Raw genomic sequence first — 54,907 nt, 5'->3', positions numbered from 1 at the left:
ATATATTGCTCATAGAGGTACGTTTACAAGGCCTATAAAGCCCTTTACAAGGGAGAGATAAAACAAAACCCTAATCTACCATCAGGTCTATGCCTTCGATGGCTCCCTCGGAAGTTGTGTCCCAACGATTCCGGCTACGGTCCCAGGGTCTTCAACATCCTCTTTTCCTGTGGGGATTCCGCCTTCATTCTCATCATCTCTAGAGCCACTACTCAACACACCTTCAGAAGCAAGCAGGGCAGTAGCTTTCTCCTCTAGGGCCTTCACCCTCTCGAGCTCGGCAGACAGATTAATGCCCCCCGTATGTATATCCTCGAGAGTCCACCTCTGAGATTCTAACCGAGCATGTTCCACGGCTCGAGTCAATTTCAGTTCGGCCCCCTCGGGCACTCTCTTGGCTTGAGCATTTATAACAACAGCATCCTCCTTGTGCAAGGATATTAGTGCCTCGGCTTCAGCTTTGATCCCGGATAGCGCAACAACTAACTCAGTATGAAGACCTCTATGCTTACTACCTTCCATCCTAGCATCGTGAAGGTGATGCCCGACGAAGGCCATCTTTTCCTAGAGGATATCCCTCTCGGAAGCTATCTCACTCACGTGCCATTTGAGTTCGAGAATTTCGGAGTCTCTAGCTCGGAGCTCCTCCCTCATTAGAGCATCTTTCTTCTTAAACTGCGTAAGTCAGATCAAAGATGTCAAAATGCTGAGATCTGGTAAACATCCAGACTAAAGCAAGCGGAAACTACATAACCTGCTCAGCGAGATGAGTCTTCTCATGCTCGTAGCGGGTCACCTCAGCTTGAAACCCGGCGAAGGTCTGATTATAAAGTACCCTGGCCTGGAACCATGAAAGAAGCAAGTTAGAAAGACGGAGATCAGGATGACAAGCAAAATTTACAAAAATTACCTGCTCACAGAGCCTGTCCATCTCACTGAAAATGAGTGAGGCATCAAGCTCAGGGATTTTCTCGGGCGCAGCTAAAGGCCTTTTAAACGTATCGTTATCTCCGATGGGCAACCCCACATCGGAAGGATCTTTATTCTAGGCATCCTGCGTTTCCTTAGGAGGTAAAGTCGGTCCCGGAGGAGAATCGCTCACGTCAATAACACCGACGGGATCTGTCGGGGCCGTCTCTTATTTTTGATGAGCTTTAGAACTAGGTTCCTCCGGACCGCCTACCAAATGCGCCTCAGCTCGAGGAATATCTTGGCCGTCAACTGGCTCAAGGACATCACCCAGTACATCCTCGAAGGCCTCTTCAACCCGAGGTTGGACAACGACAGCACCAAGTTTTGACTTGGAAGCCACCGTCTCTGCGGTATAAGGAGCGATCAGGTTTTCCCCTCCCTCGGATGCTATCGAGGAATCATCTTTCTCCTCGCCTTCAGCTCGGGGACTCCCCGCTACTCCTGGAGTTAAGGCTGCTGATTCAGCCTTAGGTTCCCCCACTTTGGCTTTCTTGGATTTCGAAGGCTCAGTCGACGATTCCCTCCGTCTTTTCTTCTCTTCGTCGGGTCTCGGGGTATCCGCTTCACCAAGCTGTGCTTCCCTCATCAAGGGGACCTCCCCCAGACCTGCACAAATGCAAAATATAAACACAGGGAGTGAGGATGCTACCAGCAACAGTTCTGTTAAGAGATATAATTACAGCAGAAGTAAAGGCTCACCGTGGTCCTTGGTTTCCCATCGAGCTTGGGACAGATCGCGCCACACGCGCTCAAAATATGGGCAAATCAAATCCAGCTGGTTGACCCAGCCCAAGAGGTCCTTAACCGCATTAGGGTACACGGCGACGGCTGCATCAGCAGGGGAGGTCAGTTCGTAAGAAGATGTATCCAAAGAGAAGCAAGAAAATATTTAATTGGCATATTTACTTACGTTTCATGTTCCACTTTTCGGGGAACGGCATCCTCTCTGCTGGAATCAGGTCCGAGGTTCTAACTCGAACAAAATGGCTCATCCACCCTCCGTTCCTAACCTCGTCGGTACAAGCAAAAAGGCCCTCGAGGCCCGATGGTGGAGCTTAATCAGGCCCCCGCGAAAGAGTCGGGGACTGTACATTCTGACCAGGTGGTCGAGGGTGAAAGGCATCCCCTTAATCATGTTCGCATTATATCTGGTCATGTAAATAATGCACCAGAACGAAGGATGAATTTGGTCGAGGGTTACTTGATACCATGTGCAGAAGTCGAGGATCACAGGGTCTATTGAAGGCGAGGATGGTTCCACTAGGCCAAGGGTGAATGTATAAGTATACACACTGAGAAAGTCGGCCTTGTATGTCATTATATCCTCCCCTCGAGAAGGAATCTCCACAAGCATTGTGTCCCCCCAGCGGCAGTCGGCCTTCACCCTTTCAACGTCTGCTATTAAACTAACATATTAGGACACAGGCTCGCATCGTCCCGGCCTCGAAGAAGGTTTTTTAGTCTTGAAGTCGGAAGTTGTTTCAAAGGCTCCTGGAACACATTCCCCGGCACGAGGAAGCATCGTTGCCTTACCCTTAGACGAGCGCGAGGAAGAAGAAGGCACACCTTCCTGAGGAACAGGGGTGGAAGTTTTTGCCATTGTTGTTAGAAGCTCTTAAAGGGGAAAAAAGTTTGCGTTTCAGAGGAGAACGCAAGAGAGAGGTAAGAAAAACTCTTTTGAGGGATTGATGGTGCAGTGGAAAATAAGGAGCGAAAGAAGAAGTATTTGTAGAGGTGTGACGAGCACATTGGTGCGGACCAGAGGACAGCCAACTGCTGCAATTAATTCAAAGGCTTTTAAGGGATGTGTGGACGCGACCTTTGGACACCTCATTCTGTCATATCAATTGCTTGATAGGGCGTGACTACCATCGTGATAAAGGCACCGAAGGGTTAAGAGTTTGAGATCATTTCTTATCGTTTCACTCTAAGAAACGCGGGGACTATCTGTATACGGTAAAAATCAGAAAGCTCGATTTTATGGCCGTTGTAGCGCTTCGCAAGCGCGTCTCCAAAGGCTCGAGGCATGGCTTGAGGTTCGACCCCGAAAGCTCCTAACGTTCGACCTCGAGGCAGTGCAAATCGATGATTATCATGAGAGAGCGGGAAGTTCCCAAGGCACTTGACCAAAACTGACAACACCTGCAAGAGAAACACTAGTCCGTACCAGACTAGTAAATAGTTGTGCCAGCTATATTTCTTTGTAATAATTACACGTGTACCAGCTATATTTCTTTGTAATAATTACACGTGTACTATGTTGGGATTTCCCCTCTTATATAAAGGGGATCCTTGTCATTTTGTAAGAAACAGACAACATTCAATACAAGATACAACACACAACATTGAATAGAAGAACATTCTCTCCTCTCTAACTTAAATACATTCTCCCTTGATTCTATTATTTACATTTATTGCTTACATTTATTGTGTTCTATTAATTGCTCTTCATTTATTGCTCATTATTGATCATAAAGAGCCTTCATCAAAGCTCTCAAAACTATTAGCCCTTCATCGGCTTTTCACAGCTTAGTGCCACCTCGAGGCCCCGTATAGGCCAGCCGCAGGCCCCGATTCTCTGTCATTCGGTTTGCTCAAACATACTGTCTTCAAGGCTTTTACCTTATTTTCTAGTCTCACACTTAGCATCTATTGCCTAACAACTAGCATAAAAATAAATCATGTATTTTTAGAACCAAAAAATCAAATCTAATTGTCATTACCATTTTCAAGGTAAACAAAATGATTTCAAAAATACTAAAAATGGGAATTTAATTAACTTCTTGATGTTGGCTTGCCTGACAGTGGTGTCCGGCACTAACACGATCCTTAATGGATTTTGGGTCGTGACAACATTGTATCATAGCACTAGGTTCACTCAGGTCTCACGAGTCATGAGCAAGTCTAGTAGAGTCTTGTGGATCTGTACGGAGATGTCTGTACTTATCTTCGAGAGGCTACAAGGCTGTTAGGAGCACTTCCCTTCTTGATTACTCATCGTGCGGTTTGATTCCTTGAGGCTTATGCCTTCATTTCCTTCCTATTCAATCTTATGCAACGTGTAACGCTTATTATAAATCGGGAATTGAGGAATTGTAATGGTACTACAGATGTGGTGCGGTATGGTCCTCTCTGCGTAGTTTTTTGGGCTACTGCCGTCGCCTTGCGGAAGGATGTTCTGTCATTTCAGCTCAGTAGTTGTACTTCTGAGAGGTTTGAGGCGATACACAAGTTGCTATGATGCTCATGAACGGTTATCGCACAGTATTGATGTGATGGTAGGATGCATGCCCAGGTGTCGGGGCAGTGAATGACTTGAAAGGAATTCTACTCGGTGCATGATTCAGAGATTCAGTATTTTATTTCCGGCAGAGGAAAGACAATCGGACCATGAATGTTCAAGTTTGGGTTGATGGAGTAACGAGATTTGGTATTTTCGAGCGTGGTGGAATTTTTCATCTGTGATGTGGTGTCGTCACCCTTGATTGAATGTGTTAAGTTTGCAGGTGTGGTGGTCTTCTCCAATTCGCCTTTGGGGTAGGATATTGTGAAATAGAGTCGGGGAAGGGGATGTCAGAGATAGCGGGGTGCAGCAATTTTGGAATTGAATGGGTATTTCTAATGTTGACGGCTCGAGGAGGAGGATCTTCAAAAAGGTTTGAAGCTAGTAGCGATCTATCGGTTCAAGTGCAGCAGAGAAAGAGACTGATTTAAGGCAACAACTGGGCAGCAAAGGATGAGGAAGGACATGCGGGAAGTGTCATGTGGTGGTTAAATTTCCAGAAGGCCAAGTGTAAGAAACGGAGGTCGAGTAGTTGCTTAAAGAAGAGGGTTTGGCCAAAGTGGGAGAGTGGTAGAGTAGCATATGGGTTCAGTGGCAGGATAGCTACACACCTTGAAGAAAGTTTGGAATGATTTGGGAATTTTAGTGGACGGTGATTGGGTCGACAGGCTTAATTTGAAATATTGGCTAGTATACGGCGGGAGGTTGGATGCAACAGAAAAAAGTTGATTGATATGGAGAAGGATACAACATGACTTTGAATTGGAGGATATTGTCGCACATTTAGTTAATGTCCATGTGGAATGAATGGACTTGTACAGCTAGTGAATGAGCATGGGCTCGGGATGGGTTACTGATTTCGTAGTAATTGTGCAGTGCAGCATCGTTGGGAGATGTCGGTATGTAATTTCTATAGGTGGGTTATCTCCTGTGAGCAGGTTAGAGGCCGCGTGGTGGTGACGGAGCTTCTGCAAAGAATTTTACTGGCTATCCAGTAAGAGGTCGAATAGGTGAATGTGGTTAATGATTCGGAGTGTTCATGAAATGCTAACGGAAGAAATTCGAGAAATTAGGCGAGTTGGTTGTGCATGATCAGTTCAGCGATGAAGAAAGAATCTGGGTGGGTTCCAGAGTTGTGTAATAGTAGCTTCAAGCTAAGTGGGAGAGTCCCACCACCTACGATTGGATTGCATGGTTATCTACTTGTGAGGTTTCGGGTTATCGGCCTATTGGTGAGTTATTACAGCTAAGGGAGGAACTGATAAAGGTGTGCTATAGTTGGCCATATTGACTCGTGTTCAGGATTTGAGAAGATTCAGGATTTACGCTGCGTACAGAGGTGATTTACAAGGGAAGTGATTCAGTCGCGTGCTTCATTGAGATGGGTATTCATGTGCTGGCGGAGCCTTAGAGTTGATTATATTCGGGACCAAGTAAGAGTGGGTGACTTTCAACAACGGTCTTAGTGAATTCAAAAGTTAAAATGCGGTGCCTAAGGATTTCAAGCCCACAATATGGTTATGAATCGAGCTTTTGCAGCGGATTATGAAAAAGGGCTTGGAGTGTTCTATGATATCTTCGGCTTGCAGTGTAGAATTTGGAGGAATGAGAGGAAATGACTTCGGATTCGTAGAGGAATTATCAGAATATGTGTATCAGCTGAGGATGCGAACATGCGCACAAGGAGGGTATGAGATGGTCCGTGGGATTGAGACAGGCTGGTCTCATGATACAAGGCTACTCAGGATGAGTGCGTATTGAGTTTGTTATGTGCTGAATGGAGTTATATTATTTCTAAGATAAGTTAAGGATAATTTAGAAGAATTCGAGGTTGAATTAGTATGATGGTGGGAGTGATCAGTTCCTCCAGCAGGATTAAATTATGCATGTGATTTGGGGCGGCGCGCGCGAGGCTTGACGACCGCCGTAATTGATTGTATTTGGATGCATTCGAGTATGATGGCCTGTTATGTATAGGAAGATCCCGGAATAGTTATGGTGGTTCAGACCACTACTTGAGGATTGTGTGTTCTACGGTAACGAGAATTCAGTCATGTATTGCAATAATTCTCCTAAAATGAGTAAAGTGAAAGGTTCTACAAAGTGAAGTGTGTATCCTATTAGTGGTTTAGGAGTTATGATGAAATTCTTGGGTTCTCGCGTATTGGTAAGATAACTGCGGTAAGCGGCATGAAACTTGAAAGTTAAGGACTAAGGTTGCAGTTCGGTGATGACGAGGATGTCACGAGCTCGGATGAGCGGGAGAGAATTTAGATGCTTAGAGTAAGCTGGTATTGTCTTCAGCGTCACCTGAGATTAATGCCTTGTGTAAGAGGCTTCGTATATTGACTTGCGGATCCTTGAGTCGCTTTACAGCGTTAGTGTGGCTAATGGTATGGATGTGCAGACTTGTTACCTAGTGAGGAAGGTCGTGAGAGCGTGTCCCACGAGAAGATTGTATAAGTGTGACATATAGTCACCTGATTAATTGAAGATTTAAACCAAGCATGAAGATTGCGGTAATAGCGCTAATTTGAGAATGTATGCCTGGATGGAGCTCGATTCCTTGGGTTGTGGACTGTGGAAGTTTGCTCCGGTTATGATGGTTGTTCTTGTGAGTTATGAGAAGAAGGGGTTATTATGGACCCTTGAAATGGTTATTAGCCTAGTACAGTGCGATTAGAATCGGCATGAGGTCCGTAGATGGATATAAATATGAATATGGGCTCTATATCTAGCCGGATGTGTTCATTTCAGCATACCGCTCCTTATGGAGGAGTATTCGGATGTTGGATGTTGTTTCGTCGTCGTCTATTTTATGTAATACTTTATTGTGCCATGTGAGTTGTGAAAGGGCTTGATAAATTTCCTATGTGTTGAGGTTCCGCTAACGACGGTGTTGTGTGAGCATAATGGATCACGAGATTCAGATCATATATCGCACCTCAGTTGTGCTTGAGTTTTGTAGCGTATGGCGCTATCTGTCTCCCCAGGGATGGTATTATGCACTTAGCGTGTTTATGGCCAATATTCAGTATTTTGTAGTAATGAGCAACTTAGGTCGGTAAGTATCTCCTTATGTGAATTTTATGTGTGGATCGGGTGGCACGCCGCCACGGGTATGTTGTTTGGGATCGGGTTGTACGCCGCAACAATGTGATATTGAGTACGGTTTCCTACATCTATTTTTGTGTGTTTTGTTTCCCATTTTCTGAGGAAGGTTCATGACACCTTTCCGGTTGTCTAATTAGTTACGCGGGTTGAGTAGTCCCTTCCAGAGTTTGTTTTCCTTATGTATCACGACGAGTTTGTAGCTTATTGGCGCATTGTGGCATCACATGAGACTTTTGGCAGCGTCTGAGGTGGCTTATTGCATGAATATCTTATACTAGGTGAGACGAGATTATTGGATCCGGGATCTGCGATCGGATTATATGAAGTATAGTAAAGAGAAAATACTGTTATTTGGTTATAATAGGGTGAGGATTCTAGTCAGGAGGAGAGACTCAATGATTTGTTGACTCGACAGTTGGTTATAAATTTCTACATGTCTCTTCCGTCATGGCGATATTGCAAGAGTTGGAACAAGACTTATATATGTCATGAGGTGCATAGTGAGCATCAGATTCGGGGAATGTCGGCTATTATGATCAGAGAGTGTTACTAATTATTATGGTCATGTGAATGATGCGATGCATGGTGTGAATTCAGCAAAGGTATGCAGTCATATTCTGGTACACGTGTGGTGATTGATAAGCTGTTCGTATGTTGAAAGCAGCCCTGGCAGAGAATTCTGGATGTTGGAACTGGCTTTAAGGCTTATTTGCCTAAATAGAAGAGAATATCTTCAGATTTGATCGAGCTAATGTTCTCAACTGAGTTGTGGTAGCACGGGTAGGTGCACGAGGTGTTAAACAGTGATTTCGCACAACTCCAGCGAAATTCTCAACACGTTCGAGGACGAACGTATTTTTAAGTGGGAAAGAATGTAACGACCCGTCCGGTCGTTTTGAGCTCTAGCGCGTCGTTCAGCAGTTTGAGGCCATGAGCAGCTTCACTTCAGGTATTATGACACGTACATGTGGTTGGAATTGAATTCCGGGAAGTTTGGAGTTGATTTGGAAAAAACATTCTCATTTTGAAAGCTTTAAGTTGGAAGAATTGACTAAGATTTGATTTTTGAGTAAACTACCTTGGAATTGGGATTTAAAGGTTTCAGCAGGTTCGTATGGTGATTTTGGACTTGGGCGTATGACCAGATCGGGTTTTGGATGACCCGGGAGCATTTCGGCGCCTATTGTGGAAGTTAGCATTTTGGAAGAATATCATAAATTTGGGTTGAAGTGCATTTTAGTGTTATCGATGTTTGTTTGGGATTTCGAGTCTTGGAATAGCTCCGTATGGTAATTCTGGTATTGGGAGCGCGTCCGGAAGTTGATTCGGGGGTCCGTTGGTCATTTTGGAGTCGTTTGGTGGAAGTTAGAAGTTTGAAGGTTTTTGAGGAGTTTGATCGAAAGTGGACTTTTTGATATCGGGGTTGGAATCCGATTCCGGAAGTTGGAGTAGGTTCGTAATGTCAAATACAACTTGTGTGCAAAATTTGAGGTCAATCGGACGTGATTTGATAGGTTTCGGCATCGAGTGGAGAAGTTTGAAGTTCTAAAGTTCATTAAGCTTGAATTGGAGTGCAATTCATAGTTTTAGCATTGTTTCATGTTATTTGATGCCTCGAGCAGGTCTGCATTATGTTTTGGAACTGGTTAGTGTGATTGGGCGGGGCCGCAGGGGGCCTCGGGTGGATTTGGGATGGTCAACGGATTGAGTTTGTCCTTATGGAGGTGCTGAGGCTGATGTCTTCTAGTGTAACCGCACCTGCGAGGTTAGGGCCGCAGGTGCAGAGCCGCAGAAGCGGACATGAAGGTCGCAGAAGCTGCTTAGGCTGGAGAAGACTGGGACCACAGATGCGGCCGAGTTCCGCAGAAGCGGGACCGCACCTGCGCGCGGGGAGCCGCAGAAGCAAAGGCGCAGAAGCGGATGGCGATCGCAGATGCGGAATCGAGGGGGTCTGGTGGAGGACCGCAGAAGCGGTATTTTGTCCGCACCTGCGGAAGAGTGACCGTAGGTGCGAAGAATCGCTGGGCAGTGTGTTCATTTAAAAGACAAGAGTTGGCCCATTTTCTTTCATTTCCTCTTGGTTTGGGCGATTCTTGGAGGGTTTCAAGAGGGGGCTTTCATCATCAATGGCAAGGTAAGATATCCTCACCTATTTGTTAAATACATTGATTATGTATAGATTTTAACATGGAAATTAGTGGGAATTTGGGATTTGAAGAAAAACCTGGAAGATTGGTATTTTTGGATTTTGACCACAAAATTGGACATGGAATTGGGAATACATTATATATTTGAGTCTGTAATGCTATGCGTAATGTTTATCTTCGAAAAATTTCGGAATCCAGGCACGTGGGCCCGAGGGTGATTTTATCGATTCTCCGATCGGAGTTGGGAATTGTTGTGAATTGAATTTTTATGAGTATTAGAGTATATTTTCATGGGTTTGCGCATTTGTTTGGCTAGTTTTGGAGCATTGGACATCGGTTTGAGGTGTTAGAGTGGCATTGGAGCCGGTTATGGAACGTTGGAGCGAGGTAAGTCTCCTTTCTAACCTTGTAAGAGAGAATTATCCCCATAGGTGAAGTAGTTAAATATGTGCTCCTACTTTTGGGGGCTACGTACGCACGAGGTGACGAGAGTCCGTGCGTAGCTACTATTATGCTTAAGTCCGGGTAGTCTAGGACCCAAAAGTATGTTATACTTGCGATATTTGTAACCCTATTGTCGATTTAAAATGCTTAAAAGGATCGAACTTGGTAAATGAATTTCAAAAAGGGCTAAACATCATTTTTCCGGGCCGTTAAAAGAGAAGTTGCCATTTCTTTGGGTAATATTTTCCCTGATGAATTTTTGATTGACTGTTTGAATGTATTTATCTATGTGTAACCGCATCGCACGTATGATTCGCGCGGGGTAATTCTTTTTTTATATTTGACCGCGTCGCATGTATGATTCGCGAGCGGGGTAATAGATGCATCTATGGTTCGCGCCATTCGACCCTATGACAGTGCACAATTTAAATATTATGTTGGATTGGGCCATACGACCTCGGCACGATTTTCGCATGACTTGAATGATTGTTTTGGAATTATTGATAATTGATATGGCCTCATCGGCCGGAGATGTTAATTGTTAAAAGATGAAAATAAGTTTGAAGAGTTCTATTAACGAAAGAATTGTTTACCTGCTTCATGATTATTGAGTTGCAATTGCCTTATAAAATCCATGATTTTTCACATTATTGGTATTATATTATTAGACCACTAGTAAGTGTCGAAGTCGACCTCTCGTCACTACTTCTTCGAGGTTAGACTGGATACTTACTGGGTACGTGTTGTTTTCGTACTCATACTACACTTGCTGTGCATTTTTGTTGCACGGGCACTTGTATGTCTAGTGGCCTTGTTGGGTGCAGCGGCATGATTGATGCGGAGACTTAGGTGAGCTGCATCTCTCGAGACGACTCGCAGCCACCAGAGTCTTCTTCGGAGTATTGTACTTTCTTGTCTGTCCAATTTGTATTCTGGACAGTTATTGCATTATATTTTATCTCCTAGAAATTGCTCGTGCACTTGTGACACCGGGTTTTGGGATGTCTATGAGATTATTCAATATTGAAAATTTGTTAAAAACATCATTATTTACTCGATGAAGTTCATTATTTATTGTCTAATGTAAGGAAAAGAAATGATTTCAAAAATACTAAAAATGAGAATTTAATTAACTTCATGGTATTGTCTTGCCTGACAGTGGTGTCCTACGCCATCACGGCCCTTAATGGATTTTGGGTCGTGACACACAAAGAGCTCTTGCAAAATCGCGTAACCCAATGGTGCGTGGAATGGCAAAAGCTCCCGGGTCTTCTTTCTTTTGAACGGTGGTTGTTGCAATGATGGAACTAACCCGGTGAGTCACATTTACCACTTCATTCTTGGTGGTTTTCTTCTTGGTGATCAAGTCTTTCAAATACTTAGCAAAACCCGGCATCTCTTGAAATGCTTCCACAAATGGAATATTCATCGATAATTGCTTGAGAATGTCATAGAACTTCTCGAGTTTGTTATCATCAACCTTCCTAGAAAGTCTTTGAGGAAAAGGAGGAGGAGGTCTAGGAATTGGTGCTAGAGTTTTTGGTGTCTCTTTCACCTCTTCCTTAACCTCTTCCCGATTCACTTCTTGAATTTGCACCTCTTCTGGGACTTTCTAAACTTCAACAACAATTGTCACCTCAACTTGTGCCTCAACTTCTTGATCGTAATCTTCTACTTCGACCACTTGTTCATTCTCTCCTTGAAGTATTTTTCCTCTCCGAGTTGTGATTGCCATACAATGAGAAGTTGGACTGCTCCCATTACCTTTTGGGTTTGCAATTGTGTCACTTGGGAGTGTGCCCTTTTGCTTCGGATTTTTCTCTCTTGAGAGATCTCTCATTTGCATCTCCAACTTTTGAATAGACGCGATATGAGTACCCACAAGCTCGATCATATTCCTCATTGAAGTGTCAGATCTTTCTTGATTTTGCAATACTCGTTCAAGCATGTTTTCCAACTTGGAATCACTTGAAGAACTTTCCTTCCAATGCGGAGAGTTGGAATATTGCCCCTTTGGTGGAACATAGGGTTTTGAACTCCGATTTGAAAAGTTGTTGTTGTTATTACTCCAGTTCCCTTGATTTGAACTACCTTGGTCATTTTGCCATTGTTGGTTGCCTTGCCCTTGCGGATTAGGTCTCCATTGATTTTGTTGTCCTGAACCTTGGTAAGGTTGCCTTTGATAACCTCCTTGAGAGTTGTTGACATAATTTTCTTCCTCGTAATCCTCATTTGATGTGGGTTGAACATCTTCCACCACGTTCACTTTTTTTGTTTGGCTTTCGGTGAACATCTTCGTCAACATATTGACGTTGGTGGCAAGCCCAACAATTACTTGATCTCTTTCTTCGTTCTCCTTAATCATGTTGGTCAGGGAAGGAGTACCATATGCAATTCCACCTGTGGTGTCCTCTGAGTGCCAAACTTGGTTATGTTTTGCCATTTTGTCTAGGATTTGTGTGATCCTCGCAAATGTTTTATCCATAAAAGATCCATCAGCTGCATTTTTGGCTATAGATTGATTCATAGGATCCAAGCCCATGTGAAATTTCTCCAACAAGATAGATTCCGAAAAACCATGATTCGGCGACCTCACTAAACATAGCTTGAATCGATCCCATGCCTCAGGTAGGTGTTCTCCCGGTAATTGCTTGAAAAAGAAAATTTTATCCCGGAGCTCAGACTTCTTGCTTTGAGGGAACCATTTAGCTAGGAAAGCTCAGACGAGTTCAGGCCAAGAATGAATGGAATTTGGTAGTAGATTTTGGATCCATTTCCTTGCCTCTCCAGTCAGTGAGTACTTGAACACCCTCAGTCTCGGGCTTCATCTGAAACGTTGTTCTACTTGTGCATTGCACACACACCCAAGAAGTTTCTGAGATGTTGTGTCGGATCATCATCGGTGGAATTTCTGAAAAACCCATCTGCTTTGAGCATTAGGATTAAATCGTGTTCCACCTTGAAAGTGGCAGAATCAACTCTTGGAGGGACAATGGCATTTGTATCCTCAATGTACTCATCTATATTCGCAAAAGGATTCTCTTCTTCGTCATACTCGGCAATGTTTTCCTATTAACACCAAGCAAAGCAAGCAAAGTGTGATGGAATAGAAGAAGACATAAAGTAAAGCGCACACTAATTAGTAATTTCAAAATCGTATTCCCCGGCAACGGCGCCAAAATTTGATACGCTCAAATTACACTTAAATAAATAGTGTAAGGCGGTCGGTGTCAAATATAATAACCGAACAAGGTTGGGGTCGAATTCCTCAGGGCATAGGTGTGAAAAGGTTAATTGAATAGTGTGAAACTTGACTTAAGTCGTAATTCTATTCCTTTAGCTTAAAAAGAGAATGATATAATTGTGAATTAACAAGAGAACTATATTGTTATGAGAATGCAAGTAATTTTATTAAGGAAACCAAGGTTGTGTCCCCATCAATGAAACGTAATGCGATCGGTGTTAATATGATATATTTCTAATGGAAGGTCCTTTGATATGCAAATGGTTTCTAATGAGTACCCAATATTTTCCAATAGTTGGGTAGTATTTTTCCTTCATGATTTTCCCAAATATAAAAGAGTTGCAATTAAAAGTAACCAATTTATGCTAAGTAGGACCCACTTATTCCTAAGCGATCCTATTAAACAAGATTTAAAGCCTTGAGTTCTTGATATTCACTTCTACCAAACCCTAACCCACTTTTTCAAGTAAAGATAGAGTAAAATGGAATAAGTCAATATTTGCAACCACCAACAATAAATAAAGCATAAGAAATGAATAAATATCAACGAACCATTATATATATATTCAATGTTAAACTCCCATTAACATTACACCCATTTAGGGTCCACAACCTTAGTATTGAAAATTAGCTACTCATATTAGAATACAAAAACAAAGCAATAAATAAAGTCATAAAGCGTACAAAGGTACAAGATTCTCTCTTCAAAGCTTCCAAAATAATGGTGTATTCAATGCCTTCAATGTAGTCTCTTTTACAGCCTCCATGCCCCCACAAAATCCCTAGTAAATCTATATAGTGGACTAAAAGTCGGGGTAAATATTGGACAAAAATGCCCCTGTAGAGCCCTTCTGCGACCGCATAATGATCGCAGACCATGTATGCGGTCTGCATAGTTGACACTTGCATCGCAGAATTTTAGATCTTCAAGCCCAGATTTCCACCGCATTTCCATTATGCGGTCACCATATCAGTTATGCGATCGCATTTTCCTTTGCAGAAGTGCTACGCAGATTCTTCAATTGCAATTGTGCGGTCATTATGCGGTTTGCAGAAGTGTTATGCGACCGCATAATGGACCGCACATTCTTCTCTTCAGTTGGCCAAAAATCTACTTCAGTTTGCGGTGATTATGCGGTCCGCATATTACTTCTGCGGTCGCATACTTGCAGCATTTCTGCCCTTTTGTGGCTTTTTGACTTCTTTTCCATGTTTTTTGGTCTTCAAGTCTCATGCACTACAAAATACCAAAACTTCATAAGAATTAACTACAAATGCATTGAAAGACAAGCTAAAGTCTATGTAATTGGTATCAAAAATGCCGAAATTCTACGGCACATCAAAAGTTTTTACTAAAATACCCCATTTCTTCACTTTAATTCAATAATTAAATACTAAAAATAAAGATGAAATCATGAAATAGTAACAAATTTGAGTCAAAAATACATACCTCGATCCAAATAGCGAAAATCCCTTCCAAATCGCCCAATACCAAGCTCTACCTCTCAAAATATGATATAATAATTCTAACCCTCGAAATGGGATTTTAAACAGTTTGCCCAGTCATTTCCCTTCGCGAACGTGCAAGATGCCTCGCTTCGCGAACCACAAATCTCACCAGCCGCCAAAACCTCTTATGCGAACGCGATAGCTTACTCGCGAACGCGATGACCAACACCTTGCAGCTATGCGATCACGGACCTGGCCACGCGATCGCGATGAACAAAAGCGCGAAATCCTCAGGCCCTCCCTCCCTTCTACGCGAACATGTCATACTGCTTGCGTTCGCGATGAACAAACTCCCCAAGGCTTCGCGAACACATCCTTATCTTCGCGAACGCGAAGAATAAAGACTCACCTGCCAGCATTAACTCTACGCGATCACGAAGAAGGAAACCAGATGCACAAATTCAACAGCTTTTAAGTCCAAAAAGAATCCGAACTTGATCTGAATCATACCCGAGGCACCCAGGACCCCGTACAAATATACCAAAATATCCGAGAACATAATACGAATTTACTCGAAACCTCAAATCACATCAAATAACACCAAAACCACGAATCGCACATCAATTCAAGCCTAATGAACTAATGAACTTTCAACTTCTAAAACCAATGTCGAACCATATCAAATCAACTCCGAATGACCTCAAATTTTGCATGCAAGTCCCAAATGATACAGTGGACCTACTCCAGCTCCCAGAACTAAAATCTAAATCCGATATCAACAAAGTCAACACCCGGTCAAACCTCTCAACCTTTAACATTCCAACTTTTGCCAATTCAAGCCAAAACAACCTACGGACCTCCAAATCAATATCCGTACATACACCTAGGTCCAAAATCACCATAAGAAGCTATTGGAACCATCAAAACTCCATTCTGGATTCGTCTACACAAAAGTCAAACTTCAATCAACTCTTTGAACTTAAGCCTTCAATGTCTCAATTCACTTTAAAACTTCCCCGAAATTAATTCAACCACTCGGCAAGTCACATAACCATAAACGAATATAGAAGAGGCAATAAATAGGGGAACTGGGCTACAATACACGAAATGATCGATCAGGTCGTTACAGAAAGCCTAGAAGATGCTACCCTTGACACCAACAACCATAGGAGCACACTAACGCCAAGAGTTGTATAATCCAGGCCCCTTACCACGAAATACAACCTAGACTTTTGAAGCATTATTATTCTTCCTGTTAACCGTTCCTTATTCTAACCCTTCACCCTAAAATAAAGATAAGAGATGAAGAAGGAGAAAATAAAGATAGAAAGAAATGGGGGTCGGAAAAGCTTGTTAGGTGCGGCACTATATATTTAAGGGATTAGGGTTTGAAAGTGACCAATGTAAGATGAGTATAGTAGTTTAAATGTATACGTATTTCCTCTGGTATATTACATGTATATGTCAATTTATTTTGTTTGGTATAGTATGTGTATATGTGCATTAAGTGCTTTATGGAAAAGGATGTTGCCATGCATGTGTAGATGTGATATGTGCCTTGGGAAGGTAATACAATTAAAATAATGAGAAAGAGTTGAACAAAAAATTGAATTGAAATAAAAATTTGCCAATAGGTAGGGATGGAAAACGTATATGCCCAATTATCCATTATGCCCTCAAAAAATATGAAAAGTTACCATAATGCCCCCATTCGGGATGTTTGGGTCATTATTAGTGTGGCCAAGTATATTTTCCGCTATTAGAATTAAAGGTGTTAAACGGGTCGGTCCGGGCCGAGCCGGGACAACCCACTAACAACCTGGTTTGACCCGTTTTAGCCCGGGTCAACCCGGTCCGATAAGGGGTGGGACGGGTTGGCTAGATAGGGGGTTCTGTTGGACGGGGTCGGGCCTTTTTTTGGCTACCGGTGCACCAAAAATCGGCTAGCCCGGTAACCCGTTCACGAGTTCTTACTGGTTCCAGCCTAGTTACCGTTGGTTTTTTTTTATAAATTTTGACTGTTGCCGACAGTCAAATTCAAAAATGATCGTTGGGCGACGGCAATTTTTTGCAGTATTAGCTATTCCGGCCTACCCCTTAATAAAATAGCCCCCTCCACCCCTAATAATTGATAAATTATATTTTTAGCCTTTTAAAAATTATAAATAGCCCCTCCTCTTCTTTATTTTTCTCACAACTTGCTCTCTTCTTCTACTCTAATTCTCTCTCAATTCCCTCTTGATTATTGAATTGCTTATTACTCTCAAATTTTCAATTAATTATTATTTCAAGTTTTATCAATTATTTACGGTATCCACTACCAAATTACAATTATCAAGTGAAGTATGGTATCATCAAATATCAATTAAAGTGTGATATCAAATTTAGTGCGGCATCCGGACTCCTGTTACACTCGTTTCATTTCTTTCTCTTCTTTGATGTTTATTTTTATGTTATTATTTAGAATTATTACTTTAGTTTTTTAACTTAATTTATATATGGATCTGTTTAGAGCAACCAAAAAAGCATGTACTAGTAGGGGTGGTACTAGTAAGAGTAAAAATACTAAAAGATCAAGAGGTGGTGCTGGTTCTTCTATTAGCTTACACATATTTCTGAAAATTCACTTGAAAATTTAAATGTAGATTATGAGCAACTTCAAGAAGATTATGGTATAAATGATAATTTAGATGATATTGAGTCACCTGATAATCTTGAAACACCACCAGCTATGCCTGGTACTGCTAGTCAAAATACTAGGAGTTATGGTCGTGATAATATAGGTAGGCCTCCTCTCCCTATTAAGAATAATCGAAGATTAAGAAGTAAGTGTTGGAAATTTTTGATAGACTAGAAGAAGATAAAAATTATGTAAGATGTACTATTTGTTAGAAAGTTTATAAACACGAGACTGGAGGTAAGCAAGGGTGAACAGGCCAACTTCGTAGGCACATGGTAGATAACCACCCTATTGCATGGGTGCTGATGAACAATCTGGCCAACAAAAACTTTACCCCGGTACCAGCGGTTTAATGGGTAAATACGATATATTGAAAGATGGGGAAGAGTTATCTAAAATGATTATTTTAGGTTGTTTACCTTTTAGCTTTGGCGCTTCACCATATCTTATTACTTATATTCAAAGAATTTATGACCCTTTATTTAAAGTTATTCCTAGAAGTATTTGTAGAACTAATATCTTTAGGCTTTTTGGACAATATCAGACATATATTCGTTATTTGTTCGCTAGTCTTCCTAGTAAAGTTTCTCTTACTCTGATATTGGTCGTGCTGTTAATGAAAATGATTATTTGACTGTTACATGCCATTGGATAGATGAAAATTTTTGTATGCAAAAATGTGTTATTGCTTTTAAATATGATAAAGATCTAAGTCATACTAGTGTATTTATAAGTAATCTTATCCATGAAGTTGCTATATTTTACAATCTTGAAGAAAAAGTTTTGTGTATGTCATTTATAATGCTTCTAAAAATAATACTGCTATTTTACTATTAAAATTGCATATACACCCACCACTTACTGAAATATTTCATCTGAGATGTGCATGTCATATTTATAATTTAATTGTTAAGAGTGACCTTGAATTATTTAGAAATGACATCATTTTAGTTAGAAGAGTTGTTGGTGTAATTCAAGAAAATAATAGAAGTGCTAGACTAAATGCATTTAAGGATAAATGTGAACATTATGGACTAAGACTAAGACTCACGCCTGAAGAAATAGTTACTAGGTGAAATTATACTTATTTATTCTTAATATGTTGTTATAAATATAGAATGCCTATAACTGAAGTTGCTAATTCTCATTGTACCGATCCTAATCGTTTTTTAACAGTTAGTACTTAGAATGTCATTGAAGATGTTGTAAAAAATTTATGTAGCTACACTTGAGTTTTCTGGAGCTTATTATCCTACTATTGCAAATAGTTTAGTACATATAGCTGAAATTTCTCTTTTACTCAATAATTTCAAGAAGTAAGAAGGATATAGTTCTGTGGTTGAATTTATTGTAGATAAATTTAAGAAATATTTCTATCCTATTCCCCCTATTTACCTAATTGGTGCTATTTTGAACCCTTCTATCAAATGGCTACTTGTCGCCAATTAATCACTGCTTTATATGCTTATATGGATATTTCACCAACTAAAACCCCTAATATTGACACTTGTGTTTCTTATCTACACAAACATTTACAAGCTTTATATAATTATTATGCTAACATTGTTGTTGCTTCTTCTGCTTTAGATGCACATAAAATATTCCTTAAAGTTCAGTTTCTATATCTGCATCCGTGCTATGGAGGATAATGATGGGTTTGAAGATTATTTAATTTGGTATACACTAGGAGAGCATCAACAAGCGAGTAGCATGAATATTGACGAACTCCAATTCTACTTACAAAAGGCAACAGAGCTCGGACAAAGGAATTTCGACTGCCGGCTTGGTGGAGCACCAATTCAAATCAATTCCCTGTTCTTTCGGTCATGGCTCGAGACATGCTAAGTGTGTCGATTTTAACAGTTGCATCAGAGAGCGCATGTAGCCAAGCAAGACAGCTGCTAGGAGATACTCGTCACTCATTGGGTAGCAACTCTTTGGAAGTTCTAGTGTGCTTCAGAGATTGAATAAGATCAGAACGGCAAAATCAAGGGCATGAAGAGGTAGATGAACCGGAGGACCAAGAAATTTAAGATATAATGATTTTATGGTTCCGATTCAAGCAATGCGGAAAATCAAGAACCTCATGTTGACATGGATGAACTTACAAAAATGATGCAAAGCATGTGATGTTTCTTATTTTTTATAATTGTTGTAAACTTTTAATTTGCAAGTTCAAAAATAAAAAAATAAAAATAGAAATTGCAAACTAATCTGAAGTATTATTATGCAATGAAAATATGAAATGAAAGCCTTTGCAATTTGATCTTTACATATTGGTCTTATTAAATAATTTTATGTAGCCACTTAATTTTAATTTTCAAATTTTCAAATTCAAATTTCAAATTTAACACTTTAAACCTAAAGTTTAAAAGGTTAAATTTATGTCTTAAAATACTTATTTTATTATTTAAAAGTTTGCAAACACATAAGTATCAATTACATTGAACAAGAAAATATAATACACTAAAAAAATCGGCCCGGTTCGAACCTAATAAGCTCAAACCCCGACGGGCCCAATAAAACTCCGATTATGGGGCATTTGCATCTATATCCGCTTTTTGGGTCACGTTTTAACTTGTACCCGCTTTGCAAAAAAAATTGCAAGCGTACCCACTTTTCCGCGTAACTTCAGCATACGGGCCTGAAGTAGCAAAGGCAATCACGCAAACTTCAGCATTCTAGTAGACGGGCCTGAAGCAGCAAAAATTGCTGAACCAACTGTGCTGAAGTTTTTGTTTGTAATTGTTGAACTTAAACATTCTAATGCTGAAGTTTTGTTCTCTATTTGCTGAAGTTTTTATTTGTAATTGTTGAACTTAAGCATTCTAGTAGCTGAAGTTTTGTGATGCTGAAGTTATTTAGTTCATTTGTAAAAACTTCAGCACTAAATAAGCTGAAGTTTTTTTGTCCTGGATTCATTAGTTTTGTCATTAAGCTTTTTCAAAAACTTCAACAGAAGATGCTGAAGTTATTTAGTTCATTTGTAAAAACTTCAGCACTAAATAAGCTGAATTTTTTTTTGTCCTGGGTTCATTAGTTTTGTCATAAAGCTTTTTCAAAAACTTCAGCAGAAGATGCTGAAGTTATTTAGTTCATTTGTAAAAACTTCAGCACTAAATAAGCTGAAGTTTTTTTGTCCTGGATAAGCTTTTTCAAAAACTTCAGCAGAAGCTGTTGAAGTTATTTAGTTCATTTGTAAAAACTTCAGCACTAAATAAGCTGAAGTTTTTTTGTCCTGGATTTATTAGTTTTGTCATAAAGCTTGTTCAAAAACTTCAGCAGAAGATGCTGAAGTTATTTAGTTCATTTGTAAAAACTTCAGCACTAAATAAGCTGAAGTTTTTTTGTCCTGGATTTATTAGTTTTGTTATAATCAGACTAATATAAAATAATCAGATTGCCAACAGTATCTAAATCATAAAATTCTGGAAATAAATAAACATGAAAAGAACAGAATTATCATGAAAAGAATCACTAAGTGTGACCTTAAACTTCCCGTACGTGAAAATATTCACAAATTATTGTCTACTAACTTACGTAATTATTTATAATTTATTTTTAAATAATCTGATAAACATACTATGACAATCATCCCATGAACTGAAGTTTCATAGCAGCACCAACAGCAGCAGAAGAAAGAAGAAGAAGAAGAAGAAGAAGAAGAAGAAGAAGAAGAAGAAGAAGAAGAAGAAAACGAAGGAGGAGAAGGAGGAGGAGAAAGGGGCTAAAGTTGTTTAAAAAGTGGGTACAAGTTAAAACTTTTTAAAAAATGATTATAGGTTAAATGGGGGCGACCAAATAGGACGCCCCGTGCAATTTTTACTCCGATTATCCCAGCCCACTACTAGCCCGAAACCCCAGCCAATCCACCCCACTGACGAGACAAACTGTTTTTGTAGAAATGGCGTGGGGTAGCCACTTTTTAAAGTGGTATTTATTTTTCATCCAGCATTTTTAATGCTAAGCAAAAATAGCCACTACTCTATTAAAATTAATATGAAAAGACGAAGTTACCCTTTCTTCTATCTCTTTTCCATCCCAAACCCTCTATCAAAATTTCAAAACCCTTTCTCCTGATCAAAATTTCCCAAACTCGTTAACTCTTCCCCATGCAGTAAGTTCTTCCCCAACTTCATCCCACTTCCTAAACCCAAAGGCAAACAACTTCCTCGTTGCAGACCACTTCTCCAACTTTATTTCTTTTTCTTTTTCTTTTGGTTGGTTAGGTTCTTGTTGTCTTTTAGGCTTTGGATTTTAATTAATCTGATAGTTATTATCTGTTATATGTCGTGGTTTTGACTATACTGTTTCCATTTAGTTGATGGGACCCTTTACCATTTCATGGAATTGAATTTTGATAATTGTCTGAAGGACATGTAGTCCTGAAGTCCTAAAGTTAAATTCAAAAGTTAAGGACATGGTCCTGAACTTAGAGTTTCAAGTTCAAAAGTTAAGGAAATGTAGTCCTGAAGTCCTAAAGTTAAGTTCAATAGTTAAGGACACAAGTTCAAAAGTTAAGGACATGCAGTCTTTAACTTACAGTTACAAGTTCTAAAGTTAAGGACATGCAATCCTTAACTTATAGTTACAAGTTCAAAAGTTAAGGACAAGCAGTCTTTAACTTACAGTTAGAAGTTCAAAAGTTAAGGACAATAGGTCCTTAACTTTGATTTCCAAGTTCAAAAGTTAAGGACAGACAGTCCTTAACTTACAGTTACACGTTCAAAAGTTAAGGACAAGCAGTCCTTAACTTACAGTTACAAGTTCAAAAGTTAAGGACAATAGGTCCTTAACTTTGACTTACAAGTTCAAAAGTTAAGGACGTTTGGTCTTGAAGTTTGAGTTCCAAGTTCAAAAGTTAAGGACATGTAGCCTTGAAGTCCTGAACTTAGAGTTCCAAGTTCAAAAGTTAAGGACATGTAGTGCTGAAGTCCTGAACTTAGAGTTACAGGTTCAAAAGTTAAGGACATATAGTCCTGAAGTCCTGAACTTAGAGTTCCAAGTTCAAAAGTTAAGGACATGTAGTCCTGAAGTCCTCAAGTTAAGGACATGAGCAGAAGGGTATTTTCGTCCGAACAGTTAAAGTTTATTAAAACAGTGGCTAAAGACTAAAGACATTTTAAACGGTGGCTTAAAAGTAAATACATGTGTTATTAGTGGCCAACCGTGCACTTCCCCCGCTGTTTTTCCCCTGACAAGCTCGGTCCAGCCCGTCCGGTAAACGCCCTTAATTAGAATTCTCTTTGATTGTACTGATCCTTCTTTAAATAAAGCTATAGGTGACAGGCCTACAACTTTTCCTAAATAGAGCAAGAATCTTAATCATTATTTTTGCTAAATAGAGCAACATTTACTGTCACTTCTTCAGTATGCAAAGTCCGTACTTATTGTGGTACGTTGCTATTTTGGAAATTATTTTATTCTAGTATAACTTAAGCATAGAATCTTTAAGTCAATTGATATCGGTAAAAACATAGAATAGAAGAGATAATACTTCTTAATAATTGGATGACTAATACTGTACGAGAAGAACTCTTAGGTTACGTATAATATGGCGAGTAGATACTCTATTTCTAATAGCAAATATTCTATCACTCAATACATACCTTATGAGATATTAGGAAATATCATCCTAACTTAAATTCAATGAATCTAGACATGACACATAATTTTATTAATTATAACACACTTCATTTATAAAACTATAGTTAGAAGGAATATTTATACTCGTAATAATACTACTATCCTAGTCCGCATATGATATCCTACTTGTTATTTTTTAATTTAATAATTGTGCAAAAACAAACAAAAATAAGTTTCAGGACCCAGAGTATATATTAAAAATAATTATTCCTCATAGTAACAAAAAGAATATTTATAAAGTTTGATTAATTATGTCATTTTCATAACCATGAAATTAGCGTCATTTTCCAATTAGAACATTGCCTTTCCTTAAAGTTGCACTTCATATATATTCCTATTCTTAGCATAGTTAAAAGTAGAATAAGAGAACCTAACTACAGAGTGTTAAAAAGGTCCCCTAATCAAACTCTTTTCTTTTTCCTTCCCAAATCTCGTTCAAATTATGCCTTTACCCCTTTCTTTTGTATATTTTTATCCCCCCATTCCAAATTGGTGATATTCTGATTTTGTCAATCCAATTCAACGCATACGATCGTATCAACGGGAAATAATATTTGCACCCAATATTCCCATCAAAACTAAATACTAAATATTAGGAGGCAAACATTAAAATGAGAATACTTTAGTAAACTATACCCATTTGATCTACTTTAATTGATTTTTTGGCCCTTTTTTTTGGGTCCACAATATTTAATTTTTTTCCAGATATCGATAAGGGATTAACTTCTTATTTTCAAGTGCCCTTGGAGTAAAGAGTCTACGATTATTTTATTATATTTTTAGTGAACAAGTTAAGGTTAGTATGATAAATTTCATTCTTAATTAATGCTAAAGGTGGATTCATTTATATGTGTGAAAACAACCAAAACATCAATTAAAGTGGATCGGAGGGAGTAATTAAGTGCTAAATTTATGCAATAGATCTCTTCATACAACTTATTTGGCACATTATGCGATAGAATGTTCGATACCATTCTTGTATACGGTAAAATACGCTATGTTAAGCAGTCGCTTAAGAGAATGACACGTGGAACTTAAGGCGGGGGACAGTCATAACCAAAGGCAATTATTCTGTTTTCCTCCGGAAAGACTGACACTCGTAAAGAAGCAATAAATACCCTCCCGGTGGCATCTAATGAAGAATATTAATCCACAGCATTTAGTGCACTGCCCATTATAAAGAATTTGTCATTTATGCTCACTGTTAGACCTTCATCAATGGCCGTTATAATTGACATTAAAGAAGGGCACGATCCTAGGACCTTGTTTCCTAGACGTAGCTATAAATAGTGAGCTCTGTTGTTATTGTAAAGGATACGAATTTTCTGGAAAGCTTATATTATAATTTACTGAAAGCTCTATACAATTTTATCCTGTTGCTCTTTAATTTCATCATTGTTGTGCCCGGAAGCTCTGCCCCGGAATTACTGTTTTTCGTGATTTCATCTTCATTTCAAGGCTAACTGTTACATATTTCTTTAATCATTTTATTATTTCAGGATCGAATTAATTCACTTATCTAGAAACCACGTATAAATTCAACTGTACAATTTTACGGGTAACAGTTCTATTTTGTAAAACTTTCACACGCTTACAAGAATTCAAGTCATTAACGAATTTAGATTTAAATGTTAATGTGTTATTCTTCTGGCAAACTAACTTTTTTATTATTACTATTATTTTAATTTTTTTTGCCACTACAACTAATATAAGACACACTATCTATACTATATTAAAAGCACGAAGGCCCTTAGCGAAATGTCGTTCGCCTCTTTTACCCTTTAAAAATATATTATATATTGGATAAAATAGTAATTTTAGTTATTTTCCTAATATTTAGAATTTCAATATTAATTATATTTTGCATATCAAATACTTCCTTATTTGAACTAGGTTTTAGGATTCAAAATCAGATACTAAAATTTTATCTTAATAAGACCGTTAAAGGAAAGTAAAACCACCAACATATTTTTAGCACGTTTGTTTTTCCATATCTTTCATTAATAAGAGATATTGTGCCTATAATTTGAATTGTAAAAATTCAATAAAATACTATTAACGAATTCAACAAAAATAAGAGAATCTAACATTAATATTTTTTACTATTTCAAACTTGATCTTTATCAACAAAAAGGAAAATATGAAGTCCCTCCAAATTTATGTTAGTTATTATAAGAAATACTTCATTTAATTATTTTTCTAATTTTTAGATATTTTAAATTAATAAAACTTAAGATTTTACTTTATATAAATCATACCCTAAATTATGTATAAATAATAAACAAAATAAATACAAGAAAGAATAAAAAGATTGAAGAAAGAGGACGTAAGTGATTTGAAATCCTTTTACAAGTCTTGAAGATGTAAGTAGGATAAAAACAACCTCTAATACCTCATCAATAAATGCTTTATGAAACCAATGCTTGAATAATACTGATGTGATCCATTTTCTAATAAGTTATTTACGTTTGATTTATATGAATTTTTAAATATTACGATAATTTAAATATACAAGACTACGACACTAATAATATTATTCGATATTACATTTTGCGTTTCAAAAGAACTATTATTATTATGCGAGATATTGAGCACAAATCAATAATAAACACAAAATTTATCAATTATATTATTAGAACAAGATAAGTTATGGGATTTTTTTTTATTTTCAATTAATGATACATTTAGCTAAATATAAATGGCTTTCTTAACTACAAAAATTAATTGTGGTTTCTAAAAGGACATTCAAATCTTAAATTTTATTTCTGATATACAGTGATTCTTAGTTCTTTGAGATTTACAAAGATTTCTCTTTTGCTTTCCTTTTTCGTTTTGGAACACGTTTAGCATGGACGATTTTCCACCCCATTCAATTGTTTACAATTTGAAAAAAATTATTGAATAAAAATATAATTATAATTAAATATTTTGAATTTGGTATGAGCTAATCTTAAAATTTTGAATAAATAAAAGCTAATTATTTCTTTTAAATATTAAGAACGAATAATTAAGTATTTGATTTAATTAATTGAAAAAGATCCCAATTATATTATTTTTCAAACTCATCATAAAAGTAAAATTATTTTCAATTTAAACAAATCTTAGAGTACATAAATTTATTTTCATAAAAAGATCACTAGTGATGACAGAAATCGAAAATAGAGCAAAATCGATTACGGTTAAAATTCAAACTTGAGAAATGAAAATGAAATAGTAGAAGACAAAATGTATTCAAAATGAATTGACATTAATTTTTTATTTTCATTTTTCTTCGATTCAAATAAATCTCTCTCTCTCTCTCTCTCTCTCTATATATATATATATATATATATATATATTGTAAAATAGTCACACAATATTAGTTAGGTTAATTTGACGAATGTTTGAAAAAGTGTTAAAAGTATATAATAAATATCTGAACATTGTAGATTCAGTATTATACAACAGAAATGACTAAAAGTTTTGTTACGTTTTTCCAAAGATTATGCCCTCCTTGCATATCCTCCAACATGAAATGTTGATTGAACATTTTCCGCTTTAAAAGTAAATTTTATATTGAACAAAATTTATTATTTTTTTAATATTTAGAATTATGGAGTTAACCAATACTGAAATTATTTGAATACTAATTCTGCTGATTGTGACGCTTAAAACCAAAGTATACATTTTTAATTCTAATCCTAAGTCATTATTTGAAGTAAATATGTCACGAATGAATCATCTTTCAATTGTAAATTCTCTCACAAGCTTGTTTTCGTATCCTTTTAGATGTGTTTATTTTTTTTATTGCTCTTTAATGTGATTTTGTGATCAGATGAAAGTTATAAATTATTAGTTGCATGATTATATGTTTTAAGTTCTATCATTCGACACTATTTATGCTTTCAAGGGCTTGTTCTTGGTAAAACTGAAAAGGAAGCATGATAACTTGTGAAATTGAAGTTACAAAGTTATGAAACTGGAACAAAATTTAAGTTGAATTATGAACTAATAATTGAGGATTTTATGAGGCCTTTTTTATTTATTGAGTTAGTTATACACAATCAATATTTATGATCATCTTCGTAAACTTATATTTTTATTTAACAGTCAAACCTCTCTATAACAGTCTCGTTTGTTCTAATATATTTTTGCTTTTATAGTGAGGTGTTGTTATAAAGGACATAAATTATAACATAACACAAAAATTAGTTAGGAAAAACTTGGCTTTTATAGTAAATGGTTGATTATATACAAATGTTGTTATAGAGAGGCATAACTATTACTTAAACACATTTAAAATAAAATAGTTAGTACTCGCGCCTACTACCTTGAGACTAGTATATATAAATAATGTCAAAAGAAGGAAAAAGAAAGAAAAGAAGAGGGCACATTCAAAATTAGAATACAAAAAGCCCCTATGATTCCCCTAAATATCCAAAATATGCCCACATTCATTTCCGAAACTCTTACTCTTGTTATTCTCTGTCTCCATACTGTCCTTAACTCTTATTATTCTGTCTCCGTTCTTGTCCTTCCTTATAGCAGCCCTTGATCCTCGCTTCTCGACGGAGCTCCCAATTTCTCTTTTCCCGCTATAAATACTCATTTCTCTCTCAGTACTGTCTCCCTCTCTCATTTTCCCGATCCAATTCACTCAAAATGCAGAGCGTAGCAATCTCATTTTCTCCCTCAATTTCTCTCCCTTCAAAAAATCCTCACAATCCTATTTCTCTTTCACCTTCTCGTCTCCCGCTTGCGTTCGGTTCGGCTAATGGTATCAGTACTACAGCACCTCGTATACTCAACTCCGTTCGCTGCTCTTCTTCATCATCCAAGTTGAACGGAAGCGGATGGATTTCAGATCCTATGCCGGTTCCAGAGCGCGAATCGAGTGGAGTGACGGTTCAGGCGACGTCGTCGGAGCCTGAAAGCAGTGCCGGTGAGGAAGAGGCTCCAAAGTCTAAACCTCTGGCGGATACTTTGGTTCTCGGATCGCTATTCGCCCTTTGGTATATCTTTAATATATACTTCAACATTTATAACAAGCAGGTCTGTCTTTTTTCTCACTTCCCCCTTTTTTTTCAGTACATGTGTTGATTTGTATTACTGCAATTGTTTGTACTTTTAATTTTGAATTACTTTTTTCTTCGTAAGTTGATGCATTAGTATTTTCTCTGAGTATACATGCATGTCTGTTTAATTTAACAAGGCATCTGAGGCTCATGAATCACGTGAGAGTTTCTGCAAAAAAAATTGAAAAACATATGGAGAAAAGTTGTTAAGTTTTTTGATTTTTTGGGCGAATAAGTTTCTTGTGACACTTTTTAAATAAAAAACGTCATTTTCGCTCACAACCTTTTTTAAGAAATTGAAAGTATATGAACATTTTTCCTTTTGCACAGTAGAAGTTATTTTTCCTACAAATAATATAATCATTGTGTTCTCATTTGCAACTATATAATGTTGGAGTACGTGATGTTCTGGAAACTTTAACTTTGAGTTCTGTATTTTGCTTCTTGATTCATTGTTGAGCCTACATTTACCTGTATTTTGCAACTTGATTGAGGTGATTTTGGATTTCACCGGTTGATATGGACATACTAATCAATTAAAGAAAATATAAAGAGATGTGTAGAAGTCATTTGTGACAGAGTAGCACTGTGGAGTACATAATACAAGTTATTTGGAGTTATACATGACTGCTGATTGGCTATTGAAATATTTTTGAACTCGTGGATATTGCAATGTGCATCAACGATGAAAATACTTACTCTCTGCAGGTGCTGAAAACCTTCCATTACCCAGTTACAATAACTCTTGCGCAACTTGCTGTTGGCACTGTTCTTGTTATTTTCATGTGGACGTCCAATCTGTACAGACGGCCAAAAATCAGTGGTGCACAGGTATCTTGAATGTGCTGGATTAACAATGTTTTGGTTTAGATCCTGATTATGTACAGAAGTTCTGGTTTAAACTTCCAATTGGCAGCTTGCTGCAATTTTGCCATTGGCAGTGGTGCATACCTTGGGAAACCTTTTCACCAACATGAGTCTTGGAAAAGTTTCTGTGTCATTCACGCATACTATTAAAGCTATGGAGCCCTTCTTCTCAGTTGTCCTCTCTGCTATGTTTTTAGGGGAGGTATGCATTTTGATTGATTATCTGGTATTCATGTTTCTTTGCAATGGTGTTATATGCATATTATGATATGAAAGACGGGGAAAAGTTGAATTATTTTTTATTCTTTCTTTCTATTAGCTTTGTTTTAATTGAAGTCATGTTTATGCTTGTAGTACTTATAAGAAATTGTAATTTTTTCAGCATATGATTCAGTGTTGTCGTCTCTGTAATTTATATACATAATTACGACAAATCTATCATGTTCATGCAGTTCCCTACATTATGGGTTATTTCTTCCCTTGTACCAATTGTTGGTGGAGTGGGACTGGCATCTTTGACTGAGGCGTCATTTAACTGGTCAGGAATTTGAATCCTGCTCTCTTTATAATCCATATGATTCTCTTTTCTTTGTTTCTTCTTTAGCAACAAAACTGGGAGCTTTTAGAACACAGTCATCACTTCAAATTAATATCTAGTTTTTGTTTTGTTGATTATCAGGGCTGGCTTTTGGAGTGCAATGGCCTCTAACTTGACCAACCAATCTCGTAACGTTCTCAGCAAAAAGTTTATGGTTAGGAAGGAGGTAAGTTCTGTTTGCTCTCTTTTATCAGGTTATTCAGAAAGTGTGTACGAAATTTGAAGGTTTTGACTGTATGTCTCAAACTTATACAACATTACAGTGTAATACTAAACTAGTAGCTCAGTGTTTGGTTGATCTTTTCCTTTTGTAATCAAATAACTAGCTTGTTTCTACAATACTCTTTTAGCTTTGAGAAAAACAATGAAACCAAGTTATGTTATTTTGTTCTTTTCTTATTATGATACTGTGTATTGCTATATAATGTACAAATTTTTAAACAGGAATCATTGGATAACATCACTCTCTTCTCAATAATCACAATCATGTCCTTCATCTTGTTGGCCCCTTTCGCCTTTTTCATGGAGGGCGTTAAGTTCACCCCTGCATACCTTGAAGCTGCTGTAAGTGATTTATGAGGGGGAAATTTATACTGGTTTACCCTTATACACTATTCCTAACCTGATTGTTTCTTTGATCTAAAAGCGCAAAGACTGATTTTCAAAATTTTATTTTTGCTTGCTTTGGTTCCAGGGATTGAATGTGAACCAGATTTACACGAGGTCTCTCCTTGCAGCTCTATGCTTCCATGCTTATCAGCAGGTATTCCTGAAGACCTATGCCCTGATTTTGTTTGAACGTTAGCCTTTTGGTTAGCAGTAATGTTTGTGTTTATATTGTTTTGAAGAACTAGCAATTTCACATGGCATTAAACTGTTCACTGTTGGTGCATTTAATTATTCGATAGACATACAAAATTATTGTAGATTTGGGCAATATTTAGTATAAGAAGATCGAATAAAAGATGCAAATGTAACTTTTACGTTAGGTTTTAACGAGATTGAGTGCACTGCAACCTCATGATTCTATTACATGTAACACGATGTGAAAGGCATGGCTCTTTGTTGGTATTTAGTGCAACGGTTCATAGTATTTAGTCGGGTCTCCAATTTGCTGCTTTCTCCTGATATTTTTGTTTACGAAGATTGTTTTGTAAATGCTATAAAACTCTTCTCTCGTCAGGCATACAACATTAAGATTATCGTCCTAGAGAATACGAAGTTGCCACCAGGAACGGAAGTACCTCTTATTAGATCCGAGTTGATCAACTAACCAGATTCACTCTCTGATTAAACATAATAGACGTTACTATTTTGGCAACTCTTATAAAGCCTGAGGTTGTTGAGGTTCTCCATACCTTAAGCGGATTTTATTTGCTTATAAAGGACCTGCATATATTTTCTTCTCCTCTTCTGATTGATTCATGAATCATGGCTTATCATGCTAACTAGAACACTCAACCAAAATCATTCTGAAGTATGTGAGATAAGTATATCTTTCAAAACGTTAACATGCTATTTGCTTCTCCATTTTAAATTTGGCCAAGATTGAGGGCGGTGTAAAATATTTAATTAGATGACTTAGCTTTTTTCCACAACTAATGACTTAGTTACTAATTAAAACAGAAGCAAACATGTTGATACAGTAGGGTACTGTATATGCTGTTCAAACAGTAATGATCAGCTGAAATTTCTGCATTACATTTTTTTATAAAGGAAACTTTGTTGTTATATAATATTCTTTCCCGTTTATTTAGACCACAATGATTTGTGGCAACCAACTACGGCGTTGAAAATGCTTGGAAGCTTGATCATAACACGTCTTAGAATCTCGGCCCATGCAATTTTCAAATGCTGCAACATATACCTTCTGCGTGTGGTTGAAGAGGTCAGGGTAGGGAGAAGGCTTTTAAAATGCATGTTTTTTGGAAAGCAAAGGGTGGTGATTTTAATTTCGTAAAGCACAATAGAGTGAGAAGTTGTCTGATGCATTAACACATTCCTTGGAGTGACTGTTTTGATATCTCACTTTGCTCGAGAGGGCATGATGAATAAGTTCTTTATACTTTGTCATTTTACATTTAGATAAGATCATAAGAGAAATCTTGATGAATTTAAATGCAGTCTGCTCTTTCATTTATAAAAATAGCTGATTATGTGACATCTTGCTGACACGATATCTTCTGGTGTAGATTTCATACATGATATTGCAGAGGGTGTCTCCTGTTACCCATTCCGTGGGTAATTGCGTGAAGCGAGTGGTGGTCATTGTGACTTCAGTTCTCTTTTTCCACACGCCTGTCTCCCCGATTAACGCCATAGGTATGGCACCTTGCACCTTTTCTTTTATCAACTTACAGATGTTTGAGAACAAAAAGCGAACCCCCTTCCCCTTCAGTCTGAAAGGTGTAGTATCACTTTTCTTATTATAAATAAATCCTTATTTTCCATACTATATGTAGGCACTGGGGTGGCACTTGCTGGAGTTTTCCTGTATTCTAGAGTGAAGGGCATCAAACCTAAGCCAAAGACAGCTTGAAAATGATCAGTTTTGCTGAGAAATTGTGATCATCAATTACGAATCAAAAACTCGGTGATAGCTTAGGCAGGATCTTCATTTTGTTTTTATATAGAGTTATTCCTTTTTCTAGATAGTCTTATACATATTTCTGTCATCTTTGTTATTGCTCAATGGTTTATAACGTATTTCATCCCCCAAGAAATGAAGATTTCCCGAATTGGGGAGATTATAGAGTTTTACCAGCTATGGTAGACAGTTTCCGGATCCAAACAATTTCGTTCGAATTTCGTTCTTCCACTATGGGGTTATAATTTTCTGTTCATTGAGAAATGGAAATCCGCGTACTAGATTCTGTCTTGCGATGATTGTTTCCTCGGTTTCAAAAGCAAAAACATGGACTAGGAACGAAAATATAGATATTATGCGAATTTTCATTTACTTTGCTACGTTCCTCATCTTTTTCGTTACAAGAGAAAAATACCCTTCTTACCTTAAAGTAAGTGGGACTTACCACAATATGTTTTTCTGAATGCAAAGAGATATCATTGATTCAATTATCTTTCTGATGAGAAAAATAAAATTAGGTGCATAACAACTTCTTATTTAGTTGCTCCACTTGGAGCCATATCATTCAAATACTCGATAACTTGGGGTTCCTTAAAGATTCCCAACTATTGCTGGCAAAACAAGCCAAACTCAATTGATCCGTCCAACCCGTCTAATACTTAACGGGTTGGGCATGAATAAGTTTTCTGATGGACTGTGTTTGGGTTTAACCCATTTTGACCCACAAAAAAGTGTTAAGACCCAAGTCTTCCCCCGTAAAATGTCGTGACGGCACCTAGTCTCTATGATTAGGTAAGCCTAACAATTATGGAATAATTGAAATAAAAGTAGAATTTAACAACTGAACTTCAACAGATAACTATATAACTGGAAAATGCCGCTCGGCATGTACAAGTAACACAACACTCGAGTATAAACAATATTCCCAAAATCCGGTTATCATAAGTCACAAGCTCTAAGAATCTATTCTAATAGTCTCTATACATCAGTAATTAGGTAAAACAAAGGAAGAACAACATAAGGGATAGAGGGGGACTCCGAAGTCTGCGGACGCTGGCAAATATACCTTGAAGTCTTCGGAGCAGCAGCAAGTACGCAATTAATAGCGGGACTAGTAGGAGGTACCTGGATCTGCACACAGGAGAAGAGTAGTATGAGTACACCACAACGGTACCCAGTAAGTGCCAAGCCTAACCTCAGTCGAGTAGTGATGAGGTCAGGTCAGGGCCCTACTGGAATATAATAATTTAAGGTAGAAAAATATAGCAATGTAATAAGAGACTAGAAATTTAACAAGGAGAAACTACAGCAAGATAACAACACAACACATAGGGATAAACGACAGGGGTGCTCCCAAGATACCGTCTCGTAGTCCCAAAAGTAAATGCTCAACAAGGGATCTCCCGGGTACCGCCTCGTAGTCCCAAAAGTAAATATACTACGGGGATCTCCCGAGGTACCGCCTCGTAGTCCCAAAAGTAAATATGCAACAGGGGATCTCGCGAGGTACCGCCTTGTAGTCCCAAAAGTACACACACAGCTCGAAATCGAAGGAAACATCAATTACAGCAAGAAACCTACAGTTTAAGACTAAATACAAGTTAAGGAAAAGCAGGAAATCAACTAAGCATGCTGTACAGATTTCAAATAAGCAATTAAGACATGTAGACATACGATATTAGGCTAAATAGGATAACTACACATGCTGGTATAACTCAATTAAGATGTAACAGGTTACTGCTCAGCAAAAATCGAATTTTACAACAATTAACCTATGTACGCACTCGTCACCTCGCGTACACGGTACTCACATATCACAGAGGTATCACAACAGTACCAAATCCTAAGAGGATTTTTCCCACACAAGTTAGGCAAATCATTTACCTCGAACCAAGCTCAATCAATTAGTAAGAATGCCTTCTCCTCGATTTTCTGACTCCGAATGGCCCAAATCTAGCCAAATGCAATTACATACCATAAATATAACTATAAGAAACTAATCTAATCAATGAAATCAAGACTTTAGCAAGAAATTAGAAATTTGCCTCAAAAAGTCAACCCGGGCCCGCGTCTCGGATTGGGTGAAAGTCACAAAATACGAACATCCATTCAACCACGAGTTCATTCGTACTAAACTTACTCAAATACGATACCAAAATCTCAATCAAAACCCAAAATTTTGGTTGAAGAACTTTTCCACTTTTTCTCCAAATTTCTCAACCCAAAACCTAAAAGATGAAATTAACGATAGATCAGTGAGATATAATAAAAAATGAGTCAAGAATCATTACCCAACCGATGCCTCTGAAAATCCCTCAAAATCTCGCCTAAATCCGAGCTCTCTATCTCACGTTATGATGAAAATGGCAAACCCTCGATTTTGAAATGTTTATATTTCCCAGTGATTCCTTCTTTGCGAACGCGACCTCACTTTCGCTTTCGCGTAGCACAATTAAGCTACTGACAAAAAATCCTCTTACGCGAACGCGAGGGGCCTCTCGCAAACGCGGAGCTTTACTTGCCAAACCTCTCACGAACGCGGGACCCTCATCGCGAACGCGTAGGCTAAATGCCTGATGACCCCACAGACTAACTTCTCTATGCGAACGCGAGGTCCCTATCACGAACGCGTATATCTAATACCTCAGAGCTTCGCGAATGCGGGACCTACATTACGAATGCAAAGAACAAAACTCCGATGGCCTCCAGATATCTTACCCGAACGCGAGACCTCTCTCGCGAACGCGATGAAGAAAATCAGCAACTGAAACACCAGATTTTCTGCAATTTCAACAAGTCCAATTCTTGTCCGTTAACCATCCGGAATCCATCCAAGGCCCCCGGGACCTCAACCAAATATACCACCAAGTCCTGAAACATCATACGAACTTAGTCAAGCCTTCAACTTACATTAAACAACGCTAAAACACGAATCACACTCCAATTCAAGCTTAATGAACTTTAAAACTTCAAACTTCTACACCTGATAATGAAACCTATCAAAACATGTTCGATTGACCCCATATTTCGCACATAAGTCATATTTGACATTATGGACCTACTCCAATTTCCGGAAACGGAATCCGACTCCGATATCAAAAAGTCCACTCCCAGTCAAACTTTCCAAAAATTCAGCTTTCACCATTTCAAGCCTAATTCAGCTACGGACCTCCAAATCACAATTCAGACACGCTCCTAAGTCCAAATCAACCTAACGGAGCTAACAGAACCGACGAAACTCCATTCCGGAGTCGTCTTCATGCTGTTTAACTACGGTTAAATTCTTAGAACTTAAGCTTCTATTCTAGGGACTAAGTGTCCCAATTTCACTCCGAAACCAAAAACAAAACCTCCCGGCAAGTCACATAAGCATAAAATGATACGGGGGAAGTAGTAAATAGGGGATCAGGGCTAATACTCTCAAAACGACCGGCCAGATCGTTACATCCCCCCTCTCTTAAAATAATCATTCGTCCTCGAACGAGCATAGAGACATACCTGAAGTGGTGAAAAGATGAGGATAATCGCTGCACATATCATGCTCGGTCTCCCAAGTCGCCTCCTCGACCGGCTAAACCCTCCACTGAACCTTCACTAAAGCAATGTTTTTTGACCTCAACTTTCGAACTGCCTGTCCGAAATAGCCACTGGCTCCTCAACATAAGACAAATCTTTGTCCAACTGGACTGAGCTAAAATCCAACACATGAGATGGATCGCCGTGATACTTTCGGAGCATAGAAACATGGAATACTGGATGAGCACCTACTAGACTGGGAGGCTAGGCAAGCTCATAAGCAACCTCCCCAACTCACCGCAACACCTCGAATGGGCCAATAAACCTTGGGCACGGCTTTCCCTTCTTCCCAAACCTCATGATACCCTTCATGGGCGAAACCCGGAGCAAGATCCGCTCCCCAACCATGAATGCAATATTTTGAACCTTCCGATCCGCATAACTCTTCTGTCTGGACTGGGCTGTGTGAAGTCGATCTTAAATCACCTTAACCTTCTCCAAAGCATCCTGAACTAAGTATATACCCAATAGCCTAGCCTCGCCCGGCTCGAACCAACCCACTGGAGACCGACACCACCTACAATACAGAGCCTCATATAGTGCCATCTGAATGCTCGACTGATAACTGTTGTTGTAGGCAAACTCCGCAAGTGGAAAGAATTGATCCCAAGAACCCCCAAACTCCATCACACAAGCACGGAGCATATCCTCCAGTATCTGAATAGTGCACTCGGACTATCCGTCCGTTTGAGGGTGAAATGTTGTGCTCAACTCAACCCGAGTACCTAACTCATGCTATACGGCTCTCTAGAACCGTGATGTATACTGCGTGCCCCGGTCAGACATGATAGATACCGACACGCCATGAAGCCTGACAATCTCGCGGATATATACTCGAGCCAGTTGCTAGGAAGAATAAGTAGTCATCAGAGGAATGAAATGAACCGACTTGGTCAACCTATCCACAATCACCCAAACTGCATCAAACTTCCTCTGAGTCTGTGGAAGCCCAACTACAAAATCCATGGTGATCCGCTCCCATTTTCACTCTGGAATCTCTAGCTTATAAAGCAAACCACCTGGCTGCTGATGCTCATACTTCACCTGCTGGCAATTTAGACACTGAGCTACATACTCTAGTATGTCCTTCTTCATTCTTCTCCACCAATAATGTTGTCTCAAGTCCCGATACATCTTCGCGGAACCCGGATGGATGGAGTACCGCGAACTGTGAGCCTCCTAGAGAATCAACTCACGCAAACCATCTACATTAGGCACACATAGCCTGCCCTGCATCCTCAATGCACCATCATCTCCAATAGTGACCTCCTTAGCATTACCGTGCTGAACCATGTCCGTAAGGACAAGCAGATGGGGGTCATCATACAGATTCTCCCTAATACGATCATAAAGAGAAGACTGAGAGACCACACAAGCCAAAACTCAACTCGGCTATGAAATATCCAATCTAACAAGCTGGTTGGCCAAGGCCTGAACATCCAATGCCAACGACCTCTCTGCTGCTGGTAGATATGCTAAGCTTCCCAAACTCTCCGCCCTGCGGCTCAAGGCATCGGCCACCACATTGGCCTTCCCGCGATGGTATAGAATAGTGATATCATAATCCTTAAGCAGCTCTAACCACCTCCGTTGATGCAAGTTAAGATCCTTCTATTTGAACAGATGTTGCAGACTCCGGTGATCGGTGTAGATCTCACAAGAAACACCGTACAAATAGTGCCACCAAATCTTCAAGGTGTCACACCTCCTTTTTCCCAAAAGGGGATATAAGGGAGTTTTTCCAATTAAAGTGATATAATCGAAACGGGATTATTTATATTCAAATTCAGAGTCGCCACTTGGAATAATTTATGGTGTCCCAAGTCACTGATTTAGAATTCCGAATCGAGGAAATTGACTCTATTTATGGTCTGCGAACATACAAGACCAGGTAAGGAATTCTGTTAACCCGGGATAAGGTATTAGGCATTCCCGGATTCCGTGGTTTTAGCACGGTCGCTTCAATCATACCTAGCTTAATTAAATTGTTTAATTACGTATTTTAGAACCTATGTGCATTTTACCTCTTTTAATTAAGAAATTAAACTGAAACGAGTCACGCGTACGTGTACTCATTTCGTTTGGCGCGTCAAGAATCATGACACGTGTACATGTCCACAATTAATCACGCTTTATTAATATTAAGGTTGTTTGGCTAAAGTTGCGCGAACTCATACCTTGGTTTTAATTTTGGAAATCATAACCATGTCACGCGAACGTGTACATAATCACGATAATTTATTTACTAATACGCGCCTAAAGCATACTAGCGATTTGTGAGTTATTTATTTCCTAAGTTAAGATTAATGCAAGGCCAAGAGTTACGAAGGAGAAATTTTCTATACCAACCTCCTACAGCCCAACAAATGAAGCCCAGAACTAGTATAGGATCCAATCCTTCCAAATTTTAAATCAAAGTCCAAATTAGTTTTATTTAATAAAGAACAAGACTATTTCTACAACAACATTAGTTTCTCTATGGCAACAAATAAAAATGCATACTTACGTTTAGAACGAGTCTGTCTGTTTCTCTACGGCAACATTAGTTATATTAAATTCTTCACTTAATATAAAACTCCACTTTTATGGAAGAAATCAAAACAAAAATATTTTTATCATCTTCAATTGCAATTACAAACAACATTCACATCTCAATTAATAATAAAATTGGACTGGATCCAAATGCGTTCAATCTTCAAGCAAATAAGCAAAGAGAAAAATATACAATCTTAAAAATTCCCATGTGTTTAGTGCAGGATTATTAAATCGAACAACTCCAATATTCAGCCATGAAAAACAAAACCAAATACAATTATACAATGGCCTTAGATGCGTACCTAGTTGCCAATAATCCAAAGAAGAATCAGAAGAATAACTGAACGGGATCGTGACCGGATCAGAAACTAACACCGGCGACCTCGAACGGACCGCAAATCAGAAGCTTCGAACGGATCTCCCACGAAATCCATTTTTTGAAACCAGAAAATTGGTTCAAACAAAGAAAACAGAGACGATGGTGTGGGGCTGCTACTGCTCGTTGCTCTCGGAGATTATGAGAGATAAGAGGGTCCGTTCTTGGGCGTTTCCTTTAGGTTAGAGAATCAGAGTCCCGTCCTCTCTCTATGTGTGTGTGCGAGAGCTGATCAATTAAGGAAATGGGGTCGTTTTTCTTTCTAAAAAAACAGCGGCATTCAAGGTCCAAATTCAAAAGGGGGTCGGCCGTGTATTTGAAGAGTTCTGCTGGTCTCGTTCTCTTAGGGGTGGGCGACGATAAGGTGGAGAATGGGGGGGGGGGGTCACTCCACGGCGTGTGAGTGAGTGTTTGTGTTCAGTGTGGTGGTCGGCTGGTTCTGGAGATGGTCGTTGGGGTGAGTCGGCTGCTTTGGTCTGAGATAGAGTGATGATGGAGGCGGCGGCTAGTTTGGTTGAAGGGTGGTGCGGTGGCTCTTAGGTTAAGGAGATTAGGGTTCCTCCTTGTTGAAGAAGAAGAGGGGAACCGCTGGAGTCTTTTTTTTTGTTTTTTTAAGAAGAAGAGTTTAGAAGGGTCTCTAGGGTTAGCTTAGTGGGTATTAGGTATTGGGCTTGGATTTATTGGCTAAGGGTCCGAAAATTGGGCCTAAACATGGGTTGTTTGAGCTCAAATTTTATTCTTTCTCATTGAACAAGACTAAAAATACTACCCCATTTACTAATTAATCCTACTTAAGTAAAATAACTATTAAAATAAAATTAACCGTTAAAACAAACCTATTTTTGGCATTTTTAAAATATCATACTAAAAGATAAAAATAGAATTAGATTAAAATCATTGCAAAATTAAAATAATATTCCTACCAAACTACTAATATTCCTGAAAACAAATTGGAACTATTTTTATATTTTTGAATTTTATGAAAGGTAGATAAACTTAAAGTAACTAGATGAAATATCAATTAGCTAAATAAAAGAAAATATTTTTGTAATTTTTATTTTTGTGACAAAATAAAATAAAAGAGTCAAAACTAGTTGAAATAACTATATTAGACCTAAACTAAATATTTAAATGCTAAAATGTGTAAAATCTTGGGGAGGGTCAAAAATTACATGTCTACAGCTTCCCCTCTTTGACTGGAAACACGAAGAGTTTTCAGACAAAGAACGACGAGACAGGTTTTTTGACCCGACCCTTATTTAGAGAGACCAAAAACTAAAATAAAGGAGAATGTGACCGAGCCCTGGTATCTGAGCTGCCTACATATCCTTGGCTATAAAGGAATCAGGTCGCGTGTAGTTCAGAAGTAGGAACAGTGATGGAGTACCGAGGTGGAGAGCCGATTGAGGTGCCGTCGAGGTTCCGGTCCGCAGTTCCTGCCATTACATCAAAATAAAAGGAAAAATTGCAGCAAAATATGAATGAAAAATTCAAGATCCTATCTACTTCTTGTCTTGAATCTTCCTTGAATCTCCACTTGCTCCTTCAACATGAAACTGAAAATTCACCCTATTCTTCAGGTGGGCATCCTGCTGCTTGCACTTGAAATAAACTTGAACTTGGAGTAGACTTGAGCTTGAAAACCTTGTTCCTCAGGCGGCTCGTGCTACTTTTGATTTGAATTAAAAATTGCCCCTATTCTCAGGCGGGTTCTTGCTGCTTCTGACTTAAACTTGAAACTAAAAATTGACCCTGTTCTTCAGGCGGGATTCTCCTGATGCTTCTTGAACTTGGAAATTGAAAGTTGACCCTGTTCTTCAGGCGGGATTCTCCTGATGCCTCTTGAACTTGAAATTGAAACCTGAACACTTACCATGTTCTTCAAGTGGGCTTCTAATGCCTCTCTGACTTGAACTTGTAAACCAAAAGTTGTCCCTGTTCTTCAGGCGGGATTCTCCTGATGCTTCTTGAACTTGAAAATTGAAAATTGACTCTGTTCTTCAAGCGGGCTCCTGATGCCTCTCTGGCTTAAAATTGTAAACTGAAAGTTGACCCTGTTCTTCAGGCGGGCTCCTGACGTTTCTTGAACTTGAAATTGAAAGCTGACCCTGTTCTTCAGGCGGGATCCAGATGCCTCTCCGACTTGAACTTGAAAACTGAAAGTTGACCCTGTTCTTCACGCGGGATCCTCCTGCTTGATTTTGAACGAAATTGAAAGTTGATCCCGTTCTTCAGGCGGGTTCCTGGTGCTTCTTTGACTTGGACCTAAAACCGATTTCTGAAATGTTGCCCCTCGTTCTCCAGGTGGGTGCTTGCAATCAAAAACAACAAAACAAACAAAATTTTCTGACCCGGTTTGCACTAGGAAGATTTGTGAGTTGTTAGCGAAACTGTAAATCACCTACGCTATTGATGAAGGATGCAATGATGAGGGTAAAACTAAAAACTCGACTAGGATGTGCATCTCCTGTGAGATCGGGCTTAAGGAAAACTATAAGCTAAGCTTGACTAAACTAAAAATTGCCCCTATTCTTCAGGCAGGACCCTGAACTCAAGAAAAACTAGAGATTGAAAACTCAAGGAAACTAACATCTGACCCTATTCTCCAGTGGGACCCCTGAACTTTAAAAGAAACTAAATATTGAAACCTTAAGGAAGCTAACAACTGACCCTATTCTCCACGCAGTACCCCTGAACTCAAGGAAAACTAAAGACTAACCACTTAAGAAAATTAAAAGTGACCCTATTCTCCAGGCGAGGCTCCTGAACTTAAGGAAAGCTAAAGATTAACAACTTAAGAAAACTAAAATTGACCCTATTCTCGGGGCGGGACCCCCGAACTTAAGGAATGCTAAAGATTAATAATTTAAGGAAACTAAAGCTGACCCTATTTTCCAGGCGGGACCCCCGAACTTAAGGAAAACTAAGACTAACAACTTAAGGGAACTAAAAACTGACCCTATTCTCTAGGTGGGACCCCTGAACTCAAGGAAAACTAAAGACTAACCACTTAAGAAAATTAAAAAATGACCCTATTCTCCAGGCGGGGCTCCTGTACTTAAGGAAAGCTAAAGATTAACAACTTAAGAAAACTAAAATTGACCCTATTCTCCAGGCGGGACCCCTGAACTTAAGGAATGCTAAAGATTAATAATTGAAGGAAACTAAAGCTGACCCTATTCTCCAGGCGGGACCCCTGAACTAAAGGAAAACTGAAGATTAACAATTTAAGAAAACTAAAATTGACCCTATTTTCCAGGCGGAATCCCTGAACTTAAGGAAAGCTAAAAACTCTTCTGACTAGGGAGAATGCCTAGGAGGTACGGTTCTTCTCAACTAGGGAAAATGCCTAGGAGGTAATGGTCATCTCAACTAGGGGAATATGTAGGAGGTGAAAACCTTCTCAACTAGGGGAATGCCTAGCAAGTAGAAATCTTCTCAAATAGCCTTTGTGCTGACAAAATTTAGGCACGACACTTCAAAAATTCAAGCTTCTAAGATTTGATTTAGACGTAGTCTTCGTCCCTGTTTCAAACAAAGAAAACTTGTGAGTTTAAACATGGTGGTTGGTTTGTGGCCTTGACTTTGAGGGCGATTGCTCCTTCACTTGACATGATAACTTTGATTTCAACTTGAAAGACCTTGCTTGTTTATTGACTAACCACTTTCTCTGTCACCCTTATCACAGAAAATACCTCTGATCCGTTTAAACCCAATACCCTCTATCTGTTTCATTGTGCTCATGAATTGACATTTACTGAACCTTTGCATTTCACATGGATCATAAAGCACATCAATTGTCACCAACACAGTGCGCATACTACTCTTTCCTGACTTAAGCCACTTTGATGTACTAGCCAGACTCCGCTTTGTGCAATTGAAAAGCTGGTAGCAAATTTTAAAGTCATTTCTTACTTGTTCTGACAAGACAGACTCAAGATAACTTAAACAAAGCAAGAAGAGCAGAGTTAATGGGACAATGGAAAGAGATGACATCTAACAAGAAAATCACCAAGTAGAAACTTATCAGATGTAGATACCAACTCTAATGACCGTGACATGTATTTTGGATTAAGTGGCCTAATCTCTCAAGCAAGTCTGATGTTCAACTCTTGTCGTATCTCTAAGTTGTGAAACTGGGCTTCAATGCTCTGATTATCCTATCTGAATTATAGTCCTTATTCGACTTGTAGTGCCCGAAGGGTTTTCACCATCAAGCCTCCCTCATTTTGTTCTTCCTCTAAACTCACCGTCGCCTCATGGTGCCTGTGAAGGTTTTCACCAATAAGACTCTCTCATTTTGTTCTTTTATTCTTATTCCTCTGATTCTGCAGATGACAAGGCATTAACCACGGTAAAAATATCATATGTGTGAGCATGTGATTTTTTCCCTATATGAATTACTCCCAGAAATTCAAAACAAAATATTTTCTTTTTATTATTTGCAATTTTGTGTATTTTCGTGGCATTTTCTGTTAATTGTTTGCATTTGTCTGCGCACGTTTATTTTATTTAGTTCATGAAATATACAAAAATATATTGCATTTGCATTTAGGATTTAACTCTACATTTTAGGATTGATTAATTAATTAGTTATTTTACAAAAATAGAAAATCACCAAAAATAGTTTATTTTTGCACTGTTTTAATTTTAGTTTTGAATTTTTGTAGTTTTTCCTTTAAATTTGGGTTTTAATTAATTATGGTTTTATTGCGTATAATTAATCATTTGATTTGTAGGATAATTTGATTTGGGGATTAATTTAGATTTTACATTTTAATTTTGAAAAAAAAAAAGAAGAAAGAAGAAGAAAAGAATTTTGAAAGAGAGTAAAAGGAAATTGAAAAAGAGAGGAGGTTAATTTGGGTCAGATTTCGGTTTTAGATATGCAAGCCCAAACGGATTCCACCCTTGAACCAGCCCATACCCATTCCAAAAACCCGGTCCAATTCATCTTCACAACGAAACGACACCGTTTCAGGCCGATTAGATCTAAGCCGTCGAGGTGAGTAAATCTAATGGCTCAGAAGTGATGATCTCCGGGTATTTAACTGTCCTAATGCCCTACCCCACCCCCCTCTCAGAACCCCCTCACAACTGGCTATCACAACTCCACCCTGAACCACCGCCTGCCGCCCGCCGGAAATCGCCTACGGCGGCGGCCGGCGTTCAATCACCGTGAAATTAGCACCACAGCCCCACCTTCGCCTCCTCACCTCAAATCACCACCTAGCTTCCTTCAAAACTTGTCCAAACTCTTTGAATCTTGATTCGCAGCCACGAACCCTAGCGCCGCCCTCATTTCCTCCGGTGGCGACGCCATCTCCAATCACTCTCAAATTAATACCACACAACCCCCATGACCCCCTCACACCTAATCCATTGCTATTTCCCTTCGAATATGCCCAGAACCCCTCGAATCTTAGATCGAGGGCAGAAACCTAATTCCAAAAGTTGCAATTCGGGTCTGTTTCGAGGGTTTGAGGCTCACCTTGATATTATTCATGCGTTCTTATTAAAAATGCATGATTAACGTCATAGTTGGCCAAAAAATCCGAATGTTGAAGGTTTCAGGTTCCTTAGTTTTTAATAGGTATTTTCCTTTATCCTTTCCAGCTTTATTTTAACTTTTGTTTTATTTTTATTACTCTTCTGTCTCTTCTTGTTTCTTGACCTCTGTGTGATTTTGGGATTTTCCCGGGTGGTGTTCTTAAGCTTGTTAAGATTAGGTTAATGCTATAATTGGTTTTGTAATTAACTTAATTCAGTTTCGTTAGTCTAATCGATTAGTTATTAATTCGTTTAGGATGTGTCACGACCCAAACCCCGGTCGTGCACATTGCTAGGCAAGTCCGACCATTTACACAACCTTAGCCAATAAATCTAGATAAATGAATAAATATTCACTATTAAAAATACCAATTTAGTGCGGAATTTCTGAAATAATTTCTAACATTCGAAAACCCTAAAATGAAAATAAAATATTGATCAACCCACAGAATCTGGTGTCACGAACATAAGCCTCTAGAAACAGATTATTCACCTATTACAAGTCCGACTAAGAAAAATATATGAATAAAATAATAAAAGATAGAAGGGAGAGATCAAGGCTGCGAACGCCATGCAGCTACCTCGATACTCCCGGATATTTACTGCTCCGCTAAACAAGTCCTCACTCACCCTGTGGTGTACCTGAATCTGCACACAAGGTGCATGGAGTATTGTGAGTACTTCCAACCCAGAAAATAATAAATATAAATAAAGTCTGAGGATAAGAAATCCTAAATAAACACAAAGTAAAACTATAAATACAACAACGTGGACCAATAGCATAATACAGTAAACATTAAAAACAGTTATAATAAAGTCACACCAGAATGAGAATAAATAACAATTAAATATGCAATGCAACACATAAACCGGTACCTCCAGTACCCCGCTGCGGCCGTGCAGCCCGCTCCATTTATTTAACGTCGACGGCGCTCACTGGGGGTGTGCAGACTCCGGGAGGGGCCCCTTACGGCCCAAGCGCAATAATAAGCCATCTCGTGGCATCAAACAAGCCCTTGGCCTCATATCAATATCATTATAATACTGCTGCGGCGTGCAGCCCGATCCCATACTCAGTCCAAAAATCACACAATAGTATAAATATATTCAGCCCAAACTTCATTTAAAAATATTAACTTAAATTCTAATTTAAGAAAAAGGCTGAGATTTCAAACACAGTATTAAATACCAGGACTGAGTTTAATATTTATAAATATGGTAAGAAACCATTAAAATAATCCCTGAAGGATTCAAGTAGTTGGCACGAAGCCCAATTATGACAATTAATCCATTTTTATAAGGATATTACAAATCTACAATCAAATAGGTACCAATTTTATTAAGCGGGACGGACCAAGTCACAGTCCCTGACGGTGCTCTACCCCGCGCCCGTTATCCGGCGTGCAAGTCACCTCACATAGCACTACGATGTGCAAATTCGGGGTTTCAAACCCTCAACACAGCATTTATATTTATTACTAACCTCAAGCCGGCCAAAGTCCTAGCTTGCTATGCCCTTGCCTTTCGAATTCACCTCTTCGCGCGTCGAATCTGACCAAAACCACAACGAATACGTCACAATATGCTAAGGGAATATAACCCAATTGAAAAAACTCGAAAAACATCGAAAATCACGAAGTTGGCAAAACCTTAGCCCCGGGCCCACTTCTCGAAAAATTATAAAATTCACATCACCGGATTCCTTATCTCGCCACGAGTCCATGCATATAAAGAACACCAAAATCGGAATCCAAATGACCCCTCAAATTCCCATTTTTGTTCTCTTAGGTTTCAAGCCCTAAACTACCATTTTTGACCCTAATTCCTTGAGTTTTCAGTGAAATTTCATGTATTTGCATGATAAAATTGTGTTCTAAGTCCAAGAATGCTTACCTGATCGACGTCCTTGAATTTCCTCTTCAAAATCGCTCAAGAACACCCCAAGTCCGAAGTCAAAATATGTGTTCTGTAAATATTTCGCGAAGGGAATTAAAACCCTTTCTGACCAGTTATTTCCGCATTGCGGCTACATAGCCGCATCTGCGACTTCCGCTTTTGCGATGGGAGCCGCCTTCTGCGGTTACTAGACCGCTTCTGCGGTCTCGCATCTGCGATTCCTTTTACGCAGGTGCGGTTTCCTTTAGCCTTCCAAAATTCCGCATCTGCGGTCCTACTGTCGCATCCGCGACTCCGCAGATGCGGTCAGCATCTCCGCACCTGCGATGCCTGTCGCTTCTGCAGTTCTTGACTCGCTTCTGCGGTACCGCTCTGCGGTCCCATTTCCGCAGGAGCGAAAATACCAGAAGCAGCACAGGTTCTGCAATCTCCTAAGTTCAAAACTTCCCGTTAGCCATCCGAAATCACCCCGAGGCCCTCGGGACCTCAACCAAAAATACAAACATGATCCAATACCTTATTCAAACTTGCTCCAATCATTAAAACACCTCAAACAACACTAAAACCATCATTTCTCATCGAATTCAAGCCTAAGTTCTTCTAAAACTTCCGAAACACGCATTCGATCAGAAACCCAACCAAAACACCTCCGAATGACCTGAAATTTTGCACACACATCCAAAATCACCTAACGAAGCTACAGCAACTCTCGGAATCTCATTCCGACCCCTGGATCAAAATCTCACCTACCAACCGAAATTCGCCAAAATACTAACTTCGCCAATTCAAGCCTAATTATACACCGAACCTCCAAAATCAATTTCGATCGTACTCCTAAGTCACAAATCATCCCTCGAAGCTAACCAAATCATCGGAATTCAAATCCGAGCCCTCTAACACAAAAGTCAACATCCGGTTGACTTTTCCAACTTAAGCCTTCTTAAAAGAGACTAAGTGTCTCATTTCTTATCAAAACCATTCCAAACCAACTCTAACACATCAAATACTGATAATGAAACATGAAGAAGCATAACATGGGGGAAACGGGGCGGTAACTCACGTGACGACGGGTCGGGTCGTCACATGATGTTAATCAGAGCAAAACTATTTTAGAATTCATAAAAACTGTTATTAGGTATCTGCTTGGAGATTGGGCTGCCTCTGATTCGTTTGATGAAAAGCAGCCCATTCGATTTGTTTGGGTTCAGCAGGTCATACTTTGGCCCATTGTTGGGTAGTGTCTTGTAGTAAACACAGGGGTATCAAGGGGTGTTTTGGTCATTGGTGGGTAGGGAATAATTTCGGTTGTGAGGGAAGCTTCTAGAGGATAAGGTTGAGTTCACATGTGAAGAGATAAGAGAGATAAGGGGGGTATTTTATCAATTAGAGTTTTTTTACTTAGGGGTGAATTGGATAAGAAGAAAATTAAAAAGGGACTAAAAGGAAACACTAAAATCTGAAGGATGCCCTACTTTGCTTGCCTATAAAGGCATCCTAAACTTGCCTTTCAAGGCAGACCTGAAGAGAGGGAGAGAGCTAAAAAATATCAGAAAGTTGAGGTAGGTCTACTTTTCCATTAGAAAAAAAAGATCTTCGAAAGTGCTTCAAGTCCTATTTCTGATAGCAATTTCAAATAATAGGGGTAAAAATGAGTTGACTTTTAATTGTTGTCCAAGGGTTTGGTTTAAGATTCAATTGTATTCTGGTTTCAAGTTTTGGGTGTTGTGATTGTGAATTCCAATTTGGTTCAAAGTGGTTCTATTTCCTTGAGCATCCTGGGGTCGGTCCTGTTCCTGAGACACTAACTCTTGCTGTTGCTCGTTTGCTGATCATCTCTTCTCTTGTTTTGCTTTAATTTTCCAGGTATATTTCAACCTTCAGGATTTCACGTTAAACTGTAGTTGGAAAGCATGATTTGAAAACAGAATAAACAAGGCACTATTCATGGATTTCACCTGTCCTGCGTGTATTTCCTTTCTAGTTATTCTATAGTTGTAAAGCTTGAATTTATGCATTCTCCAAAGGATGTCATAGTCAGTTTGAATGTGTTAACTTGTGTAGCAGTTTTCTTTCTGATTTGGAATTGTTTTGGACTGTTTGTTTTAAAAGTGAAGTAGGTTCTAAGCACATATTCATGTATAGGGGTCTTGGGTGATTATAAGAACTGTGGGTATTAGGTGGCTGAGGGACTCCTTTAATTCAGTAATTTGTTAATCGAGTAAATTAGTCATGGGCTCATGTAAAAATTTGACTGACTGTGATCATATGGTTAATTGTTTCAATCAAGCTGCCAATGCGTCTTGATCATTGATGTAACGGTTGATATCATTTTCAGTTTGTGTGACGTTTATTTGTTTGTTATTGTGTTCTTAAAACTTCGAGTTTCCTTCTGTTGTTGATTGGGATCGAAAGCATGACCTTTGAGGCCCATTTCGAGTGGCACCTCGTGGGATTTGAGCCTCCGTTCAGGCCAAAAAAGGGCCAACCATGAGATCTTAATTCCTGCGCCCCTATGATGTTATGGGGCTATTGGGCCTCATTTTTGGCTAGGTTGGTTTCGGGCCCAAAGTAGTGGCAGCCAGAATCGCTTTTGGATTTAATGGCGTTAAAATAAATGTGGACTTTGGCCCTTCAAGTTAAGTGGCATACTCGAGCTAAAGGTCTCTTCAGTAATGGGAGCGTCCTTGTTCGAGCTTGGACTTGATCTTGGGCCCAATTTTTCTTGAATACCTTGATGTTAGTTAATTCGACTAATTAGGTTTTAGGAATAGAGACGTATCCTAATAGCTAATAGTAGCTCATCTTTAGGACGCCCTTTTTAAAATAAATTGAGGTGCGCCGCGCCAAATAAAATCACAAATTGCGTGGCCCTCTTTTAATTATTTTCGTTAAAAATTTCTTAGAAATTCGAGGGCGTGCCATTAGGCGAATTTCCATGGCCCCTCACAAAGTTAAAACGCGTAGTTCTGTTTAGGCGCGTTCTATTAATAATTTTTTACCTTCCTAAATTCGGGTGTGCAATTTCATTGCGACCCAAATCCAAAATCCCAAAATGTTGAATAAAATGTGTCGAGGATCCGGTGGCATTTCATGTGACGTGATCCAAAAAACATGTTTTTAACCGACGTTCAATTCTAAAAAAATTTAATTAAAAGCAGTAAATAATTCTATAAAATTGCACTATAGGATGACATGTTTAAAATCAGATTTTAGCCAAAGCATAAGCAGTTGAGCGACCGTGCTAGAACCACGGAACTCGGGAATGCCTAACCCTTCTCCCGGGTTAACAGAATTCCTTACCTGGATTTCTGGTTTCGCGACTGTTAAACAGAAGTCAACCTTTTTCCTCGATTCGGTGATTCAACCGTGTGAACTTCGGACACCATAAATCTCCCAAGTGGCGACTCTGAATCTTTATAAAAATGTCCTATTTCGATTTGTCCTTTAATTGGAAAAAACTCCCTTTTATTATACCTTTACGGGGTGTTAAGTAAAAAAAGGAGGTGTGAACACTCTGGCGACTCTGCTTGGGGAGACAAACCTAGAATTTCGGTTCAGGGTTCAAATTCGAGCTAGTGCAATTGTTATATTTGGCTTTATTTGATTTTTCTACATGTTCCATGCTATATGTGCTTTAAATTGTTTTACCGCTTTTGATATTCGTTGGAAATTGGTATTAGAAACTGTCGCGAATCCCTTCCTCTTTCTGAGTCTTCTACATTCATGGTAGAAAGGGTTGCACTTCGTGTAGCGTTCTTCTCTCTGTTTAGAAATATTTTTCCATTTAGAACGGGTTAGGATAAGTTGCAAAAAGCCGGCGGAGCTTTATCCCCGGTTACGCTGCCTCCCCCTCGCTTCGAGTTGTCTGGCTCGGGTAAGCCAGGTCTAGAGCCAATAAACTTTTGGGTTTAAACCTAGAAGAACAAAAATTCAATGCCGGATCGCTAGTAAGGACCGCTTGTTTTGGCATTCATGTCATTTGAACTTAGGGACTCAACAAGGGGTTGGTCCGTCTAGGACAGGTGACCTGAAATAAGTTGACCATACCTGATGCAATCTTACAGTAACTTCTACTTGCGCATTTTTTGCTCGGCATTTGGTTATGTTGACCGGCTTGTCTAAATGAGTGAATTAATGAAAAATAAGCAGTGTTAGGACTAAGTGAGGGTGACCATTTGTTGTGAAAAACCAAGTGCCAATAGTACAGAAAACGCTGCTGGATTTTTTGAAAATGGGAAAAAGAAAAATATTTGAAAAAATAGAAAGGAAATTGTTGTTTCAAAATAGTTTTGGATTTTGGCAAAATCTCCCAAACTACGCCGGTTTTCTCTCACCGGATGTGAGATACGTAGGAAACCCCATCGGTCCAACTTCCCTTTTTGCAAAATAGCCAAAATGTCAAAAATTTTAATTTTGTCTATAAATTAAGTCGGTTGATCTGTTCTTGTCTAAAAAAGCCGAATGTCCTCCTTAAAAAGGGACGCCGGAAAGCGTGTTTTGCAAGAACAAACCATCCTGAAGTCATTTTTTAACATGGTTTGCGGGCACAGCCTTTAAAATCTTCCTCCCAGAAGTGCTAAAAGGCTGTAATTTGCAAATCCAAGGTCCTGTTTTCTAAATAAAGAATTTTTGCCACAATGCCATTTTTACAAAAATAAATCATTAAAGTCCCCTAATAAAATGTGCAGGATAAATTCAAGTCACATCGAAACCTTCTTCAGTCCTGAGCGAGATCCCTTTGAAAGCTCCATATGTGGTTGGCATGATTTGGGAAAAAAAGAGCCAGAGATACCGTTCAAAAGTTTGGGGCGGTCTCGTAGATTTATGAACATCAAACCAAGGAAGGATAATCATCGAGGCACTAATACCATTTTGGGATCCGACCATACATGTATTCCTGGTTTTCAGATATTTGAAACTCACACCTACATTAGAAAGAGATTGCCGGTACGCCCGGTCTCAACGGGAAACCTCCGAGGTAGATACCCATTTGGCCCCACGACCGGTAAACCCTTCATAGGTTTCTTGTTTATTGAACATCAGCCGGGATATTCAAGACCCGTATTCTGCAAGAAGGGTGTTGTAACATTGCAATTTCTTATATCACGGTATGGTAACCCCAAAGGTTTCGAGGAACCCAAACAAGAATTGACAACATGCTTGGAAATAAAGACAAATGGGAAGCCCGACCGGGGAATTAGCCTTCATGGTTAGCCTTTTTTGGGTAGTGGTAATTTTGTCAAGAAAAGATGGTCACATAACCTTGCCCTGATAGGGATGCTAAGATGTTGCCATGAAAAAACCTACAGCACAGTGGCTCCCCTGATTGTAGGCAGAAATTGTACCGAGCTTTGACAAATTCGGGAAGGGGAGAAAATTCTTTCAGGTTGCAATATTGCTCTTTACAAATTTGTGGATACAGGAAACACCTCTGTCACCGCACAGGCCTATCATGAAACTATCGGTTTAACTTGGATTTGAGTTGTTATTGCAGAATTCGAGAACCCGGGTAACAGGTATTGAGTTCCCTGAGGGTATTGAGGCCTGGTCGTTCATGCTTAAGATCCCTCGACCGCAGATAAAAGTTGAATGGGCTTATTGATGCTTCCTGCTACTGATGCTGTATACACATCAGCAGAGGTCTCTTATATTCTTTTGATGGGTAATTCGAAGCATACAACCTTATGCTCCTTACCGAGTTTTGCCGACAATTTGGAAGATTCCAGACAGTCACAAACGATGAAGACCTGAGTGAGCAAGTCATCGAGTTAGGCCCGAAAGCTGGCATTCTCCCTTGAAGGCAGAATTCGAAGATATGGAAATGAGTGCAGGTACCTTGAACCCAAGGACTATAGTACAGGATCGAGCCAAGAGGTGAAGGTAGATCCCAAATACTCTGGTCTGGTTTGGGTAAAAGATTTCACAATTTCCTAGAGACCCGCCAAAAAGGCCACACGTTACAACAATTCACTTAAACGAGGCCCAGTGCAATTGGGATTGGTTTTTAGCCAAAAGAAAAGGAGCACAGGTACCGAATAGGAGCATTCGGAAAAACAGGTTCAGGAGCTCCGGTTTGAAAAACACCTTGCAAGCCGCAGCCTGATGAAGGTATAAAAAGAATTTGGCCCAGGAGAATAAGCTTCTCCAAGGCAAAATTCAGCAAATGAAAATAGATGCAAGGAATCGAGAAAGAAGTCTATCCGATGAGAGATTGATAAAAAGGGTTTAAAGAAAGCAAGTCCTGGACTGTCAGGAAGAATTGGAAAAATCCGAGGGGAATATTGGCAAGACTTCGGCACAATGCGGCCAAAAGAAGACTGAGGAAAAGCCCAGTTGGTACAACAAATGAAAAGAAATTATGAGGGAACCATTTGCCTAACATGAAAAGAAAAATGAATGCTCTTGAAGAAAAGGCAAGTTCGCGGGAGCAAAGGAATTTCAGCCGAGAGGAACAATGCGTATAGGTTAACCGCTGAATGAAAAGGTAATAAAATCGTTACAAGACCTTCACTTCCAGGATTTCTCAGGGTGCTAGAGGCTCGTACCCAACAGATAAGTCGGCTACCCAAGGAAAAGGGCCAAATCAGGGAAAGAATCAGAAACATTGCCAACTACATTGTCATTGAATGTTGTCCAGGCGCGTGTGAGCCGGATGCGGTCGTACCACGTTCTTTGCCTCCGTGATGAATTTGTTCGCCAGGTCATGAATGAGCTGGATAAGTTGCAAAAAGGGTCTCACACGCAGGCCCGTGGCGATGCCGAGTGAATGCCCCGCGGGCCCCAGGATTTGAAGCTTTGATGTATTCTTAGATAATCGAGTCTGTAATTTTTTGCTTTTGAAGTCTGGTTTTTGTACTTTCCTTTTCCGAGAAATGAAAAAACAAATTAGTCTAGTAGCTTTTAATTCGCAGTTGTTATTAATTGAAAAATTTAAAATTCCCCAAAAAAAAAAAATTTCTTTGTTTTCTTTATTTATGTTGGCAATTTATTTGGCAAGAACTACGCCTCGGTCTGATTCACCACGGGGTCGTGATTCGTAGCATCTCACATAGGATTCCGAACCGTAAACTAAATAAAAAGGGAAAAACAAGAAAAAATGAAGGAAAGAGGTTGAAAAACAGACAGAAAGAAAAAACAAAAGAGGGAAACAGAAAAACAAAAGAAATAAGACAACCAAATAAAAGCAAACAAGAGAAGAAAAAGGGAGCAAAGGAAAGAAAGAGCGGAAAACCAATTTTGAGGAAAAGAGCGAATAGGAAAAGAGAAGACAAAGGTAAGAGTGAAAGAAGGAAATAAAAAGAAGAAAGAGAAAGAAGAGAGAGAAAGTTTGCAATTGGCATAAAAAACAAAACGGAAAGCTGGGATGACGCATGCACCAAGCAAAGCTAATAGAAATGGTTAACTGCTTAGGTGCATTCACCCCCCAATGTGCGGTTATCATTTGTTAATGCCCTAACCCTAACAAAGTTGTTGTTATGGAGCCAGGCCAAGTGGTTAGTTGACTGGCATTCTGGCAACCCATCCCTACAAACACCGCTCTAAGGATAAGGTCAAGCATGGTCAACCCCCCCCAAGGGGAAAAAAAAATGTTGGGGTGGGGGGGGGGAAAAGCAAGCATTGTCGCACCCATCTAGAAGGCAGGAAGTAGTGGGACGTTTAATGGCAATGAAGGAGGAGATGTATAAACTGAAGCAACAATGGGCCGAGATGTACAGGCCTGGTCGAAGGGACATCACCACCAGCCTATCCTGCCTAAACCCACCTACCTCCCACCACCTAGCTCAGCCTCAAATCCTCTCCACAGTGAATTCATCGCCGGCTTTCCCTACTTACCAGCAGTACTACGGAACCACCTCTCAAACACCACCACCTCCACCACCCAAACAAATTCCATGCCCTCCACTACCAACTACTCCTTGTTTCGTGGGCTCCCCCACACTACACAGGTGCTTCTAGCGAACCTTTGTTCCAAAACCCATGATAACCAGTATACCCACCCGAAGCCACTTTCAAACCGCAGAGCCATGCCCTTACACTCCCGTCTTGAATCTTTCCAGACTGAGGAAGAAAACCTCCAAAACCCTGAGCAAAGAGGAAATGATACGGAAGGGTTAAAGCTTAGAACAGTCATTCCGAAATATTGCAGGGGCTCGGAGGACAAGTGAGTGTAGCCTACAAGGACCTGTGCCTGTTTTCCTATTCGGGCAGTTTGCCAGCAGGATTCAAGATTGCCCAAGTTTGACCTATATGATGGCCATGTGTGATCCGGTGGCCATTACGGGGTTCTCTGCAGCAAGATGAGAGGAGCTGGAAGGAAGGGACGAGTTGTTTAATGGCTTACTTTAGTCAAAGTCTTAAGTGGAGCGGCTTTGGAGTGGTACATACGACAGGATCATGCTCGATGCGTACACTTGGGACGACCTGGGCCCAAGCATTTGCATGTCATTTATACAGATCTCGAATTTCCCGGACCGTTTTGTCCTAACTAAATTGAGAAGAAGCTCGGAGAAAGCTCAGAGAGTATGGTTTTCGATGGAGAGCAGGCGGCCAAGAAGTCGATCTGGTGTCAGCAGTTGGAAAATTTTCAACGAGTCGTGAAAATGAAGATGGTAGAGAGGTCTCAAGTCTACAAGATTATGAGCTATTCAGCAATACGAGCAATATCAGGCTATTCAGAGCGGCACTGGAGGAGTATTGGAAAGAAAAGAAAGAAGAGGTTGCCAGAGTGGAATCGAGAGCTTGGTTCCAGAGGGTCCATCACCATATTATCACCACTCGCCCTCACCCCAAAACCTAGCCACACACCCCATATGGCCACCGCAGCATCTATTACCCACTCCTGTCCCCAATTCTCTGTCCACACATGCCCAGACATACCATCTCTCTCTT

General features: G+C 39.2%; 1 protein-coding gene across 1 annotated transcript; it reads left to right on the top strand.

The window, feature by feature from the left end:
* Positions 27,418 to 32,366, top strand: LOC109235569 (phosphoenolpyruvate/phosphate translocator 1, chloroplastic-like). Its single transcript, XM_019401732.1, has 9 exons — positions 27,418 to 28,010; positions 28,742 to 28,864; positions 28,950 to 29,102; positions 29,353 to 29,438; positions 29,580 to 29,664; positions 29,943 to 30,062; positions 30,193 to 30,261; positions 31,691 to 31,820; positions 31,961 to 32,366. Exons 1-9 carry the CDS (start codon positions 27,621 to 27,623, stop codon positions 32,035 to 32,037), a joined length of 1,233 nt encoding a protein of 410 aa, XP_019257277.1. The 5' UTR covers positions 27,418 to 27,620; the 3' UTR covers positions 32,038 to 32,366.

Source organism: Nicotiana attenuata, chromosome 12, assembly GCF_001879085.1.
Source record: "Nicotiana attenuata strain UT chromosome 12, NIATTr2, whole genome shotgun sequence".
Classification (NCBI taxonomy): Eukaryota; Viridiplantae; Streptophyta; class Magnoliopsida; order Solanales; family Solanaceae; genus Nicotiana; species Nicotiana attenuata.
The sequence above is the reverse complement of the archived record's forward strand: the minus strand, read 5'-3'. Positions and strand labels throughout refer to the sequence as shown.

Bases quoted from the DNA above. Each gene is read 5' to 3' on its own strand.
- LOC109235569 (XM_019401732.1), top strand. From the start codon at position 27,621: ATGCAGAGCGTAGCAATCTCATTTTCTCCCTCAATTTCTCTCCCTTCA. The intron at 28,011-28,741 runs GTCTGTCTTTTT...TACTCTCTGCAG, and splicing joins TCAACATTTATAACAAGCAG to GTGCTGAAAACCTTCCATTA. The intron at 29,439-29,579 runs GTCAGGAATTTG...GTTGATTATCAG, and splicing joins ACTGAGGCGTCATTTAACTG to GGCTGGCTTTTGGAGTGCAA.